Consider the following 64172-nt stretch of genomic DNA (forward strand, 5'->3'; position numbering starts at 1 on the left):
GTATGCATGTAACTGAGCTGATCATCAGTTTAATACCTCACCTATATGAATATATACTGACACATTGTTATGCTGTTGCAAACATTAACTTTGCATTACTTTTAAGGTTACTTGATCTTTTTAACAAATTACACCACTTAAATACATAAGCACCACTCTGTGGACTCGCTTTAATCACACAAAGCGTTTGCATATAAAATAATAAGAATGGAAATTTCTGAGCATGTAGCAAGCACCTAAATAGCTTGATATCTGAAATATGTCTGAAAATACATGCTGAAGTCTACAGAATATATGTACAGTTACATTTAGCAACCTATAAAATGACCTTAATGATTGAGTAGAGTAAAAATCAAGCAATTTAAAATTAAACTTGGGTTTTGGTACAAGAACAAAGCAAAGTAGATTACAGTAATGGGGAGCATGCCACATGGCACCAGCAATTGGCAGGATCAGAGACTCAGCAAAACAGCCATAACATACCGAGAAAACAGGTAAATTCTTGAATTAGGTTGAAGAGTGGTTTCGAAATCCAGAATGAATTTAAAAACCCTTTACTAAAATTGTAATGTAAGGTCATCTTGAGCTACAATACCAAATGGGACAATAATATCCTAATAAGGATCTAGTAAGAAATATATTTAAACTGTAATAAAGTATACTAAGGCCCACAACTTTGCTTTGGAGAGTTTAGAATCTCTTTTTTAAAATGTTTCCTCCGGCCCTTTTTGTGTTCCTGCACAATGCACTTCCAATGGCAGTTGGCAATGCTCTTTTCCTGGGCCCCAATAAAGGCTGGTCTAAACTGATTGCTAGTCTTCCTCTGGTTTTTTGTTTCCCTGTGGAGAAATTGCCAGCGAAAGTATTCTCTCCCCTTTCCTATAGCAGCATGGCTGAGATAGAGAACCAGGTGAGGACGGGGACCAAACCTGTGTCCCACCACTCCATTGTGCCTATTCTCAATGAGGACATGCACACACTTCCCCATTTTCAAACGAATAAGCAGCAGTGCTTATTCGTTTGGAAGCAGCGAGAAACTGCGAGATCCAGTGATGGACCTATTAACTTAAAAATTGGAGCTTTAATGAGACCTATGCGGGTTTTTTTATCTTCATCGCAAAATGTGACCCATTCTAAAATGGCCTTTCTAGCATGTTCATTTGATTTTGCAACCTATGCCCCTGACCATCTGGCTCCGTACCACAAATGGAGCCCTCTTCTCTACAAAAAGTGAATTGAGAAAGCTTTCCCTCATGGTGTTTATTCCACAAATAAGGGGATCTATGTGATTCATATGTTATGAAGTCATCGGGGTAGAAATCGGTCATCATTGGGCCAAAAGTGACCATTTTGCAAGGCTAAGGCCTGCCCTCAGGACCCCTGAAAAACATCCGACGACATATTGGCCTCACATATGCTAATGAGGGGCCTAACATCTGTTTTAGGACCCCTTAGGGGAATTTGGTTGCCCTGAGTGGAGCAGGTTTTCCAGGCGTCGATGTGGTCTAGCCTCTAAAATGCTACATTTAAATTTTTTTTAAATTCATGTGTCGTGTTGCTCCTGGCCATTGATAGCCATAATTGACCCCACCCCCCACCCTCGCTTTTTCAGGGCCATCGTTGTTATGATTTCAGCTGGGCGTTGTAATTCCACTTAGGAATTGAAATTGTGTCAAGATGATTTAGAATTATTGAAAACAGTCCTCGTGGTATGCTGAGTACAATACTTTCATGGGTAATACTTACGCAGTCTGACAACAACTTGAATTTATATAGCGCCTTTAATGTAGTGAAACATCCCAAGGTGCTTCACAAGAGCGATATCAAACAAAATTTGACACTGAGCCACATAAGGAGATATTAGGACAGGTGACCAAAAGCTTGGTCAAAGAGGTAGGTTTTAAGGAGCGTCTTAAAGGAGGAGAGAGAGGCTGAGAGATTTAGGGAGGGAATTCCAGAACTTAGGGCCTAGGCAGCTGAAGGCATGGCCGCCAATGGTGGAGCAATTAAAATCGGGGATGCGCAAGAGGCCAGAATTGGAGGAGTGCAGAGATCTCGGAGGGTTGTAGGGCTGGAGGAGGTTACAGTGATAGGGAGGGACGAGGCCATGGAGGGATTTGAAAACAAAGATGAGAATGTTAAAATCGAGGTGTTGCCGGACCAGGAGCCAATGTAGGTCAGCGAGCACAGGGGTGATGGGAGAATGGGACTTGGTGCGAGTTAGGATACGCGCAGCTTAGTTTTGGATGAACTCAAGTTTATGGAGGACGGAAGATGGGTGGCCAGCCTGGAGAGCATTGGAATAGTCAAATCTAGAGGTTACAAAGACATGAATTAATGTTCTACGTATTCTTTGGTCGATAACCAGAGACACAGTTTCCCCATTTTACCCAACACTGTTGTACCTCTGATTCGAACCATCTTAAATAAAGGTCTTATTTTAAACAACACTAAAGTACATCTGGCTTTTTGTTGTAGATTTACTATCTTCCTTTTTGATGTTGGTGCCTTTGTCCTGATGAGTCTGCTTTTCACCTTGTTGCTTGCCATTGACTTCAGGGCTTCCATTGATTGTATCTCGCACCACACTGTAATTAAGAGGAGTTGTGTACAAGGGACGGGGCTGAGTATCATCTCGGCCACAGTTGCACAGTTTTTTGAAAGCAGATCTGAATTTCTGAGACATTAGATTATAAATGACAGGATTGATAGCACTGTTGGCATACACACAGAGTCTGCAGAATAAAAGGAACCAGGCATTCTCATATTGCTTGTCTATGAAGGAATTGACCACTACTATTGTTCTGTATGGCATCCAGAGTAAAGCAAACAGAATGACCACCACTGCCAGCATCTTAGTGACCTGTAGGGAAGCAAAATCCATACATTGTGTTCAGCCTTTTTAGATTATCTTGAATAAAATGTATTTTTCCTTCAAAAACATACTTTCTTGCACTTAAATTATTTTAATACAATTTGATGACAAATAACATTAATTTCCTTTTATAATAAAATTTTTCGAATTGGGATTTGGATGTATTTTAATTCCATTTAGTCATTTGAAAACTGAAAGATCTTTTAAGATTTTGAAAAATGAAAGTTTTTTTCCATCCTCCAACATTAATTAATATGCTTTCCATCAGTTTGTGCTATCTATTCCAGCATTCAATGTACAGCACTCTAGAATACTTCTAATTTTTTAATTATATTTTTTCTCTTCCCTTTTGCTTGCATATCTCAAGCCAAATGTGATCCCAGGCTGAGAGGGCAGGCAAGTGACCCACGCTCATACTTTCACCAGTGGGACTTTGCATCTGGCCACTAGCTGACATGCAAGAATAACTCACACTTCTATCCTTCTGATTTATATGATGTGGAGATGCCGGTGATGGACTGGAGTTGACAAATGTAAAGAATCTTACAACACCAGGTTATAGTCCAACAATTTTATTTGAAAATCACAAGCTTTCGGAGGCTTTCTCCTTCGTCAGGTGAATGTGGGAATCCTTGAACGTTTCACATTTATATTCAGAGAACAATACCTGGTGATTACAGATAATCTTTCCAACTGCCCGTTGTCAAGGCAATCAAAGTGTTCAGACAGAGAGGTGTTACCTACAGGACCACCGAATATATATTCTGGCCGTTTGTATATTTGGTGGTCCTGTAGGTAACACCTCTCCGTCTGAACACTTTGATTGCCTTGACAACGGGCAGTTGGAATGATTATCTGTAATCACCAGGTATTGTTCTCTGAATATAAATGCGAAAGGTTCAAGGATTCCCACATTCACCTGACGAAGGAGAAAGCCTCCGAAAGCTTGTGATTTTCAAATAAAATTGTTGGACTATAACCTGGTGTTGTAAGATTCTTTACTTCTGATTTATAGCCAGAGTGATAAGTTCCAGGTTGAATGAAGCATTGGTTCAGCCACACCTGGAGTACTGTGTACAATTTTGGCCATAGTACTACAATGGGGACATAGAAAAGCAATAAACTAAAACTGACGATTGGGCACCTAAGATACAAGGATAGACCAAGGAAGCTGAACAAAAGAAGGCTCAGGAAAGAATGTTTTAAGATTCTAAGGGGTATCAATAACCTAAACCCAACAAATTGTTTGTATTTCTGTAACCAGGGGTTATGGATGCCAGCTCAGAAAAGTGAAGGTGAACAGACAGTTTTGATTTGACTACAGAGGGTAACAGTCATCAAATTTAATCCATTACATGGAGGTTGATTTTCATTTCAGGTCCATTCAACATCTAAGCAAATACAAATGGGATCTCAGATTGACTCGCCCAATACCTTTCAAGCCAGCCTCCTGAGCTCCACCTACACAAACTCTAAGTCATCCAGAACTCCACTGCTTACATCCTAGTCCATATAGGGTCTTACTCCCCAGTATCCCAGTCCTCAGTGTCCTACTTTGTGTCAGCTTGGCTCACTGGCAGCACTGTCAAAGGTGCTGCATTTTAGATGAGACATTTAACCTGCCTGTTTAGGCGGAGGTAAAGATCCCATGGCCCAATTTGAAGACGAATCAGGGAACGTTCTTGGCCAACATTTATCTATCAATCACCACCACCAAAACAGATTAACTCTCATTTGCTGTTTGTGGGACCTTACTGTGCATTATTTTTGAAGTGTAGTCACTGATCTGTAGACAAATGCAGCAGCAAAATTACATGTAGCAAGGTCCCACAAACAGCAATGAGATAAATGACCAGTTAATCTGTTTTTGGTGGCATTGGTTGAAGGGCAGATGTTGTTCAGGACACTGGGAGAACTCTGCTGCCCTACTTTGAATAGTGACATAGGATCTTTTACATCCATCTGTAGAGGCAGATAGGGCCTTGATTTAATGTCTCATCCAAAAGATAGACCTTCCAGCAATGCAACACTCCCGCAGTACTGCATTGAAAAACCTAAACTATGTGCTCAAGTCCTTAAGTGGGGATTGAACCCATGCACTGAGTCGGAGGTAAGAGTGCTACAAGTATTAGCCAAGCTGACACTGAATGCATTGTTAGAGGTACTTAGGGAAACCCTGTGTTGCATCTGATTTTTGCCATAACTGTGCTAATAGTGTTTGGTGCTGTCACTCATTACACAAGTGAAAAATGTTTAATTCCCAGTAGTGACAATTCGCATTTTGATAGGCAGTAAAATTTACCAAAAAATATGAATTTGACATAAAAAGGACAAATAAAAACATATTATCAACAATACCTTTTAGCTCTTGTTGAGTTGGAGATTGTCCACCATCGAAGGGTGCTGAATTGATAAAGGCCCAACAAAAAGCTAAATTTCCAAACCCAGGAAGAACATGTTTCAGTTTTACAGGAAGGTATACCTTACTGCATACTTTGTTGAAGGAAGAAAATCCCTGTACAATCTTTATTGTGCTGCTCTTTATCTCCTTTTATTTCCCACTGAACTTCTGATAATTTTCTTTACTTAGTATCCAGTCTACTTTCATCATTCTCTCTCCCTCATTAAAATAACTATAACTAAAGCATACGATATTTCATTTAGCTTTTCCAGACAAATAACAAAATCCAAATTTTCCTACAACACTACATTACCTGTTTTCTGGACGAGATGGCCCCCTTGCTTGTCCGGCTGGAAGGTTGTGAACTGTTATGTTCTGTCCCAGAGCGCTCCTTCCAACGCTCGGTTCCTGTCTCAACTTGGTTTGGAATAGGACTGAGGAAAAGGACCCGCCCAATCAGACCATATAGCACTGTGGCCACAATCAGGGGAATCACATAGAAGATGGTGAAATCAATGAAATAGATGGGCAAGTAGAGATTCCTGGAGACTTTGTAGCCGCACTCAGCATTCTGCCTGCTATTGATGTTGATATCGACCAAGAAGAACCACAGCATGCAATATAAGGAGGTAATTACCCAGAGAAATGCTAGGATTTTCTTGGCTCTGGAGACAGTGCACATGGACTGGGCTTTTATTGGATGGCAGATGGCGATATATCTTTCCACAGTGAATGCTGTGATGGAACATGATGACACATTGATGCCCAAGTATTGGAGGTAGGTAATACCCAGGCAGCCTGCATGCCCATAGATCCATTCCTCAATTAGACTGTCAGAGATATTGGGCAACCCTGCAGCCACCAGGACCATCAGATCAGCCACAGCAAGACTGACTAGGTAGCAGTTGGTTGGGGTTCTCATGTGTCTGGTGGTCAGAACCACCAGGACCACCATAATATTCCCGATGATTCCAGATCCACAAATTGTCAACACCAACAGCACTGAGACAGCCTTGTACTCTGTGGATTTGTAAATCAAGTCAGTCCCAGCAGAAGCTGGATTTGCCAGGGAGATATTAGTGGGGGTCAGAAACCTACTCACGTTTTTCATAGTGGAATAAAAGTTTTTCTTTCTCAAGGTTAAAAGGAGATAAAGGGTTTAACTTGGGTGTTGATGCTTTAACGCTCCACTGAGTATTAATGTGCTGAAAAATAACCAGTTCCGATTATTTACACTCACAATCTATTCTATTCAAGACTCCATTATTAATATCCACACACCATATCAAAACTGTAAACTTACTTAACACAAAAGATACAGACTGATTATTTAACCCTTTGAAGACTGAAACTGTCCAGCTTTCAAAACGTGTAGTCTTATTTTTTAAAAAACATCTTGAAAATTGATTTCCTCACAGATACCTAAAGATTGATTTTATTAAAATAATCTAGAGAACTATTAATATTCAAAGATTTGTTTATTCATAATGTTTTTGGAATAAATTTTAAAACATAATCTTGTTACATTGTTTTTTATTGCAGAAATGCTACTTCATTCACCAAGTGGTTAAATAATAAATATATCTATAATACTGAAAGTCTACAAATTTACAGACACATTCTTCCATTGAGCTGTTTGACCTCTTTGCAACCAATCTTTCCATTCCATTCAATCTTTCCATTCCAGGGTCTTTAATATTGACTGATGATTAAAGCTTCCTATAATATGTGATTAGTTAGTAAACTATTACTACAAACATTTCTGTAGTGAGTTATTGATTCAAAGTAGCGTTTTTACCATACAATCACTCACAAGCATCTCACAATTAATAGTTAATTTTATAACATTTAAAAGAAAAACAAATGAACCCAGATTAGCTAAGGCCAATCAACATCTCATATTATCAACTTCCTTTCATGCTGTGAGAAAATGCTAATACATTTGAAAATACTCCCCATCCCCCTATGTGCAATTATCTTCCTTTTTATTTTACAATCATTACAGATAATGTTTGAATTAAACAAGTAATAAATGTAATCAGTAAAATTAACACAGTTTAGATTATAAAAGTTGTAAAAAAATATTTACTTTATATATCTTGAAAGCTTCATTAGACAGTCTTTTATTTATTGTAAGTGTTTTACAAGGAATCTTAGATTGTTTAGTTTTGTAATAAAAAATTCTAATCAGTTTCTTTCTTTCAAACTTAAATATTTTCTAAAAATAATTATTTTCAAAGTAATTAACATACCTTAAAATAAGATCCACTGCTTTGGTAACAGTTGCTTTCTGAGACGGTTTGTGTGTATATCTGTACCTGATGAGGCAGGGTTTTATGGAGAAAGACTGCAGAGCCCCCTGTAGAAGACTTGTTACGTGTTCTGCAGTGTATTGTAGGCACCCAGCTCAGAAGTGGGCTGATATAGTCCCCTTCAATCAGCCACTAGTCACATGCTTTTGATCTGAATTTATATTTGTAACCATAGTTACACTGCTTATATGCTTCCATGGCTACACTGCTTATACGCTTACATGTAATTCAACAATTTAGTCATCCAATGTCCATCAATTTCAAATCACACTGGCTTTAGCAGCATATATGTATATTTCTATAACATAAAATGTTTTCAGTAAATAGACAACCTGTTGAACTTGTTGAAGCTGCTACTTTGCCTTTTTACTCGTGTTTTGCAGGTAATTACATGGTACATATACAAACAGATAGCAATTATCTTACACTACTTTATTTTGCAGAACTTTCTGACTATTTGATTCTTTAATTAGCTTATAAAATACCTATAAATGGAATAAAAGCAATAATAAAGACCCACCTTTTACCAATGAATAAGTCAGTACTTATTTTCCTAGTCTTTTTAGAGGTCTATATTGAAAGGTATTAGTGGTGGCATGAATTTCTGTAGTTACAGGTTATTTGAGCACTGTGTGTTATTTTCAGCTTTCAAAATATGTGCATGTTTTCTATAATATTGTCATGAACTGTGTCTTGTGTGATGATAGCTACAGTTGAGAGAAATATTAATAGTAAAAACTGATTCTGTATCAATATGCATAATTAATTATAAGATTCAATTCTGATAATTCAGAAACTAATTAAGCCTCTGTGAGAAATGTCCTCAATCTCTGTTGCAGAGTGTCCTAATGAGGAATTCCTGGTCTTGCCAATGCTGGGATGGCTCTGAAGAGGGATCATGCAGTGTCTGTGGATACGCTCGAGGCCTACCGTGAGCAGTGGGCACCGCAGGACGTTCATTGCATAATTGACAGATATAATGAAATACTGACTTAGTTTAGGTCTCTATTAGTTTGACTAGACCCGGTTAGGTTATTTTTAGTCATGCGGAACTGATTCTTTGTCCTGTAGGGAATTCCTTATTTTGTGTGATTCTTGGACACTGGACGAATAGTCAAGCAAAGAAAGTCACCCTCACTCACGGACGTTTCATTAATCAAAAGTAATTAATTAGTGATGTTATCATTCATACGAGCATTCATGATGCAAAATCCAACCATACATATGACTTTCCTTTATAAAATCCCGTTATACACTTAATAATTCACAACGTTATTATGTAATGACTTAACAATTCATACACACGTCAGGCAAATCATTAATACAGATACAAGCTTTAAACCAAGGCTTTTGCTCATTGGGTCTGAAGGTTGATCAGCTCTTCAGAACTCGAGTTCCTCTTCTTCTTGCGTGATAGCCAACTGCAGTGTGCGTTCCTTGTGACTGCCAGGTGGCGAAGAAGAGAAGAGACTGTTCTTCTCCCAAAGTCTTCTTTTTACATTGTTTTTTTTACCAATAGGACATAGGATTGGGGAGGGTCATTCTTTTTGTCCAATGGTACCCTGTTGCTATGCCTCAATCATTAACATACTTCAATGATTGACAGTTTAGGCTTTGATCATGTGACTGGAGAACCTTTGATGTAGAAAAGACCATGTGTTCGAAAGATGGGTTGTAAAAGGCCCCTTTATTGTCTCTGTTTAGTGCCTTTCATGTAGAGATAGCCCCTTACATTTCTATGCCCAGACATTCTTAATGGTCCTTATGTCTCCAATTTTGATTGCTTCAATGGCTTCAAATCCATTCCTTATTTGACCATTGGCTGGATGCAATACGATTTGATGTTTTACAAATCCCAGTTCTTTTGAACAGATTACCAGATAGGAATGAGAGGCCCATGCTTTCTTTCACACCTATCTTTGCTTTCCTGGTCCGAAGCATTTGATGTATGTCCTTGTTGCCTTTTTTTACATTACCCCCTGCTGTGTTGAAAAGTTTGTGCTTCCTAAAGCCTTTGTGTTTTGAAAGCCTGACAACGCTTTAAGCTCAATATTATCCGTCTAGCTTATTTATTTAATAATCTAGATATCTATCTGCACTACAATGTCTTCGATCCCGAAACTCATACTTCTCCAACATCATCAGTGTCAGTGAGGGAAAAACAGGATTTGGGAGAATACAGTTTACCACATTACTGTGTTTGCAGGTTTTCAAATATCTTTGTTTAAAAGGGGTACAGTTAACGCTTTCCTTCAAATGTCTTTTGTTAAAGGGGTTTTGAACCCCACCGTCCAGTGCTACCTTTACTGGTCTAATTAAAAAAGGCAGAACCAGCTGTAAACTGGAGTTTAAACAAAACCCTTTATAGGACTGAATAAAACAGAGAGGGAAGGAAGAGAAAAACAGCTGGAAGTCAGTAGTCAGGTGATCTTGTCACAAGGAGGGAGCTCATGGATTTCATAGTTTGCAAACAGGTTTCTTCTTTTTTATCTCTATTTATTGGGATGAATCTGCTGGTTTAAACCAGGATTTGTTTTCAGTAATTTTATTCTCTTAACAAAATAATCTAATGATGTATTGCTTTAAACATCATGCATTTTATCATTTAAAATTTAAACTTTTTATTTTCTATTTACTTCTAATTCTTCAAATATTCCATTCTGAAATGAGACTTTTTCCCTTGCTATTGCTATACATTTATTGTTATTTGTTCCTACTCCAAAATCCCATCATACACCTAGACCACAGCTGACAACAGAGTTTTCCTTCTGAAATTAAATCTATTCTTTTGTTATTATTTTGCAGCTGTTGACTTGTTTCTTACTGACCTTTTGCTGAACAGAACACATTTCACTTGCAAACATTCCGAGGAGCTTCCCACAGCATTGGTTGTAATGTCAGTGACTAGCAGGCACTAAGCAATAGATGGAAAAGCGTAAGTGAAATTACTGTGCTAGGCCACACATTTCCTTAGTCTAGTCCACAGTGAAATAAGATCACACAGTGCAAAAGAAAAAGAAATCTGATCCTAATATAACAGCTTCCGGTTTTATGAAGAAAGGAAGTGCTACCTGGGACCACACTAACAAAGAAAAGTGCATAAACTAGTTAAACTTCAAAGAACATTTCCTACAGTGTACTGCGTGAGGTCCGTTGTTCCATGGCCTACATTCCACTGTAGCTCAGAAGGCTGCTCATGGATTAATTTCCAGCATGGGTCACGGCACAGGGAATCACATGAACTTGCACCAATCATCATCTGCAATGGTAACCATAGAGAGAAATTTTAAAAATGTTATTGTGCAGTCTGTTTTAATAAGTGAAGCATTCGGGAAAAGCTTTATTTGTTGAAGACAAAAACAAAAAATAAATGTTACTCAATTGTATTAAATGATTTCTGATTAATACCTTTGCACCATGTCTGAAGTCTGGAAATTAATTTTACTGTTTCAACACATCATCCCTTTAGAAAAGCAGCTATAATAACACTATTTTCTGTTAAAGGAACTGCATTAATCAACCATTCAAGTACGTTTATCTAGCTCTGTGTGAAGGATGTCAGTGTAGTATTATTATCAGGTGTCAGCCTTGGCTCAGTGGTAGCGCACTCACTTCTGAGTCAGAGGGTTGTGGATTCATGTCCCACTCCAGATACTTGAGCAAATAATCAGTGCAGGGAGTGCTGCACTGTAGGAGGTGCTGTCTATTGAATGAAATATTAAACAGTGTTCTGGCCAACATTACTAAAACAGATCGTCTGGTCATTATCTCATTGCTGTTTGTGGGACCTTGCTGTGTGCAAATTGACTGCTGTGTTTCCTACATTACAACAGTGATTGTACTTCATTGACTATAAAGTGCTTGGGAAGTCCTGGGGTTGTGAAAGATACTATGTAAAAGTTTTTTTTAATTAAAAAAGAGGCTAGCTAGTTCGAGGGATAAAAATTTTCCCTCTATGTCTCCTGTTTATTTTTTTCTTAAGTTGTTTTAAAAATAAAATCTTTGAAGATTCCTCTATAGAGTTCTGTGAGAAATCTATGTTTTGTGCTTCAAATCCAAGCACCAGTGGCCCAATAATGTCTGTGTTCACTTGATTGTGAACAGTCTATTTTTACACTCAGTTTCTGCTGATGTTAAGGCATAAAACTCTTCAGGTTGGATTTTGCTCTGAGCGGCAAACGAACGACACCCGCCACTCGTCAGACTTGGACTTGCACGTAGACTTTTCGTGGGCTTTTTCACAGCACGTTCCTCTTATCGGGCCCTCAATCCAGCACAGCGCCCTCTCCTGGGCATCTGGGACCTGTCTGAAGGGGGCAAGGAACTATCTATCCCCTTAACCAATCAGATTGAAGCATTTTAATAAGCAGCACAGACCCAGAACCAAGAAATGTAAGTTAGAATAGTGAATTCAATGTCAAATCAGTTACAGAAAACAAAATAAAGAGAGGGTAAGGAATATTGAATTAAAAGACAGAGATAAAAAAGACAGAAAGATAAAGTAAAAAATAAAAATATAAAATTTTTTAAAATGTCCAATATTAATTAAAATATGAAGGATTGAGACTCCACACCTGTAAAAGTAAATTTTCAGTGTCAGAGATTGTTTGGCAGCCATTGGACTTACCATGTCATTAAAATTTTGGTTACACTTAAAAAAGTTGACATACTTTTTTCTGGCGAGATTAGTTCATTTCCATCAGGGCAGTAGAGGAACTTTACGCTGTTGCAGTTATTTCGATGGCAAGTCGGCCGGTGAGAAGCTTCTGGAGGAGGATCGCATCTGGTAGAGGAACTTTCGGATTTCTGCGTTTAACTGGCCATGTGCAGTCGCTGGAAGTTCCTCTATCATTTGCATGGAAATAACAGCCAAAATCTGGAACTTTATGCTGGTTCCCCTTTTTTGTTTCGTGCAAGCGTTTAACCTACAGAAAATTGAAAGAACATCAGGTTAGAATGGCTGCACAAAACAAGGGGGCCAATAAATGGCTGGTGCCCATTGCATATTATTTGGAGCAGAGGCCTGAAGCCTACTACATACCCAATACTCTGCATCCCCTGAGATAGCAGGACAATTTATTAAGTTAAGGTTGCTCCTAATAATATGCCAGGGTGCCTTGGCAGTGCTGTAGTCACTCAGCACCCATCAACAAAAGGCCCTGTAGGGAAGGCCCAATTGAAAACATTTTTTTTGGTGACCTTTATACTGAGGACATCCAGTTTATTGTTACATCCAGCGTTGGGATTCAAATCGTCGGTTTTCCTTGGGTGCCAGCTCCTTCCATTCTCACCTAAAACGTCCTTCAAAGATGGAGGTGCCTGAGGAAGTCCCACACACGTGAAGTTTATGCACTCCAAGCGCATCATGCATTATGTGAGGGGAGCAAAATTTCAATATTATAATGAGCTGCTCTTGCATTATGAGGCAAGGTCAGCTCATTCATGTACTAGTGAGGTCCTGGCGCTGCACAGCTGGGATCACATTATCGGCCAGCATATGTCTGATGGTGGCTGAGCAGAGGAGGCCGTGAAGAAGATGATGTCCAGAAAGACTGACTGTGTGCCAGAGGAACATCCTGGCCCTGTTCCCTATGAGTTTTATGTGTTATTAACTGCATTAGCAAACATTACCAGATAATTGTGGAATATTACAGGTGGTAAGTCTGTAGTTAAGTCAGCCTGACATGAGCAGTTAAGCCATTCTATGTCACTGGTTATTACAAATCCGAAAGTACATGGCAAAGCAGTACATTACTTCTTTGACATCATGGACCAGAACGAATCATCATTCTATGGATCATAGGCTTTCAAACGCAGCCTGTAGCAGGTTCGTAAGGGGATCCTTGAAGTTTGCAAGTTTCTGAATTTTTCTGTTGCTGTTGACTGTTTTAAGATGTTTTCCTTTGGCTAACTGATAGTATCTTTCAGAGGTTATTGCGGGGTTGGGGGGGAAATGGCAAATCCTGGAAGTGTGTGAATATTTTGGTGGTGGGGGGAGGTCTCTCACACTGAAAAGTTTGAAAGCCATTGATCTTATATAAATATAATCACACATATTGACAAAAAAAATGATTAATAATTATTGGCATAACTTCATGTCACAATTATGAACATGACTAATATTATTCCTAATTTGTTGAGCTTGTACATGTACAACTATAACAAGTTTAATAATAATATAATAACAACATAATAAAGAATGAGTGGTTGATTGAGATGCAGAAGAACATTGCAACACTGCAATTTCCATTTGATCGTAAAAGACACTTTGACTGAGAAACAGTGGGAGAACAATGAATAATTGGCTTTGTAAACCTAGAATAGCTTCTCAAAGTCCTCATTCAGGGCTGCAGTGCTACTAATATTTGAAGCATATTTACATGAGATCTCAACACATTATAATGCTTAAAATTTTGTTAAACTTTCATTTATTTTTGCTTTTTGTGCATCTCTAGAAAGAAAGAACATATCGCCTGTCATGCAATTATGTTATAAATTCATTATTAGGGCTATGTAGAGAAGTGGGTGGCAAACTAACACAGTCACCCAAAAGAGATTGAAAAAATTGATCGGTTGCTTTTGTGGTAGTTGTTATGATTGAGGCTTCCTTGCAACACTTTAAACTCACGTGCACAGCAAAAAGGCAGTTTTCATAAGCAGATCAAATCTTCTTATGCATTGCTTGAATGGGATAGCATGTCATAGGATTAGCAGTTACCCAATTATTGCACTATAAAGCACCAGGGACCATCCAGCATGCCCAAAATACCCAAAAAGCAATAAATTACAGTCCAATCATTATGTCCCCCAACCGAGAGGGAGAATGCTGTCAGAGCTGGGTGCTAGCCCATATTTTGGGCCCACCTAGGCAGAAATGGAACTTATACCCTCTCCAGCACTAGGATTTTCTGGGCCATTGTCTTCTATAAACATCTTGATCCAATGTTTATATGTGGTTGAAGTGACGTTCCTGGCCATTAGAAACAGGAAGGTTTTGTGTCCGGACAACGAGACAAAGGTCTCTTTTAAAATTACAACCATCGAAAATCAACTTTTAAAACACATTTACCCTGTTACGCTAAAGTCATAAAAAAGATATAATGGATGTTTTTTCTATTCGACGTATGATGAAACTGTTGCTCCTTCATAGTGGTTATTAGTGAATTATTGCTTCTTAGTGAATGGGAAATTTATATAGAGATAGTGAATAAAAGAGATGGTGAGAAAATAGTTTTAGATAATGGTATTGATTGTGAAATATCTCAATTACTAAAAAAAACAACCAATCAGCATGCTTCACACCGTGCCAAGGTGTCAAACACTTTTCAATGCCCGATGACCACTTTTGCCTAGTCACATGTACAAGACACAAACCATTTAATTATATAGATAGATTAAATGGATAGTTAAAACTACAACACCTTCTATTGAATTATCCCTTTAATGTCATTATACCTGATCACTACCTTCCTGATTAGTTTTTACCTGACCACTATTGCAAAAACACAAAACCTGATAGGATACTTCTGGAAACTCCCAGAAAATCCTGAACTTACTACAGGATGTGTTGATTCTGGTATTAATTTCCACTTTATCTGTCAGTCTTTACATGCAGTACTTCAGTCCATCAGTGCTGCAAGTCCCCCTGAAGTAGAAATACACTTTTCTATTAAACAGTTTGGTTCTGAAGTATTTGATCCAAAAAGGTTTTTTCAACTCCTTCCACAAAACAAAAGTTTCCAGTTGTTTTTTTAAGTTCATCCAACTAGGATGAACATAAAAAAATGCTTCAACTGAAAAATCTAAAAATTCCAGGAAACTGTACTTCAATAGTGCCATCTTCTGTCAGGGATTATGACAGTCATAGCTATTTCGTATAATGTGAAGTGCGTTCTTAAGGATTTAATGGATAAAATGCATCTCATCTGCTTCCGTGATCTTCTTACCCTGACCCTGATGTTACATTAAGAAATTCCTTTTGAATATCAAAATCAGGATATTAAGACCATCGAAAATACATCAGAACTATGTCATGCACTGAAAATCTTTACAACTACAGATTACTATAATAAGGTCAGCATGTACTTACAGATGAGGAAGGCCATTTGGCTCACCTGAAAACATCCAACCAGAATGACTCTCTACTTCCCTCAATCCTGTATCTAACTGTTTCTTAAAAGGTTCCAATACCTTCAGTGTTTCCCTTGTTTCTGGTGACAGCTGAGAGGAGCGGACCGGAGCAGAGGGAGCATCGCATAAAAAGGTGGGATTTCAGAGCGCTGAGAACAGCTGAGAGGAGCGGATCGGAGCAGAGGGAGCATCGCATAAGAAGGCGGGATTTTGGAGCGCTGAGAGGAGTGGATCGGAGCAGAGGGAGCATCGCATAAAAAGGCAGGATTTCGGAGCGCTGAGAACAGCTGAGAGGAGCGGATCGGAGCAGAGGGAGCATCGCATAAAAAGGCGGGATTTCAGAGCGCTGAGAACAGCTGAGAGGAGCGGATCGGAGCAGAGGGAGCTGCGACGGAGTTCGAAGTGACGTCAGGAATCAGAAAGGGACGTGACACAGGGGAGGCACCTGATTGGTGAGTAGGTTCAGGAGAGTATTTCTACTTATCTACAGTAACTAAAGTAAAAAGAAAGGTACGGTCTGCAGGTCTTATAGCAAGTAGCGTTTTTTTAGTGAATCAAGGTCCCTAGTGTAGTTAACATTCTCTAAATTAAGAATAATTTAAAGGAGTAAACTCCTTAAAGGGAGTGGTAAGTAGTTTTACTTTCCTTTTTTTTTCTCTTGACATTGTAGTTGTTGTTAAGCTAACTTAAGGGTTAAGTCATGGCAGGAGATCCCAGAGCCGTGTCACGTTCCTCTTGTGGGATGTGGGAATTCAGGGATCCTTCCTGTGTCCCTGATTCCTTCACCTGCGGGAAGTGTGTCCAGCTGCAGCTACTGTTTGACCACTTGACGGCTCTGGAGCTGCGGATGGACTCACTTTGGAGCATCCGCGATGCTGAGAAAGTCGTGGATAGCACGTTCAGTGAGTTGGTCACACCACAGATAAAAATTACTGAGGGAGATAGTGAATGGGTGACCAACAGACAGAGGAAGAGTAGGAAGGCAGTGCAGGGGGTCCCCTGTGGCCATCCCCCTCTTAAACAGGTATACCGTTTTGGATACTGTTGGGGGAGATGGCTCACCAGGGGAAGGTGGCAGTGGCCAGGTTCATGGCACCGTGGCTGGCTCTGCTGCACAGGAGGGCAGGAAAAGGAGTGGCAGAGCTATAGTGATAGGGGACTCGATTGTAAGGGGAATAGACAGGCGTTTCTGCGGACGCAACCGAGACTCCAGGATGGTATGTTGCCTCCCTGGTGCAAGGGTCAGGGATGTCTCGGAGCGGCTGCAGGACATTCTGGAGGGGGAGGGTGAACAGCCAGTTGTCGTGGTGCATATAGGCACCAACGATATAGGTAAAAAACAGGATGAGGTCGGAGAAGCTGAATTTAGGGAGTTAGGAGTTAAACTAAAGAGTAGGACCTCAAAGGTAGTAATCTCAGGATTGCTACCAGTGCCACGGGCTAGTCAGAGTAGAAATGACAGGATAGCTAGGATGAATACGTGGCTTGAGAGAAGGTGCAAGAGGGAGGGATTCAAATTCTTGGGTCATTGGAACCGGTTCTGGGGAAGGTGGGACCAGTACAAATTGGACGGTCTGCATCTGGGCAGGACTGGAACCAATGTCCTAGGGGGAGTGTTTGCTAGTGCTGTTGGGGAGGGTTTAAACTAATGTGGCAGGGGAATGTGAACCGATGCAGGAAGTCAGTGGGAAGTAAAGTGGTGACAGAAACAAAAGGCAGTAAGGGAGAGTGTACAGAACATGACTGGACAGATGGTCTGAGAAAGCATGGCAAAGACCAAGGGAAGTCTAGATTAAACTGCATTTATTTCAATGCAAGAAGTCTGATGGGCAAGGCAGATGAACTCAGGGCATGGATGGGTACATGGGACTGGGATGTTATAGCTATTACTGAAACATGGCTAAGGGAGGGGCAGGACTGGCAGCTCAATGTTCCAGGGTACAGATGCTATAGGAAAGATAGAGCAGGAGGTAAGAGAGGAGGAGGAGTTGCGTTCTTGATTAGGGAGAACATCACGGCAGTAGTGAGAGGGGATATATCCGAGGGTTCGCCCACGGAGTCTATATGGGTAGAACTGAAAAATAAGAAGGGAGAGATCACTTTGATAGGATTGTACTACAGACCCCCAAATAGTCAACGGGAAATTGAAGAGCAAATATGTAAGGAGATTACAGACAGCTGCAAGAAAAATAGGGTGGTAATAGTAGGGGACTTTAACTTTCCCAACATTGACTGGGACAGCCATAGCATTAGGGGCTTGGATGGAGAGAAATTTGTTGAGTGTATTCAGGAGGAATTTCTCATTCAGTATGTGGATGGCCCGACGAGAGAGGGGGCAAAACTTGACCTCCTCTTGGGAAATAAGGAAGGGCAGGTGACAGAAGTGTTAGTGAGGGATCACTTTGGGACCAGTGATCATAATTCCATTAGTTTTAAGATAGCTATGGAGAATGATAGGTCTGGCCCAAAAGTTAAAATTCTAAATTGGGAAAAGGCCAATTTTGATGGTATTAGACAGGAACTTTCAGAAGTTGATTGGGAGAGTCTGTTGGCAGGCAAAGGGACGTTTGGTAAGTGGGAGGCTTTCAAAAGTGTGTTAACCAGGGTTCAGGGTAAGCACATTCCTTATAAAGTGAAGGGCAAGGCTGGTAGAAGTAGGGAACCTTGGATGACTCGGGAGATTGAGGCCCTAGTCAAAAAGAAGGAGGCATATGACATGCATAGGCAGCTGGGATCAAGTGGATCCCTTGAAGAGTATAGAGATTGCCGGAGTAGAGTTAAGAGAGAAATCAGGAGGGCAAAAAGGGGACATGAGATTGCTTTGGCAGATAAGGCAAAGGAGAATCCAAAGAGCTTCTACAAATACATGAAGGGCAAAAGAGTAACTAGGGAGAGAGTAGGGCCTCTTAAGGATCAACAAGGTCATCTATGTGCGGAACCACAAGAGATGGGTGAGATCCTGAATGAATATTTCACATCGGTATTTACGGTTGAGAAAGGCATGGATGTTCGGGAACTTGGGGAAATAAATAGTGATGTCTTGAGGAGTGTACATATTACAGAGAGGGAGATGCTGGAAGTCTTAACGCGCATCAAGGTAGATAAATCTCCGGGACCTGATGAAATGTATCCCAGGACGTTATGGGAGGTTAGGGAGGAAATTGCGGGTCCCCTAGCAGAGATATTTGAATCATCGACAGCTACAGGTGAGGTGCCTGAAGATTGGAGGGTAGCAAATGTTGTGCCTTTGTTTAAGAAGGGCGGCAGGGAAAAGCCTGGGAACTACAGACCGGTGAGCCTGACATCTGTAGTGGGTAAGTTGTTAGAGGGTATTCTGAGGGACAGGATCTACAGGCATTTGGAGAGGCAGGGACTGATTAGGAACAGTCAGCATGGTTTTGTGAGAGGAAAATCATGTCTCACGAATTTGATTGAGTTTTTTGAAGGGGTAACCAAGAAGATAGATGAGGGCTGTGCAGTAGATGTGGTCTACATGGACTTCAGCAAAGCCTTTGACAAGGTACCGCATGGTAGGTTGTTACATAAGGTTAAATCTCACGGGATCCAAGGTGAGGTGTGCGGATATTACACAGTGTGCTGAGAGTTCGGTAAGTGTGGGAGTTTGGTGAAGTGGGGGAAGGAGGTGCTGCTTTGCCTTGCTTTTCCAAACTTTTCCTGCAGAGCGGTAGTGGACCTGAGAGTAGAAGACTGAGATTGTGGAATAAAAGCAGCAGCAGACCTGCACCAAGAGACAACTACTGTGCGACATCACAGGGACTCAACTCCTGGACCTGAGATAAATAAGAAGCAAAAAGTAATCCAAGTGGGACGTCACCAAGGAAGAGGTAAGTGATTGGCTGGTGAGTATTTTCCTGCTGAATTTGTCTAAGGTTAGAGTTTGTGGATTCTCGGGTCTCTGTTGTGTCGTGGGGGACTGCTGTTCAGCAAGGGCCCTTGAGTATACCTTTTAATTGAAGTGAAATTGGTGGGATTCATTTAATTTGAATTAATTAGTAAAAGGGTAAGTCATGTCAGGACAGCCCAGCCCCGTGTTATGCTCTTCCTGCTCTATGTGGGAAATCAGGGACCCTTCCGGTGTCCCTGACGACCATGTGTGCGGGAAATGCATCCAGCTGCAGCTACTGACAAACCGCATTGCGGCACTGGAGCTGCGGATGGATTCATTAAGGAGCATTCGCGATGCTGAGAACGTCGTGGATAGCACGTTTAGTGAGATGGTCACACCGCAGGTAAAGGTGGTAGAGGCAGGAAGTAATTGGGTGACCACCAGGCAGAGTAAGAGGAGCAGGCAGGCAGTGCAGGGGTCCCCTGTGGCCGTCCCCCTCTCAAACAAATATACCGCTTTGGATATTGTTGAGGGGGATGACTTATCAGGGGAAGGCAGCAGCAGCCAACTTCCTGGCACCAGGGGTAGCACTGCTGCACAGGCTGGGAGGAAAAAGAGTGGAAGAGCTATAGTGGTAGGGGATTCTATCGTAAGGGGAACAGACAGGCGTTTCTGTGGCCGTAAACGTGACTCCAGGATGGTTTGTTGCCTCCCTGGTGCCAGGGTCATGGAGGTCACTGAGCGGCTTCAGGGCATTCTCAAGGGGGAGGGTGAGCAGGCAGAGGTCGTGGTCCACATTGGGACCAACGACATAGGTAGGAAGGGAGATGAGGTCCTGCATCAAGAATTTAGGGAGCTAGGTAGCAGATTAAAGAGCAGGACCTCAAAGGTTGTAATCTCTGGATTACTCCCAGTGCCACGGGCTAGTGAGTATAGAAATAGGAGAATAGAACAGATGAATGCGTGGCTAAAGAGTTGGTGCAGGAGGGAGGGTTTCAGTTTCCTGGATCACTGGGCCTGCTTCTGGGGAAGGTGGGACTTGTACAAGTCGGACGGGTTGCATCTGAACCAGAGCGGGACAAATATCCTTGCGGGGAGGTTTGCTAGCACTGTTGGGGGGGGTTTAAACTAACTTGGCAGGGGGATGGGATAAAGAGTGGAGCTACAATAGGGGGTGATGTGCAGCCAAATATTGAGAAAAAAACAAGTCAGCTTGGAAGACAGGGCAAATATGTGAGGGCAAGGCTGGATGGCATCTATTTTAATGCAAGGAGTCTTGCGAATAAGGTGGATGAACTGAAGGTGTTGATAAACACATGGGAGTATGATATTGTTGCTGTCACAGAGACATGGTTGAGGGAGGGGCAAGACTGGCAGCTCAATATTCCGGGGTACAGAATCTTCAGGCGAGACAGAGGGGGAGGTATAAGAGGAGGGGGGGTCGCAATATTAATTAAAGAATCAATTACTGCCATAAGGAGGGATGATATATTCGCAGGTTCCTCTAATGAGGCCATATGGGTGGAGCTTAAGAACAAAAAGGGGGCAAGCACTTTGATGGGAGTGTACTATAGGCCCCCAAACAGTCAGGGGGAGATAGAGGAACAGATATGTAGGCAAATCTCAGAAAATTGTGCAAATAATAGGGTAATAATAGTGGGGGATTTCAACTTCCCCAATATTAACTGGGATACAAAATTCTTAACGTGCATCCAGGAGAGCTTTTTGAGCCAGCATGTAGAAAGTCCTACAAGAGAGGGGGCGGTACGGGACCTAATTCTAGGGAATGTGGCCGGCCAAGTGGAAGAAGTGCTAGTAGGTGAGCACTTGTGACAGTGACCATAATTCGGTGAGATTTAAGGTGGTCATGGAAAAGGACAGGGAGGGGCCGGAAATAAAGGTTCTCAATTGGGGGAAGGCCGATTTTAATAGGATAAGGCAGGACCTGGCCAAAATGGACTGGGATCAGCTGCTTGTAGGAAAATCCGCATCGGAGCAATGGGAGTCTTTCAGAAGGGAGATTGAGACCATACAATGGCAACATGTTCCCGTAAAGGTCAAGGGTGGTTCCAAGAACTCCAGGGAACCTTGGATGTCAGGGGATATATGAGAATGGATTAGGAAAAAAAGGAGGGCTTTTGGCAGATACAAAAGGCTAAAGACGGAGGAAGCCCTAGAGGAGTACAAAAAGTGCAGGGGGATACTTAAAAAAGAAATTAGGAGATCAAGGAGGGGCCATGAAATAACACTGGCGAGCAAAATAAAGGAAAATACTAAGATGTTTTATAAGTATATTAAGGGTAAGAGGATGACTAGGGAAAAAATAGGGCCCATTAGGGACAAAAATGGCAATCTGTGTGTGGAGCCGGCAGATGTAGGAGGGGTTCTAAATGAATTTTTTGCATCTGTTTTCACTATGGAGAAGGACGATGTAGACATAGAAATACGGCAGGGGGACTGTGATATACTCGAACATATTAACATCGAGCGGGAGGAGGTATTGGCGGTTTTAGCAGGCCTAAAAATGGATAAATCCCCAGGCCCGGACGAAATGTATCCCAGGCTACTGTGTGAGGCAAAGGAGGAGATTGCGGGGGCTCTGACACATATATTCAGAACCTCTCTGGCCACAGGGGATGTGCCAGAGGACTGGAGAACCGCTAATGTAATACCATTATTCAAGAAGGGGAGTAGGGAAAAACCGGGGAACTACAGGCCAGTGAGCCTAACATCAGTGGTAGGAAAATTATTGGAAAAAATTCTGAAGGACAAAATTAGTCTCCACTTAGAGAAGCAAGGATTAATCAGGGATAGTCAACATGGCTTTGTCAAGGGAAGATCATGTCTGACTAATTTGATTGAATTTTTTGAGGGGGTGACTAGGCGTGTGGATGAGGGTAACGCAGTGGATGTGGTATACATGGATTTCAGTAAGGCCTTCGATAAAGTTCCCCACAGGAGACTGGTCAAGAAGGTACGAGCCCATGGAATCCAGGGTGCCTTGGCACTTTGGATACAAAACTGGCTTAGTGGCAGAAGGCAGAGGGTGATGGTCGAAGGTTGTTTTTGTGACTGGAAGCCTGTGGCCAGTGGGGTACCACAGGGATCGGTGCTGGGTCCCTTGCTGTTTGTGGTCTACATTAATGACTTGGATATGAATGTAAAAGGTATGATCAGTAAGTTCGCTGATGATACAAAAATTGGTAGGGTGGTAAATAGCGAGGAGGATAGCCTCAGTCTGCAGGACGATATAGATGGGTTGGTCAGATGGGCGGAACAGTGGCAAATGGAATTTAACCCGGAAAAGTGCGAGGTGATGCACTTTGGAGGGACTAACAAGGCAAGGGAATACACAATGAATGGGAGGACCCTAGGCAAGACAGAGGGTCAGAGGGATCTTGGTGTGCAAGTTCACAGATCCCTGAAGGCGGCGGAACAGGTAGATAAGGTGGTAAAGAAGGCATATGGGATACTTGCCTTTATTAGCCGAGGCATAGAATAGAAGAGCAAGGAGGTTATGATGGAGCTGTATAAAACACTGGTTAGGCCACAGCTGGAGTACTGTGTGCAGTTCTGGTCGCCACACTACAGGAAGGATGTGATCGCTTTGGAGAGGGTGCAGAGGAGATTCACCAGGATGTTACCAGGGCTGGAGCGCTTCAGCTATGAAGAGAGACTGGGAAGATTGGGTTTGTTTTCCTTGGAGCAGAGGAGGCTGAGGGGGGACATGATTGAGGTGTACAAAATTATGAGGGGCACAGATAGGATGGATACTAAGGAGCTTTTTCCCTTCGTTGAGGGTACTATAACAAGGGGACATAGATTCAAGGTAAAAGGCGGGAGGTTTAGAGGGGATTTGAGAAAGAACTTTTTCACCCAGAGGGTGGTTGGAGTCTGGAACTCACTGCCTGAAAGGGTTGTGGAGGCAGGAACCCTCACAACATTCAAGAAGCATTTGGATGAGCACTTGAAATGCCATAGCATACAAGGCTACGGACCAAATGCTGGAATATGGGATTAGACAGGGCTGATGGCCGGCGCGGACACGATGGGCCGAAGGGCCTCTATCCGTGCTGTATAACTCTATGACTCTATGACTCTCGGTAGCCAATTGGATACAAAATTGGCTTGACGACAGAAGACAGAGGGTGGTTGTAGAGGATTGTTTTTCAAACTGGAGGCCTGTGTCCAGCGGTGTGCCTCAGGGATCGGTGCTGGGTCCGCTGTTATTTGTTATTTATATTAATGATTTGGATGAGAATTTAGGAGGCATGGGTAGTAAGTTTGCAGATGACACCAAGATTGGTGGCATTGTGGACAGTGAAGAAGGTTATCTAGGATTGCAACGGGATCTTGATAAATTGGGCCAGTGGGCCGATGAATGGCAGATGGAGTTTAATTTAGATAAATGTGAGGTGATGCATTTTGGGAGATCGAATCGGGCCAGGACCTACTCCGTTAATGGTAGGGCATTGGGGAGAGTTATAGAACAAAGAGATCTCGGAGTACAGGTTCATAGCTCCTTGAAAGTGGAGTCACAGGTGGATCGGGTGGTGAAGAAGGCATTCAGCATGCTTGGTTTCATTGGTCAGAACATTGAATACAGGAGTTGGGATGTCTTGTTGAAGTTGTACAAGACATTAGTAAGGCCACACTTGGAATACTGTGTACAGTTCTGGTCACCCTATTATAGAAAGGATATTATTAAACTAGAAAGAGTGCAGAAAAGATTTACTAGGATGCTACCGGGACTTGATGGTTTGACTTATAGGGAGAGGTTAGATAGACTGGGACTTTTTTCCCTGGAGAGTAGGAGGTTAAGGGGTGATCTTATAGAAGTCTATAAAATAATGAGGGGCATAGATAAGGTCGATAGTCAAAATCTTTTCCCAAAGGTAGGGGAGTCTATAACGAGGGGGCATAGGTTTAAGGTGAGAGGGGAGAGATACAAAAGGGTCCAGAGGGGCAATTTTTTCACTCAAAGGGTGGTGAGTGTCTGGAACGAGCTGCCAGAGGCAGTAGTGGAGGCAGGTACAATTTTGTCTTTTAAAAAGCATTTGGACAGTTACATGGGTAAGATGGGTATAGAGGGATATGGGCCAAGTGCAGGCAATTGGGACTAGCTTAGTGGTATAAACTGGGCGACATGGACATGTTGGGCCGAAGGGCCTGTTTCCATGTTGTAACTTCTATGATTCTATGACCAGAACTGGATACAGTATTCATAGTGAGGTCTGACTAGAGCACTGTACAATTTGATCATGACTTCGTCTTGACTTGTATTCTACTGTTTTGGCTATGTGGTTCAACATTCTATTGCTGCTTTGCATTGGCTGAACATATTGAGTCATAGAATCATAGAATCATAGAAAGGTTATAGCATGGAAGGAGGCCATTCAGTCCATCGAGTGCATGCTGACTTTTTGCAAGAGCAATTCAATTAGTCCCACTCCCCCGCCCTGTCCCCGTTGCCCTGAAATTTTTTCCTTTCACACTTATCCAGTTCCCTTTTGAAAGCCACGATTGAATCTGCCTCCACCACCTCCTCGGGCAGTGCATTCCAAATCATAACCACTCGCTGTGTAAAAAAGTTTTTCCTCATAATACCTTTGGTTCTTTTGCCAATCACCGTAAATCTATGTCCTCTGGTTCTTGACCCTTCTGCCAATGGGAACAGTTTCTTTCTATTTACTCTGTCTAGACCCTTCATGAGTTTGAATACCTCTATCAAATCGCCTCTCAATCTTCTCTGTTCCAAGGAGAACAACCCCAGCTTCTCCAGTCTATCCAAATAACTAAAGTCCCTGGAATCATTCTAGTAAATCTCTTCTGCACTCTCTCTAAGGCCTTCACATCTTTCCTAAAGTGCAGTGTCCAGAACTGGACACAATCCTCCAGTTGTGGCCGAACCAATGTTTTATAAAGGTTCATCATGACTTCCTTGCTTTTGTACTCTAAGCCTCTATTTATAAAGCCCAGGATCTCGTATGCTTTTTTAACCGCTTTCTCAACCTGCCCTGCCACCTTCCATGATTTGTGTACAGATACCCCCCGATCTCTCTGTTCCTGTACCCCTTTTAGAATTGTGCCCTTTACGTTATATTGCCTCTCCTTATTCTTCCCACCGAAATGTATCACCTCGCATTTTTCTGCGTTAAATTTCATCTGCCACGTGTCCGCCCATGCCACCAGCCTGTCTATAGTCTCTTGAAGTCTATCACTATCCTCCTCACTGTTCACTACACTTCCAAGTTTTGTGTCATCTGCAAATTTGGAAATTGTGCCCTGTACACCCAAGTCCAAGTCAATAACATAGATCAAGAAAAGCAGTGGTCCTCGTACTGACCCATGGGGAACACCACTGTACACGTCCCTCCAGTCTGAAAAACAACCGTTCACCACTACTCTCTGTTTCTTGATACTTAGCCAATTCTGTATCCATGCTGTTACTGCCCCTTTTATTCCATGAGCTTCAGATTTGATGACAAGCCTATTATGCGGCATTTCATCAAATGCCTTTTGAAAGTCCACATACACCACATCAACTGCATCGCCCTCATCTACTCTCTCTGTTACCTCATCAAATATCTCGATCAAGTGAATTAAACACGATTTGCCTTTAACAAATCCGTGCCGGCTTTCCCTAATCAACCCACACTTGTCCAAGTGACAGCTAATTCTGTCCCGGATTATCATTTCTAAAAGTTTCCCCACTACCAAAATTAAATTGACTGGCCTGTAGTTGCTGGGTTTATCCTTACACTCTTTTTGAACAAGGGTGTAACATTCGCAATTCTCCAGTCCTCTGGCACCATCCCTGTATCTAAGGATATTTGGAAGATTATGTCCAGTAGCTTCACAATTTCTACCCTTACTTCCCTCAGCAACCTAGGATGCATCCCATCCAGACCGGGTGACTTATCTACTTTAAGTACTTTAAGTACTTTAAGTACAGCCAGCCTTTCTGGTACCTCCACTTTAACAATTTTTAGCCCATCCAGTATCTCAACTACATCTTCCTTCACTGACACTCTGGCAGCATCTTCTTCCTTGGTAAAGACAGATGCAGAGTACTCATTTGGTACCTCGGCCACGCCCTCTGCCTCCATGAGTAGATCTCCTATTTGGTCCCTAATTGGCCCCACCTCAACTCCTTTCCTACCCATTTACTGTTTACATGCCTATAGAAGACTTTTGGATTCCCTTTTATGTTGGTCGCCAGTCTATTCTCATACTCTCTCTTTGCCCCTCTTATTTTCTTTTTCACTTCCCCTCTGAACTTTCTATATTCAGCCTGGTTCTCACTTGTGTTATTAATCTGACCTCTGGCATACACCCCTTTTTTCTGCTTCATCTTACTCTCTATCTCTTTTGTCATCCAGGGAGCTCTGGCTTTAGTTGCCCTACCTTTCTCCCTTGTGGGAATGTACCTAAACTGTACCCAAACCATCTCCTCCTTAAAGGCCGCCCCACGAGCTGGATCTGTTCTCATCCCACTGAAATTGGCCCTCCTCCAATTGAATATTTTTACTTCAGAGTGGTCCATGTCCTTTTCCATAGCTGTTCTAAACCTTATGATACTATAATCACAGTTACCTAAATGTTCCCCCACTGACACTTGCTCCACTTGGCCCATCTCATTCCCCAAAACCAAATCTAGCAATGCCTCCTTCCTTGTTGGGCTGGAAACATACTGATCAAGAAAGTTCTCCTGCACACACGTCAAAAATTCCTCCCCCTCTTTGCCCCTTATTACTATCCCAGTCTATATTAGAATAGTTGAATTCCCCCGAGAACACTACTCTATGGCTTTTGCACCATCTGTAATTTCCCTGTGAATTTGCTCTTCGATATCCTTCCCACTCGTTGGTGGCCTATAGAATACACCCAGTAGTGTAATGGCACCTCTATTGTTTCTTAACTAAGTCTACTAAGACTCCTATGTCTCTGAATTAGTTAACAAAATTTGCCATATTCCTTCATGCCCTTTTGCTTAGGATATATACATGAAAACGACCCATGTCTTACTGAAACAGATAAAACAGCAAAATAGAGAAAAGTCCCAATTATGATCTGGAAACTGGAGTAACCGCTGCATAAACTGAAAAACTTACAGATGAGGAAGGCGATTCAGCCCATCTGCAAACTGTTATTTATTTTGTTGGATATTTGACTGCTACTATTGCCTCTCCCCACAATTATGGAACTCATTCTTACAAATATCCGAAAGCTGGGAACAAAACAGTTCCAGAACCCTTGTGAATTTTGATGTTTGATACTCTACCATAATTTGCCACTTTTATCTGAAGATTGCCTTCACTGTCACTGGTCACTCTCCCTCACCTCAAAGTCACAATGATTCTGCAAGGCATCCCATCTAGCAGCATAAACAATTACTTAAATATTAATTTAAATGGTGGAGGATTTGAACATAACTCCGGACGAAGACATCATTACAACATTATGAAAGCAGCATTGTCCATTGCAACCTCCTCATATTTATAATTGCGGTACAGAAATTCTACCTTGTATAACATGTGACAATAGAAAAAATTCTCTAATTTAATGCAGGTTTTAGAATACCTAAAGATAAAAGGGAAGCTGTTATAAAATGTCAGTCAGAGATTAAGTATGTGGAGAAGCAGAACTGATAAAATTATTCCCTTCAAAATCTGGGAATTAATCTACAACAACTACTTGCATTTTTATAGCGCCTTTAACATAGTAAAACGCCCCAAGAAGCTTCACAGGCGTGATTATCAAACAAAATTTGACACCGAGCCACATTAGGAGATATTAGGACAGGTGACCAAAAGCTTGGTCAAAGAGGAAGGTTTTTAGGAGCATCTTAAAGGAGAAAAAGAGATATTCTGATATTTGTATATTCTGAGACCTGGCAGGTAACACCTGTCTGTCTGCACACTGATTGCCTTGGCAACGGGCAGTTGAAAAAACTGTCTGTTATCACCAAGCATTGTTCTGTGAATTATAAATGCGATTTCATTTCGAGGACTTCATTTCCACATCGTTCACCTGAGGAAGGAGGTAGCCTCCGAAAGCTTGTGAATTTAAAATAAAATTGCTGGACTATAACTTGGTGTTGTAAAATTGTTTACAATTGAGAAAAAGAGAGATAGAGATGCAAAGAGGTTTGGGGGAGGGAATTCCAGAGCTTAGGGCCCAGGCAGCTGAAGGCACAGACGCCAATGGTGGAGTGATTAAAATCGGGGATGCGCAAGAGGCAAGAATTGAAGGAGTGCAGAGATCTCGAAAGGTTGTAGGACTGGAGGAGGTTACAGAGATTGGGAGAGGTGAGGCCACGGAGGGACTTGAAAACAAGGATGAGAATTTTAAAATCAAGGCTTTCCGAGACCGGGAGCCAATGTAGGTCAGCAAGCACAGGGGCGATGGGAGAATGGGACTTGGTGTGAGTTAGGATGCAGGAAGCAGAGTTTTAGATGGTGGAAGATGGGAGGTCGGCCAGGAGAGCATTGAAATAGTCAAGTCTAGAGGTAACAAAGGCGTGGATGAGGGTTTCAGCAACACAAGTTGAGGCAAGGGTAGAGACAGGCAACGTTACGGAGCTGGAAGTAGGCGGTCTTGGTGATGGAGCGGATATGTGGTCGGAAGCTCATCTCAGGGTCAAATAGGATGCCATGGTTACAAATTATGTGATTCAGCCTCAAGACAGGGGCCAGGGAGAGGGATAAAGTTGGTGGCAGGGACCAAAGACAATATAGCTTCAATCTTCCCAATATTTAGTTGGAGAAAATTTTTGCTCGAGATAAGTGGTGTTGAGGTAGAGCTGGGTGTTGTCAGCGGACATATGGGACCTGATGTGTTTGCAGATAATGGCGCCGAGGGCAAGAGATGCTAATATGCACAGCTTGACAGCGGTAAGAACAATCTCATTCCCTCTGAATCCTTTGTGTGTGAAACCCCATCCAGTCAAAACATACAGAAGAAGTGACTTTTAAAAAAAATTCTATTGACTATCTTGCTGTGTCTTTCTACTTCCCCGTAAATAAATTTAGCCTGTTTATATTGGTTTGGCAATGTGGCACTTCCCACTTTAACTAATGGGAGAATGTGTCAAACATCCCACATATTCTTGAATAAGCAATGTATCATGACTTGGGATAATTGTTAAATGTTGGCACATTATCCCACATGCAGCAGTGAACAGGATACAGGTTTCAGTTTTCAAAAGACTCCGTTTTCTCATAGAAACTTCTGTGTGTTCATGAATAGACAGCAAAGGTGTTAGGGAGAATGCACAAATGGCAAGAGTATTGTAATATGCAGTGGATTACTTTCTACCCAAGAATGTAATATTGTCAAGTAACCCCTAAGTGATAGAAGTTACAGTATAGTCTGATCACAGCTCTACTGCTGCTAGCTGTTCAACTGCAGCTATGTGCTCTAACCCAATTTCCCTGTCTCCTTTTATATTTTTCCTTCACAAATATTTACTCAATTCCCTTTTAAATGAGGTCATAGTTTCTGCCTCAACTGTCAAAACTATTCCACATTCTAACAATCTTGCGGGGAAAAAAATATCTTCTTTGTATTTGGAGATTTCAAAAGACTATAAATTCTAAGATTAACTATCCAGCAGCTCACCCATCCATTATTTAGGTCAGCCTATACCCAAACAACTTCACAGATCACTGTACAGCTAAGTCAATCTGGGAAGCTCATCAACATTTTCTGCTGAAGCTCAATTCTTTATCCAATTTGAAAGTGAGTGTTTCCATGCCAAAACAGGACCAGAGGCCTCTGTACCAGAGGGCATCATGCTTCATTACTTTAACAACCAGGGTTGCCTTCCAACAAACAAATCAGTCACGCTGAACCTTAGTGCTGTGGGTCAAACAAGTTCCACGTTTTGAAGTCAGGAAACAGTGAACGCATTTGACACAAAACTTGGACGCTACTATTGGTTGGTGGAGTTAGATTTGACCAATATTAAAAAAGGATTGCTGAGTCAACACCCAAAGTGATAGCACAATTCAGCATTATTAACTGTATAAACTTCTCCAGTCAAAAGGCTGTAGGAAGAGTCTATGGATTGTCAAAACAGAAGTAAAAGAAACTGAACAGTGATCTAGATCTGACAGCACAAAAATTAAGGGCACATTCCAAACATTACAATAAATCTGGCTTAACCATGTGGTTAGTCACTTGAAGGGATGGTTCTCCCTCCCCACTTCAAACTATGCAATGATGGCAATTTATTTATATGCAGATTCATGAATCATTTTTAATACCACTTGAAAAAGATTGTCTAATTTACAAATTATAAATATTTGCTCAAGTGAAATAAAAAAAAAGTATTGTTGTTAATGCATTTGTTAAATTAGAGAAGCAATAAAGTTTGATGGACAGCAGTAGGTTTTACTGTGTGTATACCCTTGTGTATGTATTGCTAAAAAAAAAGCAAACAAGATCCCATACCTTTCTCATTTATTTTTGAAAAGGGCAAATGCATCTTTCCATACAGGCACACAACTCAAAACAGTGTATCATATACAGTATATTTACAAGTTGTCAGTTCAGGTTTGTCAACAGCAGATCCAAAGTAATACAATTTTTAAAAAAAGTAGTTCTAATTTACAAAATACATAAATCTGTTTTATGTACTCTTGAAAATATACATTAGTGAAGATCTTGAATGACATTGAAGTATTTCCAGAATTTATGCAAATGTAAAAAATTAAAATAACAATTAAAAACTAAAAAGGCACTGTTGAACATTTTTGGACTTTTGTTGCATTCTGTTTTCAGTGACTTAATACCATAATCAGAGCAAAGTGTACAGTGGAGACACTAAGTGAAATATTGGTGACAATGGAAAAATCTGGCACCAATTTCTTAAAGACAGCAACATCATTGCTTCATTGGCCATTAATAGTTCTCATTAAGTGGCTTTTCTGTTTTAGGACAGATTTTGGAATGTGGATTAGTAACAGTTGTAAATATTCTGATATATAATACTGCACATTCATCAAACCCATTACATTTGTCTGAATAACTTGCAGTATTACATCAAGAATTGCAGAATGCAGCTGATACCCCACCAAATGTCGACAGTACCAGCAGTAGTTAACTTTACAACTAAAAAAATTACAACAGTTCCAGGCAATAACATTACCTATATTCTTTAATGTTATTAACCCTTTTACTGGCTCAGTGCCTGTACCTCTTTACAGTGTGGTAATTTGAGGATGCTATAAAGCATTATTTGTAATTACTACCCCTTCTGGTATTTAATGTATGCACAAAGTGCATCAGGAAAGAGACTGCGTCCACTATTAACACATTAACAAATGAAGGTATGCAGAACAGGTCAGCTTAATTATTTAGTCAACTTCATATTCTTAAACTTTCTGTCCCATTGGTCTTCCAAGAACTTCAGAACAAGTTTTGTTTAAATACATTTTATAGTACAAATATAACAGTTAAAAGTACTTAACATCAGGAAACAAAATAGAAGAAAATTTTAGATGTACAGATAAGAGGTGAAAAATTTAAAAAAATTATGACTGGTATGTGAATTTACAAACTGGATGCCTGGTTAAGCTTAGTATTCTGGCTACCAAGCCCTCCAAAAGACTGATTCTACATTATTGGTCCAACAGAAATATTGGTATACAGCAGAGAAAGGGTTAACCAATTTATTTTGCTATTAAATCAAATAAGCAGTAGTTTGAGAACAAGTACACACATACAATTAAATGTAGGGCTAACTCAATTTCACTACAGGTGAACAGAAAGTTCAAATGAGGATATGATGATCTTACACAAAATGGTATGGCAGTTTAGGATTTGTGTGCACATTTCTGCGGACGAGAGTATGTTTTAATGATGCATTTTTGGAACAGTTACTTCAAAACTTTTTTATTCTGATACTTTGCTACCATAGTTTCACAAGAGACATGTTCTAGATGTAATAATATTTAGAATTTAGATTTATTTTCCATACAGCCAGTAATAATTTCTCAACAATTAGTAAATCCTAGCAAGAGCAGGGATAGCTAGAGATTAGATATATGTGAAACAGCTTATTAGAAATTAATCTGCAAGTAAACATATGGCTGTTCACATGTGAATAAAGAGCATTTTTAAAATTGCTATGGATTAGTGACACTGAATGGAGAGGGATAGTGAGAGATAGGTTATACACTGGAATTTTCTGAAAACAAATTAAATGATCATCCTTTTTCAATGCTAGAGTCTGCTATAAGCATTATTTCTTGGCTGCCCTGCTTAGCAGCTCATTCATAAAGAATGATCCCCCGTCTCAACTTGCTGCAGGGTGCATACTATTTCTTGCAGTATTTTCACAGCCATTTAAATTTCATTTCAAGACTCAATATTGAATGCAGGTGGACTTATAAACATAGTGATAGATAAAAGTTAGAAATACAGCCATTTCATGAGAGTTTGCCATTTAATGGCTCTCCAACTATAATGGCACTTTAAAATATGAATTAAGTAGGGTTTAAAGTATTTTTTTTAATGCAATTCTTGATAATCTCACTCAAAGCAAAATTGTCTGCTCAGTCAATGTTGCTTCTTTTTAAAAAGTTACTTAAATTTACTTAAGAGTTTGTAGCCAATAAGATACCTGATGATCTCTGAACACGATTAGGATTTGGCTTAAAATTGCTGCAGACAGCGTTTACAAGAATACAGTACTCAAGTCTGAGAACCTAACAAGCAAAGGACTGCAGTTACACTATCAACTTTTATATCCAAATAATTCTATGCATCACCTCTTCTCATTCCTGGCTGAGTTGGGTAAACTGCCTTTTGTTTTGCAATGCATTATGGCAGGGGGACTATAGGAACATTGGAGGGAGGTATTCCAAACCAGATTATGGTTACAGTGCAGCATCCATTCCAAAGGTCTCCTGGGATGCATAGACCATGTAGAGGAAACCATCTTCATCCTTCTCACGTTCATAAACCTCAGATATGGGTGTGGAAACACTAACCATGCTGTGCCCATTCACCAACAGGAAAAAGGCCTGATTCGAATTTAGCTGCAGACGCCTCCTATAAAGCACATGTTAGAAAGCAGATTTCAGATTCTTACAGAAATTAATAATTAATTTAATAATTTCCCTTCCTCCAAACACATTAGAACGTGCCCATCAGCAAAATTATAATTTTCCCAAATTTTACATGCCAGGAGTCAAAGAGTTTTGATAACCAAAATGGCCTCATTACAGGAAATTCCAATAGCAATGTCAAGTTATAAAATCAGGGGAAAAGGCACTGTCTGGTATTGTACTAAACCATATAAGCCAGAAGGTTTGTTCTGTTAGTGTATCTCATCAGTTTGGGCTGCTGCAATTGGCTTCAGTACCCTAGCTGAGAAAAGAAATATCAAAAAAAGTCAGCAAGGGCTCCCACTCCTGCTGGAAAGCCCACTCGTGTGTAGACATTGACAGCAGGATCCTGTTTGGCTGCAATGCCTTCCGTGATAAATGGTCTGTTGGCAGGGTATTCTAAGATCAAACTTCCCCCCCCCCCCACCCCCAGTGACAAAGGGAAGAAAATGTAAAATGAATGTGCAATTTTCCTTTCTGAAGGCTATGGTTTTTAATTTCTGTACTTCCTTGGTGTTATTACTAAAACAAGCACATTTAAAATAGAATAAAAAAGTCAATTTGATTCTTGTTGCATTGCAAGCAATATGTAATCAGTACTTGATCCCTTTTAAGTTGTCCTTTTAGTACCAAAGGCATTATATGACTTCAAACTAAACAAATTGAAGTTTGCTCTTCACATCCTTACTTTAAATGTACTTAATTTCCATCTGAATCATTTTTACAACCAACCATTCGGTTTTTCTCTTACAAAAGATACAGAAGAATTTTAAGTATTAAAGAATATTTTGGTACTTTTAGCATAAAATTATAATTTTTAATACATGTTCGGTACAAAGTGTTTTTATAGCATGTATAATCAGAAGTTGGTGAGATATTTCGGTTCAATAATTGGAAGATTTATACAATCTGAATTTTCCCCACTGTGCCCACATTTTTGACTAAGTATAATGCCAGATATAAATTTAATGGAGTCTAACAGAGGTCAAAAGGCAGTATTTAAAGTGTGTAAAATGTATACAGCTACTGTTCCAATTCAAGAGGCTGATAAAAAAATCCTGGTGGGAGGGGAGGGGGAGAAAGGAGGTAACTGTGGTCACTGAGGTAAATCCAAGGCAGCACATTTGGTGACAGAAGTTGGGAATCAAGTCAACCCTGGAGGTAGACTTGGTAATCAGGTACATAAGATAAGCAAGTTAACAATCAGCCAGCCTGGCTTATTAATGAAAACTGGAGGGGAAGACAGAATCAGAGATACTTCTCACTTGGCACCAAATAATCCTGCAAGCCAATGCCTTAATGGGCAGGGTGGTCCCGAGTGGACAAGCAGCAGGAAGCTTACTAGTGCTATCTGCTGGTCAGTTGCATGGTTTTAGCTGGCAAAATTTCAGTCAGACCCCTGCACACACTTGGGTCTTCCCAAGCCTCAACTCTTGCCAACATGTGCCCAATCTCCAGAATTAGAAAGGTTAGGTGCGCACCTATACTTGAACATATTGAGGAAAGAGATACTCACTACTTGTGCTTATTTCTCAGTAACTTCTGGTTTGGAGAATCAAGCACGATGTGTTTCAGCACATCGGACATATCATAGAATGATACAATACAGGAGGACGACATTCGGCCCATCGTGCTTGTGCCGGCAGTTCGAAAAAGCTATCCAATTAGTTCTATTCCCCTGCTCTTTCACTATAGCCTCTTCAAAGTATTTATCGAATTCTCTTTTGAAAGTTATTATTGAATCTGTTTCCACCACCTTACAGGCAGTGCATTCCAGATCATAACTTGCTGCATTAGAAAAAAATTCTCCTCATCTCACCTCTAGTTCTTTTGCCAATTACCATAAATCTCTGTCCTCTGGTTACCACTGCCACTGGAAACAGGTTTTGATACAGTAAATAAGGAGAAACTTTCATGATTTGGAACAGCTCAATTAAATCTCATCTCAACCTTCCCTGCTCTAAGGAGAACAACTCCAGCTTCTCTAGTCTCTCCACATAACTAAAGTCCCACATCCCTGGTACCATTCTAGTAAATCTCCACTGCACCCTCTCTAAGGCTTTGACATCCTTCCTAAAGTGTGGTGCCCAGTATTGGACAATACTCTAGCTGGGGCCTAACCAGTGATTTTCTTTGTACTCTTATACATCTGTTTATAAAGCCAAGGATACCGTTTGCTTTATTAACAGCCTTCTCAACTTGTCCTGCTACCTTCAAATATTTGTGTACATACACCCCCAGGTCTCACTGTTCCTGCACCCCCTTTAAAATTATGCCATTTAGTTTATATTGCCTCTCCTCATTTTTCCTGCCAAACTGCATCACTTCACACTTCTCTGCATTAAATTTCATCTGCCATGTGTTTGCCCATTTCACCAGTCTGTATGTCCTCCTGAAGTCTGCTACTATACTCCTCACTGTTTACTACATTTCCAAGCTTTGTGTCATCTGCAAACTTTGAAATAATGTCCTGTGTACCCAAGTCCATGTCATTAATATATCTCAAAAAAGAGCAGTGGTCCTAATACTGAACCCTGGGGGACACCACTGTATACTGCACCAAATCCAGTAATCTTTGGACAAAGATAATAGCTGACATGGATTACAGAAATCAGAGTGTGCAATGCCCAAAGTGAGTTACATTCCCTGGCAATGACCATTTCACTTTGAAGAGCAAGAGTTCATGACCTCATTTGTAATCTATACCAATGAAAAAAAAATCCAATCCTCAAAAGGAACTTGTAGAAAGCTTAGATTAAATCTTGGAGTATTTTAACAAAGCCATTATTCACCATTTCTTGAGTGATTTGGCATGCAGTAAAGCAGCTCAAACACCCCCATCAATGCTACTTCATAAATCAGCTCCTAAGAGATGTCTAACAGTGACTTGAGAGCCATGGTAAGAGCTCAAATTCGATCAATGGCAGTCCAAACAATTCAAATTTCTGTTGATTAAAAATGATTAGCATTGGGCACAACAGTTGCAAAACAGAATGTTCCAATACTTTTGATGCATAAGGCAACAAGCCATTTCTCTATTGTGAATTAAAACTAAGGACTTACCGTATGATTTTGATCAGTTCACTCATGTTTACATGGTCAGGGACAAGAAACTTGGTCTTGTCCAATACAGGCAATTGCTTTTCTCCCTTGTACCTTTCAATTATGACCTGAAAAATGGAAAACATAGGTACTTTTTTCCTGAAAGAGAGATATACAGTGCAACAACTTGCATTTATAGAGTGCCTTTAATGTCGTAAAACATCCTAAGGTGCTTCACAGGAGTGTTAGCAAAGAAAATTTGGCACCGAGCCACATAAAGGAGGTATTAGGACAGGTGGTCAAAGAGGTAGGTTTTAAGGAGCATCTTAAAAGGAGGAGGGGGAGGTAGAGGTGCGGAATAGTTTAGGGAGGGAATTCCAGAGCTTAGGGCCTAGGCAGCTGAAGGCACGGCCGCCAATGGTGGAGTGATTAAAATCGGGGATGCGCAAGAGGCAAGAATTGGAGGACCGCAGAGATCTGGGAGAGTTGTAGGGCTGGAGGAGGTTACAGAGATAGGGAGGGGCGAGGCCATGGAGGGATTTGAAAGCAAGGATGAGAATTTTTAAAATTGAGGTGTTCCCTGACCGGGAGCCAGTTAGGATACAGGCAGCAGAGTTTGGATCAGCTCAAGTTTATGGAGGGTGGAAGATGGGAGGCTGGCCAGGAGAGCAGTCTAGAGGTAACAAATGCATGGATGAGGGCTTCAGCAGCAGATGAGGTGAGGCAGGGGCGAATATGGAAGTAGACAGTTTTGGTGATGGAGCGGATATGTGGTCGGAAACTCATCTCAGGGTCAAATAGGGCGCCAAGGTTGCGAACGGTCTGGTTCAGCCTCAGACAGTGGCCAGGGAGAGGGATGGAGTCGATGGACGGACTTTCGGCAGGCACCAAAGACAATGGCTTCATTCTTCCCAATATTTAGTTGGAGGAAATTTTTGCTCATCCAGTACTGGATGTTGGACAAGCAATGTGACAAATGAGAACGTGGTGGGGTCACGATAGTTGGTGGTGAGGTAGAGCTGTCAGTGTACATGTGGAATCAGCAACAGACTGAATTTATTCACAAGTTATACTTTCGCACTTAAATTGCAGACTAACTACATGATGTCCTTTTGCAACTGCTTAGGTCATAAACAGACCTGCCCGATACAAACATAGTAGCTAGTGCAGATCACTGTAATAAAGTGAAGGATTGAAGGCAGAGACCTCAACTGCAGTAAAATTAATAGGAATTAAAAGGAACTGCACTAACATTGAGACTTTAGTGAGGACTGTAAATCTGTTTAATTTTCAAAATTTGTACCTGCATTTTCCTAAGATATTGTTCAACATAGTTCAGTAGGTGTCAGCCTTCGCTCAGTGGTAGTGCTCTTGACTCAGACAGAATATCTGAATTCAAGCCCCACTCCAGAGACTTTTTAAAAAAATATTCATTCATGGGATGTGGGTGTCGCTGGCAAGATTAGCATTTATTGCACATCCCTAATTGCCCTGAAGGTGGTTATGGTGAGCTACCTTCTTGAACCACTTCAGTCAGTGTGGTGAAGGTTCTCCCACAGTGCTGTTAGGTACGGAATTGGAGGATTTTAACCCAGCGACGATGGAGGAACGGCGATATATTTCCAAGTCAGGATGGTGTGCGACTTGGAGGGGGACGTGCATACTTGAACACGTAATCTAGACTGACACTAGTGCAGCACGGAGGTAGCACTACACTGTCAGAGATGCCGTCATTGGGATAAGACATTTAAACGATATGCACACCTGAGGGGGCAGATGGGGTAAGAGATTCCATTGCATTATTCAAAGAGCAAGAGAGTTTGTCTGATATCCTGGCCAAAATTAATTACCCAACATTACAGCGTCGACAGCGGCGGAGGAGGAGCCTTTCTTTCTCTCTCCCACAGAGCGGTCGGCAGCGGGGAAGGAGGAGCGGACCTGGTTGGAGCGGCGGCGAGTCGATAAAGGGAGCAGCGGAGGCCTGAGGTGAGTAATTAAACTGACCTACGTGAGTCTTTTTCCCCAGCGGGGAAAGAGCTTCACGGGCTTTTTCAAAGGCAGGGGGCGGGGCCAATTCATTGGTACCCGTATATAGGTGGAGCGGTTGCTAAACCCGAGACACTACACTAGTAGTGACTCCCACCTCTAACCTTTTGGGGGGCAAGAGGGAATTTAAAGGGTAGGTTCGATTTTATATTTTGTTTTCAGGGACTTAACTCCTGGACCTAAGATAAATAAGAAGCAAAAAGTAATCCAAGTGGGACGTCACCAAGGAAGAGGTAAGTGATTGGCTGGTGAGTATTTTCCTGCTGAATTTGTCTAAGGTTAGAGTTTGTGGATTCTCGGGTCTCTGTTGTGTCGTGGGGGACTGCTGTTCAGCAAGGGCCCTTGAGTATACCTTTTAATTGAAGTGAAATTGGTGGGATTCATTTAATTTGAATTAATTAGTAAAAGGGTAAGTCATGTCAGGACAGCCCAGCCCCGTGTTATGCTCTTCCTGCTCTATGTGGGAAATCAGGGACCCTTCCGGTGTCCCTGACGACCATGTGTGCGGGAAATGTATCCAGCTGCAGCTACTGACAAACCGCATTGCGGCACTGGAGCTGCGGATGGATTCATTATGGAGCACTCGCGATGCTGAGAACGTCGTGGATAGCACGTTTAGTGAGATGGTCACACCGCAGGTAAAGGTGGTAGAGGCAGGAAGTAATTGGGTGACCACCAGGCAGAGTAAGAGGAGCAGACAGGCAGTGCAGGGGTCCCCTGTGGCCGTCCCCCTCTCAAACAAATATACCGCTTTGGATATTGTTGAGGGGGATGACTCATCAGGGGAAGGCAGCAGCAGCCAACTTCCTGGCACCAGGGGTAGCTCTGCTGCACAGGCTGGGAGGAAAAAAGAGTGGAAGAGCTATAGAGACATGGTTGAGGGAGGGGCAAGACTGGCAGCTCAATATTCCGGGGTACAGAATCTTCAGGCAAGACAGAGGGGGAGGTATAAGAGGAGGGGGGGGGGGGGTCGCAATATTAATTAAAGAATCAATTACTGCCATAAGGAGGGATGATATATTACCAGGTTCCTCTAATGAGGCCATATGGGTGGAGCTTAAGAACAAAAAGGGGGCAAGCACTTTGATGGGAGTGTACTATAGGCCCCCAAACAGTCAGGGGGAGATAGAGGAACAGATATGTAGGCAAATCTCAGAAAATTGTGCAAATAATAAGGTAATAATAGTGGGGGATTTCAACTTCCCCAATATTAACTGGGATACTCAGAGTGGAACAGACAGGCGTTTCTGTGGCCGTAAACGTGACTCCAGGATGGTTTGTTGCCTCCCTGGTGCCAGGGTCATGGAGGTCACTGAGCGGCTTCAGGGCATTCTCAAGGGGGAGGGTGAGCAGGCAGAGGTCGTGGTCCACATTGGGACCAACGACATAGGTAGGAAGGGAGATGAGGTCCTGCATCAAGAATTTAGGGAGCTAGGTAGCAGATTAAAGAGCAGGACCTCAAAGGTTGTAATCTCTGGATTACTCCCAGTGCCACGGGCTAGTGAGTATAGAAAAAGGAGGATAGAACAGATGAATGCGTGGCTAAAGAGTTGGTGCAGGAGGGAGGGTTTCAGTTTCCTGGATCACTGGGCCTGCTTCTGGGGAAGGTGGGACTTGTACAAGTCGGACGGGTTGCACCTGAACCAGAGCGGGACAAATATCCTTGCGGGGAGGTTTGCTAGCACTGTTGGGGGGGGGTTTAAACTAACTTGGCAGGGGGATGGGATACAGAGTGGAGCTACAATAGGGGGTGATGTGCAGCCAAATATAGAGAAAAAAACAAGTCAGCTTGGAAGACAGGGCAAATATGTAAGGGCAAGGCTGGATGGCATCTATTTTAATGCAAGGAGTCTTGCGAATAAGGTGGATGAACTGAAGGTGTTGATAAACACATGGGAGTATGATATTGTTGCTGTCACAGAGACATGGTTGAGGGAGGGGCAAGACTGGCAGCTCAATATTCCGGGGTACAGAATCTTCAGGCAAGACAGAGGGGGAGGTATAAGAGGAGGGGGGGGGGTCGCAATATTAATTAAAGAATCAATTACTGCCATAAGGAGGGATGATATATTACCAGGTTCCTCTAATGAGGCCATATGGGTGGAGCTTAAGAACAAAAAGGGGGCAAGCACTTTGATGGGAGTGTACTATAGGCCCCCAAACAGTCAGGGGGAGATAGAGGAACAGATATGTAGGCAAATCTCAGAAAATTGTGCAAATAATAAGGTAATAATAGTGGGGGATTTCAACTTCCCCAATATTAACTGGGATACTCAGAGTGTAAAAGGCTTAGAGGGTACAAAATTCTTAACGTGCATCCAGGAGAGCTTTTTGAGCCAGCATGTAGAAAGTCCTACAAGAGAGGGGGCGGTACTGGACCTAATTCTAGGGAATGTGGCCGGCCAAGTGGAAGAAGTGCTAGTAGGTGAGCACTTGTGACAGTGACCATAATTCGGTGAGATTTAAGGTGGTCATGGAAAAGGACAGGGAGGGGCCGGAAATAAAGGTTCTCAATTGGGGGAAGGCCGATTTTAATAGGATAAGGCAGGATCTGGCCAAAATGGACTGGGATCAGCTGTTTGTAGGAAAATCCGCATCAGAGCAATGGGAGTCTTTCAGAAGGGAGATTGAAACCATACAATGGCAACATGTTCCCGTAAAGGTCAAGGGTGGTTCCAAGAACTCCAGGGAACCTTGGATGTCAGGGGATATACGAGAATGGATTAGGAAAAAAAGGAGGGCTTTTGGCAGATACAAAAGGCTAAAGACGGAGGAAGCCCTAGAGGAGTACAAAAAGTGCAGGGGGATACTTAAAAAAGAAATTAGGAGATCAAGGAGGGGCCATGAAATAACACTGGCGAGCAAAATAAAGGAAAATCCTAAGATGTTTTATAAGTATATTAAGGGTAAGAGGATAACTAGGGAAAAAATGGGGCCCATTAGGGACAAAAATGGCAATCTGTGTGTGGAGCCGGCAGATGTAGGAGGGGTTCCAAATGAATTTTTTGCATCTGTTTTCACTATGGAGAAGGACGATGTAGACATAGAAATACGGCAGGGGGACTGTGATATAATCGAACATATTAACATCGAGCGGGAGGAGGTATTGGCGGTTTTAGCAGGCCTAAAAATGGATAAATCCCCAGGCCCGGACGAAATGTATCCCAGGCTACTGTGTGAGGCAAAGGAGGTGATTGCGGGGGCTCTAACACATATATTCAGAACCTCTCTGGCCACAGGGGATGTGCCAGAGGACTGGAGAACCGCTAATGTAGTACCATTATTCAAGAAGGGGAGTAGGGAAAAACCAGGGAACTACAGGCCAGTGAGCCTAACATCAGTGGTAGGAAAATTATTGGAAAAAATTCTGAAGGACAAAATTAGTCTCCACTTGGAGAAGCAAGGATTAATCAGGGATAGTCAACATGGCTTTGTCAAGGGAAGATCATGTCTGACTAATTTGATTGAATTTTTTGAGGGGGTGACTAGGCGTGTGGATGAGGGTAACGCAGTGGATGTGGTATACATGGATTTCAGTAAGGCCTTCGATAAAGTCCCCCACAGGAGACTGGTCAAGAAGGTACGAGCCCATGGAATCCAGGGTGCCGTGGCACTTTGGATACAAAACCCTCTAAGCCTTTTGTACCCTCTAAGCCTTTCACATCGTTCACCTGACGAAGGGGGAAGCCTCCGAAAGCTTGTGAATTTAAAATAAAATTGCTGGACTATAACTTGGTGTTGTAAAATTGTTTACAATTAGTGGCAGAAGGCAGAGGGTGATGGTCGAAGGTTGTTTTTGGGACTGGAAGCCTGTGGCCAGTGGGGTACCACAGGGATCGGTGCTGGGTCCCTTGCTGTTTGTGGTCTACATTAACGACTTGGATATGAATGTAAAAGGTATGATCAGTAAGTTCGCTGATGATACAAAAATTGGTAGGGTGGTAAATAGCGAGGAGGATAGCCTCAGTTTACTGGACGATATAGATGGGTTGGTCAGATGGGCGGAACAGTGGCAAATGGAATTTAACCCGGAAAAGTGTGAGGTGATGCACTTTGGAGGGACTAACAAGGCAAGGGAATACACAATGAATGGGAGGACCCTAAGCAAGACAGAGGGTCAGAGGGATCTTGGTGTGCAAGTTCACAGATTCCTGAAGGCGGCGGAACAGGTAGATAAGGTGGTAAAGAAGGCATATGGGATACTTGCCTTTATTAGCCGAGGCATAGAATATAAGAGCAAGGAGGTTATGATGGAGCTGTATAAAACACTGGTTAGGCCACAGCTGGAGTTGTGTGCAGTTCTGGTCGTCACACTACAGGAACGATGTGATCGCTTTGGAGAGGGTGCAGAGGAGATTCACCAGGATGTTACCTGGGCTGGAGTGCTTCAGCTATGAAGAGAGACTGGGAAGATTGGGTTTGTTTTCCTTGGAGCAGAGGAGGCTGAGGGGGGACATGATTGAGGTGTACAAAATTATGAGGGGCACAGATAGGATGGATACTAAGGAGCTTTTTCCCTTCGTTGAGGGTTCTATAACAAGGGGGCATAGATTCAAAGTAAAAGGCGGGAGGTTGAGAGGGGATTTGAGAAAGAACTTTTTCACCCAGAGGATGGTTGGAGTCTGGAACTCACTGCCTGAAAGGGTTGTGGAGGCAGGAACCCTCACAACATTCAAGAAGCATTTGGATGAGCACTTGAAATGCCATAGCATAAAAGGCTACGGACCAAATGCTGGAATATGGGATTAGATTAGACAGGGCTTGATGGCTAGCGCGGACACGATGGGCCGAAGGGCCTCTATCCGTGCTGTATAACTCTATGACTCTAAAAAAGATAAACTGGTCATGTATCTGATGCACAAATTGTCTGCCACATTTCCTTCCATTACAACAGTGACTATACTTGTTAGAGGGGAGGGTAGGGAGAGGACCATAAGGCCCCCCAAGCTGCCTTCAATGATATCATGGCAGATCTTCGACCTCAATGACATGTGCCCACCCGATCCAGTGATTGTGTGAGTCCGAGTCTGTCCGTCCATCCATCCATCTAAGCCTTGAATATACTCAACGACTCAGCATCCACAGCCCTTTGGGGGTAGAGAATTGCTAAGATTCACAAGCCTGAGTGAAGAAATTCCTCCTCATCTCAGTCATAAATGGCGGACCCCTTACCCCGAGACTATGCTCACCCCAGTTCTAGACTCTCCAGTCAAGGGAAACAAAGCTCTGTACAATAGTAAGACTTCCTCACTGTTGTACTCCGACCCTATTGCAATGAAGGCCAACATGCCATTTGCCTTCCTAATTGCTTACTGTACCTGCATGCTAACTGTGTTTCTTGTACGAGTATACCCAGATCTCTCTGAACACCAACATTTAATAAATAGTTTCTCACCGTTTAAAAAAATATTGTTTTTCTATTCTTCCTACCAAAGTGAATAACCTCACATTTACCCACATTATACTCCATCTGCCACCTTCTTGCCCACAAACTTAACCCATCTGCATCCCTTTGCAGACTCTGTCCTCCTCACTGCTTACTTTCCCACCTATCTTTGTATCGTCAGCAAACTTGGATACATTACACTCGGGCCCTTCATCCAAGTCATTAATATAGACTGTAAATAGCGGAGGCCCAAGCACCAATACTTGTGGCACCCCACTAGTTACAGCCTGCCAACCTGAGAATGACCTGCTTATCCATACTCTGTTTTCTGTCCGTTAACCAATCCTCTATCCGTGCTAATATGTTACCCCAACCCCATGAGCCCTTATCTTGCGTAACAACCTTTTATGCAGCACCTTATCGAATGCCTTTCGAAAATCCAAAATATACTACATCCACTGGTTCCCCTTTATCTAACCTGCTAGTTAGAACCTCAAAGAGCTCTAATAAATTTCTTAAACAGGATTTCCTTTTCATCAAACCATACTGACTCTGCCTAATCATATGATTTAAGTGCGCCGTTACCACTTCCTTAATAATGGATTCTAGAATTTTCCCGACGACTGATGTCAGGCTAACTGGCCTGTAGTTCCCTGTTTTTTTCTCCCTCCTTTCTTGAATAGCGGTGCTACATTTGCTACCTTCCAATCCACTGAGGTTGTTCTCGAATCTAGAAGGTTTGAAGGAGACTGTGATGGAGGAAAGCCGGGGGCTATACTTGCTATCGAGAATGATTCTGGAGTAATGAACAGTTTTCCAGAGGAGAGGCCCAATTGTGGTTGATGTGGTCCAACATGATCTGCGCCAGATTTTCTCAAGTTTGCCCCTTGGACCTGAGGGAATGGTTCTACTGGGGACAAGGGCATCCAAAGATGGAGGTGAAAGGGTAGTTGAGCAGATAGACAGCTGCTGAAGTAGCATGGCAAATGGAAGGCCTAAAACCAGGTAGTTTGAAGTTGGGATTGTAAGTGACGGAGTTTTTTTTCCTTCTGTATCTGTTCCTGGGACGTGGGGTTAGAAGGGGTTAAAGGTTGTTAGAGATAAAGAACTGATTGAAACCATGGGAGTAGAAAGGCCACTGAGATGGCAAGTTTGAAGTGGTGGCCATGAATATTGATAGAAGAATTAAATGAGGGAGAGGTGAAATCAGCGAGGGCAAGGCGAGTTGAAATGGAGATGGAAATCACCAGGGATGAGGAGTCCGTCAGTACAGAATCTGAGGTAGGAAATCTCAGGGGACAAACACAGGATGGGGCTTGGTGGGGGGGGGGGGGGGTACAAGGATTTTAAAGGAGGAGAGGTGGGTGGACAAGGTGAGGTTATCAAAGGATCTGAAGGCACCAGCGGAGTAGGGGAAGAGATCAAGGTGGGATTTGGTGACAAGGGCCACATCATAATCATTGCAATTTGAATGGGGCAGGCAATGGAACGTATAGGCAGGCTGGGAGACTTTAGTAAGGGGCAAGGTCACCACCCGAGAGCCAAATTTCATTCAAACCCATGATATCAATACTATCGTCCACAATAAGGTCTTGGATGGCAAGGGCCTTGATCACAAGTAAACAGACATTGTGGAGGGAAATGCAGAGAGGGATTGTTGATCCACTGGCAGATTCTGTAGAGGCAGCAGTGGGTGGAGTGAGCAGGATGGGAAGGAGATTGGTGACATTAGTCCACAGGGGGTGTGATGGCATCTCCCTTACCAACCTTCCCAGCCAAGACATGCAGAGGGTAGCTGTGGGCTTATCCAAAGGGGATTCAAGCCTGGGATGGCAGCAGCAGAGGAGTGATGGGGTTGGGATAGGGATTGGCATCAAAGTACCTGAGGGGTAAATGATATCTCAATTAAATTACAATTTTGTCAACATCAGGGGAGTGAAAAATGTGCCAACACAGCACCAAGAACTTTGTTTTGACAGTGTTTGTACAGCTTTCACTGTATAAACAAGGTTATCATGAACCTCATGAAAAATAACAGACACAGAAGAAATTTAGTAGGACAGTGATACATGAGGAATTTGTTTGGACAAAGTGACCAAATACAAGTTGTGTGGAAAACACTGGTGCACAATGATCCAATAATTCTGCTATTTAAAAGGAATGCTCAATAACCATTTCCACAGAACATTAACTTTATCACTTGAGAATTTTCTTCTATAATTCTATATATTTTGGAACGAAAGCCATTTTTGTTTTAAATCCCAGAGTACTCACAGGGATTTTGTTGGGATGTTGTTCGCGAATAAGATGCACATCTTCCACTCTCTGCTCTGTAAAATAGCACAGTAATTATTTTAGAACACAAAATTGCAGAAACCTCTTGAACTGGGATATAGTGATAAAAATTCACATTACCCAACTCCTTATACTTTCTCTAGTCTGGAGATCTACAACAGACCTCCATCAACTCTTCTCTATTCACACAGCCAGGGATTTCCAACCTTTGGGAGCAAAGCCAGAGTGGGCCAAAAATGATTATGCAATAATGCAAGCCACTATATAGAAAAAAACAAGATGCTCAAAAGTGAGGCCCTCCACAAACAAAAAATTTTTTAGAACTACCACAACAAATACAACCCCCCCCCATAATTATTCTGCAGCAAGTGGTTCGCTTTCTGACTCCCCAAAGTCTCCCATCACCTACAGGGCACAAGTCAAGACGGTGATGGAATTCTCTTCGTTTGCCCGGATGGGTGCAGCTGCAACACTCCAAGCTCAACACCATCTATTTTTTTTTTTTAAAAATTCGTTCATGGGATGTGGGTGTCGCTGGCTAGGCCAGCATTTATTGCCCATCCCTAATTGCCCTCGAGAAGGTGATGGCGAGCCGCCTTCTTGAATCGCAGCAGTCTGTGTGGTGAAGGTTCTCCCACAGTGCCGTTAGGAAGTGAGTTCCAGGATTTTGACCCAGCGACGATGAAGGAACGGCGATATATTTTCAAGTCGGGGTGGTGTGTGACTTGGAGGGGAATGTGCAGGTGGTGTTGTTCCCATGTGCCTGCTGCCCTTGTCCTTCTAGGTGGTAGGTTTGGGAGGTGCTGTCGAAGAAGCCTTGGCGAGTTGCTGCAGTGCACCCTGTGGATGGTACACACTGCGCCGGTGGTGAAGGGAGTGAATGTTTAGGGTGGTGGATGGGGTGCCAATCAAGCGGGCTGCTTTGTCCTTGTAGGTGTCGAGCTTCTTGAGTGTTGTCGGAGCTGCACTCATCCAGGCAAGTGGAGAGTATTCAATCACACTCCTGACTTGTGCCTTGTAGATGGTGGAAAGGCTTTGGGGAGTCAGGAGGTGAGTCACTGGCCGCAGAATACCCAGCCTCTGACCTGCTCTTGTAGCCACAATTTATATGTATATGGCTGGTCCAGTTAAGTTTCTGGTCAATGGTGACCCCCAGGATGTTGATGGTGGGGGATTCGGCGATGGTAATGCCGTTGAACGTCAAGGGGAGGTGGTTAGACTCTCTTGTTGGAGATGGTAAATGCCTGGCACGAATGTTACTTGCCACTTATCAGCCCAAGCGTGGATGTTGTCCAGGTCTTGCTGCACGCGGGCACGGACTGCTTCATTAGCTGAGGGGTTGCGAAGGGAACTGAACACTGTGCAATCATCAGCGAACATCCCCATTTCTGACCTTATGATGGAGGGAAGGTCATTGATGAAGCAGCTGAAGATGGTTGGGCCGAGGACACTGCCCTGAGGAACTCCTGCAGCAATGCCCTGGGGCTGAGACGATTGGCCTCCAACAACCACTACCATCTTCCTTTGTGCTGGTTATGACTCCAGCCACTGGAGAGTTTTCCCTGATTCCCATTGACTTCAATTTTACTAGGGCTCCTCGGTGCCACACTCGGTCAAATGCTGCCTTGATGTCAAGGGCAGTCACTCTCACCTTACCTCTGGAATTCAGCTCTTTTGTCCATGTTTGGACCAAGGCTGTAATGAGGTCTGGAGCAGAGTGGTTCTGGCGGAACCCAAATTGAGCATTGGTGAGCAGGTTATTGGTGAGTAAGTGCCACTTGATAGCACTGTCAACGACACCTTCCATCACTTTGCTGATGATTAAGAGTAGACTGATGGGGCGGTAATTGGCCAGATTGGATTTGTCCTGCTTTTTGTGGACAGGACATACCTGGGCAATTTTCCACATCGTCAGGTCAATGCCAGTGTTGTAGCTGTACTGGAACAGCTTGGCTAGAGGCGCAGCTAGTTCTGGAGCACAAGTCTTCAGCACTATAGCCGGGATGTTGTCGGGGCCCATAACCTTTGCTGTATCGAGTGCACTCAGCCGTTTCTTGATATCACGGGGAGTGAATCGAATTGGCTGAAGACTGGCTTCTGTGATGGTGGGGATATCGGGAGGAGGCTGAGATGGATCATCCGCTCGGCACTTCTGGCTGAAGATGGTTGCAAACGCTTCAGCCTTGTCTTTTGCACTCATATGCTGGACTCTGCCATCATTGAGGATGGGGATATTCACAGAGCCTTCTCCTCCGGTTAGCTGTTTAAATGTCCACTACCATTCACGACTGGATGTGGCAGGACTGCAGAGCTTTGATCTGACCCGTTGGTTGTGGAATCGCTTAGCTCTGTCTATAGCATGTTGCTTCCGCTGTTTAGCATGCATGTAGTCCTGAGTTGTAGCTTTACCAGGTTGGCACCTCATTTTTAGGTACACCTGGTGCTGCTCCTGGCATGCTCTTCTACACTCCTCATTGAACCAGGGTTGATCCCCTGGCTTGTTGGTAATGGTAGAGTGAGGAATATGCTGGGCCATGAGGTTACAGATTGTGCTGGAATACAATTCTGCTGCTGCTGATGGCCCACAGTGCCTCATGGATGCCTAGTATTGAGCTGTCAGATCTGTTCTAAATCTATCCCATTTAGCACGCTGATGGTGGCACAAGTTGGATGGTGTCCGCAGTGCGAAGACGGGACTTCGTCTCCACAAGGACTGTGCGGTGGTCACTCCTACCAATATTGTCATGGACAGATGCATTTGCGACAGGTCGATTGGTGAGGATGAGGTCAAGTAAGTTTTTCCCTCGTGTTGGTTCGCTCACCACCTGCCGCAGGCCCAGTCTGGCAGCTATGTCCTTCAGGTCGGCCAGCTCGGTCAGTAGTGGTGCTACCGAGCCACTCTTGGTGATGGACATTGAAGTCCCCCACCCAGAGTACATTTTGTGCCCTTGCTACCCTCAGTGCTTCCTCCAAGTGGTGCTCAACATGGAGGAGGACTGATTAGTCAGCTGAGGGAGGGTGGTAGGTGGTAATCAGCAGGAGGTTTCCTTGCCCATGTTTGACCTGATGCCATAAGATTTCATGCGGTCCAGAGTCAATGTTGAGGACTCCCAGGGCCACTCCCTCCTGACTGTATATCACTGTACCGCCACCTCCGGTCGGTCTGTCCTGCCGGTGGGACAGAACATACGCAGGGATGGTGATGGAAGAGTCTGGGACGTTGGCTGAAAGGTATGATTCTCCGAGTATGGCTAAGTCAGAATTTTGGCACAAGTCCCCAGATGTTAGTGAGGAGGACTTTGCAGGGTCGACTGGGCTTGGTTTGCTTGTGTCATGTCCGGTGCCTAGTGGTCCGATGCTAGGTGGTCTGTCCGGTTTTATTCTTATTGTGACTTTTTTTAAGCGAGATTTTACAACTGAGTGGCTTGCTAGGCCATTTCAGAGGGCAATTAAGAATCAACCACATTGCTGTGGGTTTGGAGTCACATATAGGTCAGACCGGGTGAGGACGGCAGGTTTTCTTCCCTAAAAGGACATTAGTGAACTAGGATAAAGCAGTCCACTTGATTAGCATCCGATAACATCCACTCCCTCCAACAGCGTACTGCGGCTGCAGTGTTTACCATCTACCGGTTGCACAGCAGCAAGTTGGCAAGGCTCCTTCGGCAACACCCCCTAAACGCACGATCTCCACCACCTAGATGGACGAGAGCAGAAGTTGCATGGGAACACCACCATCTCCAATTCCCCTCCAAGTCACACCATCCCGACTTGGACATACATCACCAGAGTCTAAATCCTGGAACACCCTATCTAACAGCATCGTAAGAGTACCTTCACTACATGGGCTGCAGCCATTCAAGTCTACCACCACCACCTTCTCAATAGCAACTAGGGATGGGCAATAAATGCTGGCCTTGCCAGCATCATCCATATCCCGAGAATGAATAAAAGCACGTTACATGGGATAGTCTTGAGGAACTGCAAAAACATTTTGCTTGTTGCTCCAGCACAACTTGTGGTGCAAAACATAGTATATCATTTACAGTTGAAGGAGAAGAGTACATCTTCCAAAGTCTGGGAGTTTGGCAACAGGTTGTGTAGAATGGCAACGTTCAATAGGTGCTTTTGCTTTTTAAAATTACTACAATACCAAGGGATTCAATTTGGAGCTTGAAACAAACTAGAATGTAGTGTTGGTATTTCCTTCTTCCAAAACGACGAGCAAAGAAAAAAAATGCAGCTAGCTAAGAGAGTCCCAAAGGTACATGAGCTCTGCAGAGCAGAAATCAAACAGAATGCAACTTCTGGACCATAGGAGATGCAAGATCCACTTTATGATGACTGCAAGTAAAACACAAAGAGTTGCTCATAAAATACCCTAAACTGTCAAATTAGAACTATAAGTTTCTTTATGCCACACAGACCTATTTCAAGATTGCTTTCTACCAATGCCATAACTACATCCGATACTGGTCCCCCTCACTATATACAAAGGCTTTTGTAAAATATAATTGAAATAATCTTTTACAATACTGCAAAAGTAAACAATACCAAACTTAGGAATCCAACATTTGCACATCAGAAACTGCCACGGCCAAGCACGATAGAAGTCCAGAAAAAATGAAATCCAATTGTGCATGTTTCCAAATACACATCTAGCATAAGTGAACTAGAAAACCACTAAAAACATTAGGCTTGTTTGTACTGCACATCTGAACTTTGACTGCATGGATAACAAACCCACAAAAGTAAAAATACTTGCATTTATATAGCACCTTTAATCCCAAAGCGATTCAGAGATGCAAGGAAAAACAGATGTCAAGCCATATAGAAGAAATTAGAGAAGGAACGATCAAAAGCTAGGTCAAAGGGGTGAGTTTTAAAGGAACAGCTTAAAAAGGAGGAGAGGTGGAAGGAATTCCAGATTGAGACCCAGGCAGCTGAAGGCATGGCCACCAATGGTGGAGCAAAGGGAGAAAGGGTAATGCATAAAAGGCCAGATTCAAAGGACTAGAGATATTTTGGTGGGGAGGAGGGCTGGAAGAGGTTAGATAGGAAGGGTTAAGGACATGGAGGTATTTAAGCACAACAATGAGGACTTTAAATTTAAGCTGTTACAGGAGAGCGGTTTAAGGAGGTATTTGGCAGTAAAGGAGCTTGAGCTGAACTTTGCCTTCCAGGAGGATCCTAGAGTAGTGGGAAGTTTTAGCAAAGGAGAGAAAGGCCCAGGATAACCTGATGTGGTCAAGCCAAATTTGATGATGATTGGCTATGCCAGTTACGTTCAGATTTTGTCCCTTCGACTTGAGGGAATGGAAATAAGGGGAGCAGCAGGAATGAGACACAAAGATTTTGCTGGGAATGAGGACATCAAAAAAGGTAGAAGTGAAGGAATGGTTGAGCAAAACAACAACTGTAGAGGTATGCAGCAAATGGGAAGGCAAATGCGTGATTGTAAGCAACTTGTTAGGAAAGTTCCCCCCCCCCCCCCCCACCACCAAACACTTACCCCACCCCCGAGGCAAATGCAGAAAAACAAATCTGCATATGCTGGAAAGGCACAATGAGTCCATCAACATTTCCTCTTAACCCTCTCTAATCCAATGGAAATAGTCACAGTATCTCGTGTCTTTTCCTAACTGCAGGATCCTATCCCTGGCATCCACATTCATCTATACTGCACATTGTGGCTCTAATGTCCTTTTGATATGAAGTACCCAAAACTGCACACATCAGTCTACTTGTGGCCTTACCAATGTATAAATTCATTACGTCTTTACCCTTGTACCCATTTTAAAAAGCCAAATGTTATTGGTCCTTATGGCTTTATCTACTTGCACTCAATTTCAGGGAGGTATTTATTTGATTCCATGTTTCGGTTTATCCATATCCTTCAGTATCTTTCCACTGTATACACTCCCATTCCTTGTTTTTCCTCCCAAAATGTATAGCTCACACTTATAGCCACAATAAATTGCAGCTGTCTGCCCATTCCACCAATCAATTCTTCCTGAAGTCTCAAGTCCACTTTAGCCTTTGCCAATCCCCTTAATTTTGGGTCAACAAATTTTGAGATGGTCTTTCTGTGCCCAATCCAAATCATCAGTATAGGTACAGAAAAGTGGGACCTAGCACTGTCCCCTGCGGAACATCATTTCTGACCCTTTCCGATCCGAGCAACACCCCAAGTTGCTCGGATCGGAAAGGATTTTCTATCCATGCTTCCACATTTCCTCTTACAACATACATCTGAATTTTTCTAACAGGCTTCGAGACACCTTATTGAACGTCTTTTGAAAATCCACATACAGCACATTAATTGCGCTCCCTTTATCTATCCAGTCAGTCACTTCAACAAACTATTAAATTTGACAGTGAATACTGGCAGGCTATTTAACCATGAGCAAACTTGCCCACACCTGACAAGTAGGTTCTCAGCAGAGGTTGCTGCTTAGATCGGTAGCACTCAAGACACCAAAAGAGCCCAGATTTATTACTAACATAATTATCTACTCTTCCAAGGGAAGTAATGGTACCCTGCTTTTATATTGGAGATGCCAACAGCACCTTAATACAAAAATGAGCAAAAAACAAAACGTTATCCTGATCTGATTCCCAGATAACATACTTTTGTATAGGTTTGCAACTAACATTAGCATTACTGATAGATTAACATTTGAAATGCCTGAAACATTACCACTTGCTAATGTACCCAATTACTTATAACCCAAAGTCACCAATAAAGGCTGCACTTAATCTCCATTCCACTGACTGTTTTAATTTGTTTTCCAGGAAACCTGCAACAGTGAGCTGGTTCCTGGTGCCTACACTGTTAAATCTGGTGTCCCAATCCCTGTGGCATACTTGTAGGCCCACTTTTCCATGACCCAAAAGTCTGCCGCTAGGATGTAGAGATTGGATTTAGTAGCTTAAATGTAGGGAGTCAACTTACAGACTCTGCTTCCCAAACTCAGTTCCAACTGTACTTCATTGGCTGTAAAGCGCTTTGGAACGTCCTGAAAGACGCTATATAAATGCAAGTCTTTCTTTCTTAAACTGCATCAAAATAAAAGCAGCCACGAGGGATATCTTTTTAAATATGTACAAGCAATAGCAAAGGGGAGAAAGGAAGGGCTAGAATTTGAAGTAGTTTACTTCCTTCATGCTGCATGCCTAGGTGCAGCATGGATTCCATTTTCAACAACAATGTGTGGAGAGTTGCATTTGCACAGTTGATATTAGAAGGAGGCACAACTGTGCACACATGTGCAAACTTGTAAGTGATTTAAAAAAGTTGACTATCTTTTGAAATCATTAGTATGAAGTACAAGTTGTTAGGTTAACCTGGGCTTCATACCAGGTACATTTATATCATAATCCAAGAACATCACTTCTTTCAGGCTAGCTGTAAGACCAGTTTTAAAAAGCTGCAAAAGTGGTACATATCTGTCTACTTCATTTATAATACAACTTGGTGTTCAGAATTATGAGGGGTTTTGATAGAGTAGAAACAGTTTCCACTGGCAGGAGGATCAGTAACCAAAGGGCACAGATTTAAGATAATTGGCAAGTTGTTATGATCTGGAATACACTGAAAGGGCAATGGAAGCAGACTCAATAGTAACTTTCAAAAGGGAACTGGATATACACTTGAAACGGAAAAACGTGCAGGGCTTTGGGGAAAGATCAGGGGATTGATCTTTCAAAGAGTAGGCACAGGCACATTGGGCCAAATGGCCTCCCTCTGCTGTATGATTCTATGATTGCCTTGCCTGACTTTTAAAAGACAACTTAACAGAATAGGTTGTAAACAAAACCTGCATCTATTATGGCTAAAATAAGGTATGGATGCGCTGAGACATCAATTGAAAAGAACTATAGTTACAATTCCTAAAAGGGACAGCATGCCTTAAGTAACATAGTATTAGTTTTAGTCTTGAAGATGGGAGTTGTAGAATTGCCATCTGGGCTCATTACTTCGAAAGCTCTGTATCCAATCCTGCCTTTCTTAGCCTGTGTGATTTATTCAAAAACAGCTATACATGAAAGGTACTGAAGAGATCTTTTATAGGTTACATTTTTAAAAAACCTCACCTGAGCATGAATGTTTAATGTAACCTTGTTATAAAATAAGATGGCAATTTTCCAAATATAATATCCATAAAAATACAAATAAACCAAATCCCCAATAATCCCTCCCTCAAATTTAGAAATGTCTTCAAAAATGAAATTTTCCCACATTGCTGAATGAGTTTTTTTTTAAAAGTACAAATGGTTCTTCACAACAAGCCTTAAAAATGTACATCGCCAAAGTAATCTAGCCAATTTAATATCGTTTCAAGTGGAAAGTGAATCTTAACTCATCCAAAAATGCTTACTTTAGCAGTCTACCCTTACATTTTAAACTTCAGAAGCAATACACCCCCGATCTTTTGCCAAGAGATAAATCTGGTCATCAATCCCATACATCACCATTGAAATATATTGCTTGTACTGCAATGTAAAGAACTTTGTCAGCATTAAAAAAACTCATCCGCTCCTTCCTCTGCAGGCAGCCAGAGATCCACTACTTCCAATCTTAAGATTTGAGCTGCTTAGTTGACAGCCTCTATGGTCCAGTGACAAAGAGCTTCCTTTTAATTCCTGATCAGGAGACATCAAGAGGCTTTATAGTTGGGCAATAGTAAGCAAAGCTTTCTGGCAACTTCATTAAAATTCATTTGTAAAATTCAACCTGGCTCAGATCGATAAGTTTGACAGGGCCTTCAGATTAAACAAACAGGGCCAATGTTCACAAGGTAAGACACAGAATCTCACATTACCAAATGAACAAGAAGTCAAGTAGCTTTGCAACACAAAATATTGGTGATTCTGTACTCAACTGAGATTTTTGTAAAAGGACATCATTACAGTTCATGGCATTTTTAATTTTTATTCTCTTGTTTTTCCCCCACCAATTCAAATTATTTTCCCTTTAAGATGCCTACCACCAGATAACCCAAGTTTCCGAGCCCATAGCCAATCTTACTTGATCAGCCATGAAGTCGTGCACAAAAAGGTTGGAGATCTTCAACCCCCATTGTAAAAATCTTCTATACATCATGTTTCTCATCCATACACATCATAACTTCCACTACACTTTTCCTCTCTGATCCCATCTAGGAAAGTGATTAACAGACAGTCTCAATCGCGACTTCAATTTTAAAATTAAGTTCATTATGCCACAGGTGCATCCAGTTTACTTTAAAAGCAATACACAAAAATACACATGTATTGGATGAGATTGGTGGGGGAAGGGAGGAGAGAAAGAAAGATGAACAATTCGAGCTCTGATCTTACCTACCCGTGAGCTATACACTAATACTCAAACACTCCTGCAATTTTCATTAATTACACAGAAATTATAAATGTAGACTGGGTCAGTGCAATGATACACTATGACCCAAACTGGAATGATAAAACTTATACAAGATACCATCACATGGTGTATCAACATAAATCAGGTTGACAACATTGCATACAAGAGGGCTATAATAAACCACCTTCTGTTGTGTGGGGAGAAAATCTAATTTTAATCATCCCTATTTTGACATTATTGATAAAAGTAAGAATGGTTGTACAGCACACTGTAGCAGATACATGGTACTACACAAAATTAGGGCATTGAATCTTCACAAAAGGTAGGTTTTTGTACATTTAGGGAAATTCTAAACAAGTTTGCAATTTCCCAAATATAATTGGAAAAAATAGCTGGTCAAATCAATCTAATTTTCATGTAACGGCAACCAACTGAAACTTTATAGCAGAACAGCAGCTGTCATTTAGCTCGGCATCAAGATGCCCTTGAAGAAACCTACAAACAAGAACTGATCAGCTGGACTAGTGCCAATCCATCATCTATTTAGGTCTTATTTATTCTATAATACTGTAGGAGAATTGCAGTTTTTCCATTACTTTGTTTCACTTTCCCCATACATCCTTCTCCAGTTCCCTTTCATTGTCTTTTTGATTTTTACCATTTCTGTTTATCTTTCATGTTCAGGCCTTGGGCAGGGTCATAAATGTGGCATTACATCTTGCTACCACAATGCTACTTGGGCAACATGAGCAAAAGCCACTCAAAATAGCGCACTTTGATGTTTACGTCATTTTATTACTCAACGACAACATAGAGAGAGGAAGCCGCCCAGTGTCTCGGTAATTTCAAAATGTAAGAAGATTGGGATGAACTACGACAGGACAAATGGCTTTTTCTCAGACGTGGCTTTTCGTGTGGAATATAGAACTGTGTTTAGTTACTTTAAAAAAAAAGGAATTGGGAAAAACAAGATCAAATTTAAATAAGTGTTTTGGTTACATTAAAAACGAAACATCGAAACAAAATCAAAGCAAAATTTGATAAATACAACTGTCAAAAAGAATCAGAGAAACACACGGTTACATTCCAGGTTGTGCTTGACCTACTTGTAGGCCTTACAATAACGGGTTGTGTCGCTCCCAGATAAACATGACAAACCTGCAGACTCTCCCCCCACCCACCCGCCCGCCCCGATATGACACGGTGAGCGCGAGTTCCGGGTTCGGCGATTCCCCCCTCCCTCCTCTCGCGGGACAAAATTAACGGTTAAATGAGGTTTTTGCTGCAGACAAACCAACCGAACCCGCATCGACCAGTCCTGCGACTCCACGGACAGAAGGCCGCAACCTTCACACGGAGACGGGACTCGGCTCAAAAGAGCTGGGCGGCCTCTCTCCAGCTTTATAGCACTCGCAATAAACGCGAGCATCAGCCAGTGCGGTCGGCGAACCAGCCTAATCCGAAAACAGGCCTCTCGCCCCGCTCCGTTACACAAGGCCGTTGCTTGCTGAAAACTAATGTCAAGACCTACCGAAAGTCCTCCTCTGTTTGAAGGATTTCTCTGACGGCATATTAACTGTGGCTGTTTATTTATTTAATGGCAACAACCAAACGGGCCCGACTCAGTTTATAAAAGAAACCGAATTTAAACCATAAACTAAGCTCCGGCCAGCGCAGAAAGCTCCTCCGACTGTCAGCTGACTCCGTGCATCCAAACTTAACAGCGCGCTGGCCCCGCCCTCCCGCCGGGCACTCGCCCAGACTTCGATTGACGTTCCAGCCAACCAATCACTCGTCGGAACGAATTCCCGCCTCTTTGAGTTGATATACAACGGCTTTTGGCTTGTGATTGGTCATTGCCGGCGGCCATAATATCATGCAAACAAATTCTACCCGGTGACACTTTCGGATTGGTTGGAAGGGCCCCGGGGGCGGCGCCGACAGGAGCTTGTCAAGACGTGTGATTGGTTGGTGGCGCTTTGCTATCAAGTTAGGTTGAATGATTTCTGGGAATCCACAAGTAAACAAGTGGGTGTCGCAAGGAGGGCGGAGCTTGGGAACAAACTGCGGCAGAGCAATGAGGTGAGGAGGTAATTGATACTGCGGTCAGTGCCCGCGGGTCACGGGTGACAGACAGAAGACGACATTAGGACTGATGGTTGGAGATCTCTTAACAACTTTTTCCCCCAAATCATTCACAAAGAATTATTCAATTCAACTTTACAGTTGCAGCTTTAATAACCGGTAAAATAACTCGGGTTAATTCAGGTTTCGGACACTAGAAAGTTGTGGTAATATCTCACTCTCACCGCATAAGCATTCGCCGTTTTAATTCGCCTCTTAACAGGCACCGCACTTTGAAAAAAAACTATTGGACGTGATTAAAGCGCAATATAAATGCAGATGTTAACTCCCATTTTGCTATTACTTAACAGCACCTCTTCCGTAACTTGGTTCCCAAACCTTCCTTTAATTCCAGTTTTAAAGTTTAAATGCCCACAGATCCCTACGACTCATAATCTTGTTATATCGTGAATTATAGGCTATACACAAGTTACGTGCAAGTTTAGAACATATGTTATTAGTGTGTAATACTCTGTTATAATTACAACAGTATCTACATTGCAAAAAAAAGTTCAAAATTGTCTATAAGCGCGTTTTGGGCGTCCTAAGGCTGTGAAAGGTGCTATATAAAAGCAAGTGCTTTCTATAATAGAACTCTATATCCAATCTGGTACAACTGTCACCAGTCACAAAATGTTCTCAATTTGAAGCTCGGTTGTGCATATTTACCCACGAAATGGGTAACTAATCTCTGCACAGATACAAGAACTTTATTTCAAAGCAACACTACAGCGTGGTGGGAAAAAATCTGAACTCATTGCCCATAACCAGCCTTGTACCACTGCTAGTTATGTATTGTACAGTACTGTGTACACACTACATGCTCACCTTTATAATCTCTATTGCAGACCATCCTAATTTTTCACTATATTGGAATCTGTTTTATATTACATTGTAAATCTATCCTATTTGACATCATGAAAAGGAGGTTTCTTGAATCACAAAGATAATAAAAGATCTACTGGTCCATCCAGCCTGTCCCATATAGTTGTGATGCCTTAAGCATCACAGTACATACATTCCCCACCCAGAGCCATGTAATCGCTTGGGAGAGGTGGAAAAACCGATAAAAACCCAGGCAAATTAGGGAGAGAAAAAAAAATCTGGAAAATTCCTCTCCAACCCCATTAGGCGATTAAAACCAGTCCAGGAGACCACCCAGCCCCGTAATGTTACAAAGTTTCTACCTCTTGTACAAAGTGATCTTCACCCCAGCCAGAAATAGGTCCACTTGTTTGAAAGAATTCAGGGAATCAGCATTCAACATACAAGCTGGCAACCTGCACCACAGGTCCACCATTCTCTGGGAAAAGAACCTCCGAACATCTAATTTGGTTCTGCCCTTACATAACTTGTAAGAGTGATCCCTGGTCCTCCCTAATTTATTCAGTTGAAACAATGTCTACACAAACAATCTAGTTGCTTCATTATTTTATAAACCTAGATCAAATCACCCCTAAGTCTGCACTTCTCTCAAGTACAGAAACCCAGCTCTTTGGGCCCATCTGGGTAACTAAGGCACTTTAAACTGGGAATTAATCTTGTGGCCCTCCTCAGCACCTTTCCCAAAGCCTCAATATTACCCACCATGTGAGGAGACCAAAACTGGATGCAGCAATCTAACTGAGGCCCAAGGTCTTGTACAAGGACAAAAAGATATGCTTTGTTTTATATTGAATTGTTCTGTAAATACACCCTATTCACTTTAGCTTCATGGCATTGATCATGAACCATTAGCAATTGATGCACTAAAACATCCAGGTCTCTTTCTTTCACCACTGGCTTTAATTCTTTTCCCTGAAGGGTGTATTTATATTCAGCATTTGACCTGTTCACATGCATAACACTTGCACTTTTCTAAGTTAACCTTCATTTGCCAATCACAGGTCCCAATCCCTCAGCACACCTGGGTCTGTTTGTAGTAGTTGAGCATCCTCTACAGTCCTTACCCTTACACATATCTTGGTATCATCCACAAATTTGCAGATCAGTCCCCCAACACCTACATACAGATCATTAATGAAAATAGTAAATAACAAAAGTCTTCGAACCAGTCCCTGCAGGACACCATTGGTGACCGTTCTCCAAGCAGATCCAAATCCATTAACAACCACTTTCTGCCTATGGGCATTCAGCCAATCTTCAATCCAGTGCAGTAGATTACCACTAATTCCAGAAGATTCTATTTTGTAGAGAAGTCTCTTAAGCGGTACCTTATCAAAAGCTTTCCAAAAGTCCACACAGACAATGTCTCCCAGGTTTCCCTCATTCACCACCCTGGAGAATTCTTCAAACAATATAATCAAATTGACAAGTCACAATCTCCTTTTCCAGAAGTCAAGTTGGGTGTCACTGTTATGGCCTTCTCTGTCTAAGTAGTCACATAATATATCCCTAATAACTATGAGCATTCTGCCCATTACTGGCATTATGATAATAGGCCTATAGTTACCTGGATCTGCTGTAACTCCCCTTTTTAAAGATTGGAACTACATTAGCTTCCTTCCAGTCTAAGGGAACATGGGTTCAGGAGTAGGCCATTCAGCCCCTCAAGCCTGTTCCACCATTCAATGAGATCATGGCTGATCTGTATCCTAACTCCATATCCCTTAATACCTTTGGCTAGCAAAAATCTATCGCTCTCAGATTTAAAATTATTAATTGAGCTAGCATCTACTGCTTTTGTGGGAGAGAGTTCCACACTTCTACCACCCTTTTGCGTGAAGAAGTGTTTCCAAACTTCTCTCCTGAATGGCCTGGCTTTGATTTTAAGGTTATATCCCCTTGTCCTAGATGCCCCCACCAGTGGAAAACATTTCTCTCTATCAATTCCTTTCAAAATCCTAAAAACTTCAATCAAATCAACTTTTAACCTTCTATATTCCAGAGATCCAGCCTAGTTTATGTAATCTCTCCTCATAATTTAACCCTTGGAGCTCTAGTAACATTCTGCTGAATCTGCGCTGCTTCCAAGGCCAATATATTCTTTTTACGGTGCGTTGCCCAGAACTGTACGCAGTACTCCAGATGTTGCCTAACCAGGGCTTTGTATAACTGTAGCAAAACTTCCTCTCCTTTATATTCTAGCCCTCTAGTTATAACGGCTAACATTCAATTAGCCTTATTGATTATTTTTTGTACCTGACTACTACATTTTAGTGATGTGTACATGGACCCTTAAATCTCTTTGCACCTCCACTGTTCCTAGCTTTTCACCATTTAAAAAACTCACTCAGCTATCCTTTTTTGGTCCAAAATGGATGACCTCACACTTACTTGCATTGAAATCCATCTGCCACAATTTTGCCCACTCATTTAATCTATCAACATCTCCTTTTTAAGTCCCAGACTGCAGCAAGCTATTAAAGATACAAGCAAGGGGTTTGCATAGCACTTGTCCCATCTCAAGGACCCTTGGGTGGATATCATCCAGGCTGGCAGCTCTTCTATTTTAAGGTTCCTTATTCTTTCTAAAACTATATGTTCATCTCTTAATATTAACCATTTTATTACTGATGGCACCATTTAATTAACAATTTTTAAAAATGGGTGCTTCCCAATTGAACATCACTTTTTATGCTTTGGGAATTGGAACAAATTTAAATATTCCAGTACACAGTATGCATAGAAAAAGATATTCAGCAATAACTCATCATTTAGAACTTTAATTTACCAGCATTCAATCACATTAGGATCAATGCAAACAAAAGTTATGAAATAGACTACATTTCATATTGCCAATACAACTAATTTGTTGAATGAGTTTAACTTGAAAATGAAAGCCAAAACAAAAATCTGAACTCATTCTTACATAAGTTCTTGATTCAAATAGCAAATTAAATTACAAATTTCATTTTTGCAAAATTAAGTCTAGTCATATTCAAAAAAAGTTGTGAAAGAGCTATTTACATAAAAAGTTAAATCTGATGTTAATTAGAAACAAATTCATAAGGATGAAGAATTACTTATTTCAATAATCACTTGATAATGCATTTAATTACTATCACTGGTTTGGATTCCTTTGGTGAGAAGTCAGATTAGGCTATCTTGGTTGACAGCTCTTTTTCCTGCTAGGAATTGCAGATGAATATAATCAAGGACTCACAGTGGCTATATAAAGGCTGCCCCTTCCCACTGACATGTATATAATTAAGAATACAGTGTTATTTAGGTTTAACACAGAACTAGGGATTCATAGAATATTATAGTACATACTTCATAATAATCAGTAGGATAAATTTGTGAAAACAACCCAGGAGGCCCAAAGAGTAAAATACTGTGTTAACTTCAGGAAGAAGTCAAATAAAAATTACTAATTTTCTAGTTCGCATTTTATGAACAAATGACCTGAAATTGGACAAATAGTTTGAATGCAAAAGATGCAAGGAAAATTATCCAGTCTCTCCACACCTCCATCCCCCACCAGGACGGCCTGTGGGCCTTCTGCTTCTTCCTTGAATGGAGACCCAACCAGTCCCCATCCATCACCATCCTCCTCCTCTGCCTGGCTGAACTTGTTCTTACATTGAACAACTTCTCCTTTGACTCCACTCACTTCCTCCAAATAAAAGGTGTTGCTATGGGAATCCGTATGGGTCCTAGCTATGCCTGCCTTTTTGTGGAATACATGGAATATTCGTCGTTTCAGCCCTACTCAGGTCCCCTCCCTCACCTCTTTTTCTGGTACATTGATGACTGTATTGGTGCCATTTCCTGCTCTCGTCCCGAACTAGAAAATTTCATCAACTTTGCTTCCAATTTCCACCCTTCCCTCGCCTTCACAATAGTCCATCTCCAATCTTTCCTTCCCTGACTTCTCTATCTCCATTTCTGGGAATAGGCTGTCAACTAGTATGTACTACAAGCCCACCGACACTCACATCAACCTTGATTACACTTCCTCCCACCCCGCTTCCTGTAAAGACTCTATTCCCTTCTCCCAGATTCTCCATCGTATCCGTTGACGACGCCACCGACCACGCCAGTGCTTCCAATGTGTCTTCCTTTTTCCTCAACCGCAGATTCCTCCCCACTGTAGTTGACAGGACCCTTGAAAGTGTCTGTCCTATTTCCCACATTTCTGCCCTCACCCCTTCCCCGCCCTCAGAACCACGACAGGGGCCCTTGTCCTCACCTTCCGCCGCACCAGCCTCAACATATCATCCTACGCCACTTCCAACACGATGCTACCACCAAACACATCTTCCCCTCTCCTTTCGGCATTCGGAGGGAGCGCTCCCTCCGCGACACCCTGATCCACTCCATCACCCGCTCGCCTCCCCACGGCACCTTCCTGTGCAAGCACATAAGTTGCACCCTCCTTGCCTTGCACCATCACCCCTTTTGTCATTTAATCACTCCTGCCCTCCACCTGATCACCGACCTTCCCTTTTATTCTCCCTCCCCCTCTGTACTTGCTTAAAAACTGTTTAATCTTCAACTTCTTCAGGTTCTGACGGGTCATTGACCTGAAATGTTAACTCTGTTTCTTTCTCCACAGATGCTGCCTGAGTATTTCCAGCGTTTTCTGTTTTTAAATAATCATTGTACGGGAACTGAGCTGACTTGGTGGGTAAATGCATCGTAAGGCATAGTCCTGAATCATACAAACTAACAAAGTTCAGTCCCGGTCTGTGCTAAGGCAGAGCAGGAGCTGGGGGTCTTACAATTGGCCTTACTGTCTCCAAATAATTCCAGCTCCTGTTTGCAATCTAGGAACCTCTGATGCAACTGTGCATGTGGACACAAGGACAGGATCTCAATCAGCTCTGACAGGCATGAACCATGACCTTTAATGGGGGAGATGGGGAAGGAGGAGTAAGAGGAGAAAATGAAAAAAAACTTATAATTCTGAATGAACTCAAAAGGTCAACCCAGTAAATGTGTATCAGTAAAATTGAGCAGCAGTAAATTTTTACTGTTGCTTTACTGTGTTCAGAATGATCTCAAACTTGGTTCTCACATTTTTCCGAGCCTTGTATCAATAGATTTAGCCTTTCAGATTCATTCCTTTATCACTCTCGTCACAAACTTGCTGTCAGAACAACACAAGAATTAACTGCAGACTGCTCTACATACTATCAGTAACAAGTACGGATCCATTCTGCAGATTTAGGCAAAGTTTCCTCCCCACGCCTTCCAGTTGGAGATGCATCACCAACTTTGAACAAAGGAAAGAGTCTTCAAACATATACCTAGCAGATCAGTCAAACAGCCTTTCTGCAAAACTATGAAAT

At 42.2% G+C, this 64172-nt stretch overlaps 2 protein-coding genes across 2 annotated transcripts; both read right to left on the minus strand.

The window, feature by feature from the left end:
* Nucleotides 1-2440: 2440 nt before the first annotated feature.
* On the minus strand, nt 2441-6387 carry LOC137333336 (thyrotropin-releasing hormone receptor-like). The gene is made up of 2 exons (XM_067997489.1): nt 5590-6387; nt 2441-2863 (listed from the first exon to the last, which is right to left on the minus strand). Exons 1-2 carry the CDS (start codon nt 6385-6387, stop codon nt 2441-2443), a joined length of 1221 nt encoding a protein of 406 aa, XP_067853590.1.
* A 24627-nt stretch (nt 6388-31014) lies between these two features.
* Nucleotides 31015-57532, minus strand: map1lc3b (microtubule-associated protein 1 light chain 3 beta). The gene is made up of 4 exons (XM_067998020.1): nt 57344-57532; nt 46431-46486; nt 36746-36852; nt 31015-33626 (listed from the first exon to the last, which is right to left on the minus strand). The coding sequence occupies exons 1-4, from the start codon at nt 57381-57383 to the stop codon at nt 33452-33454; spliced, it is 378 nt and encodes a 125-aa protein (XP_067854121.1). The 5' UTR covers nt 57384-57532; the 3' UTR covers nt 31015-33451.
* Nucleotides 57533-64172: the final 6640 nt, after the last annotated feature.

Source organism: Heptranchias perlo, chromosome 16 (assembly GCF_035084215.1).
Source record: "Heptranchias perlo isolate sHepPer1 chromosome 16, sHepPer1.hap1, whole genome shotgun sequence".
NCBI lineage: Eukaryota > Metazoa > Chordata > Chondrichthyes > Hexanchiformes > Hexanchidae > Heptranchias > Heptranchias perlo.

Coding starts and splice junctions, on each gene's coding strand:
- LOC137333336 (XM_067997489.1), bottom strand. CDS start 6,387: ATGAAAAACGTGAGTAGGTTTCTGACCCCCACTAATATCTCCCTGGCA. Junction 2,864..5,589: donor CCATCTCGTCCAGAAAACAG/GTAATGTAGTGT, acceptor GCTTCCCTACAG/GTCACTAAGATGCTGGCAGT.
- map1lc3b (XM_067998020.1), bottom strand. CDS start 57,383: ATGCCGTCAGAGAAATCCTTCAAACAGAGGAGGACTTTCG. Junction 46,487..57,343: donor CAAACAGAGGAGGACTTTCG/GTAGGTCTTGAC, acceptor GCTATTTTACAG/AGCAGAGAGTGGAAGATGTG. Junction 36,853..46,430: donor AACATCCCAACAAAATCCCT/GTGAGTACTCTG, acceptor TCCATTTTTCAG/GTCATAATTGAAAGGTACAA.